Below are 64,344 nucleotides of genomic sequence, written 5' to 3'. Positions count from 1 at the left end.
TCACACCCTGGGCCGAAGGCAGATGCTAAACTGTTGAGCCCCCCAGGCGCCCCAGATAATGAATTTTGAAGTCAAGACAAAACTGGATTTGAATCTTTGACTCCCCGGCATATTTGCAACTTCTCTAAGCTTCTGATTCCCCTTCTCTAAAATGAAAACAAATACCACCTACCTTAGGACTATTGGGAAGATTAAATGAGGTAAAATAAACATAAAATACTTTGCACAGTAGTTTGCATGTAGTTAGTAAGTTAAATGTTTAATGTGCTGTTTTTATTATTGTGTCCAGGCTCAACCAGCTAATAGAGTAGGAACCCAGATACTCCACCAAACAATTTCACTTTTCAAAATAATCTTGAAGCCAGGAAAGTCCTTCATACCCCTCATAAGGCCCTTCCAAATCCGAGATACTTCTGATTGGAAAACTGGATGTTTCACAAGACATGATTTTAGTCTTTTAAGACTAAGACCTAAAAAAAAAAAAAAAAAAAAAGGAAAGGAAAGAAAAAGATACATATTTATACCTTTAGTGGGATTCCCAAAAGCTCGTTTTGCATGTTTACATCCCAAAAAACATTTCCATTTTCCCTAACTTAATGCTAAAATACAAGTTTACCCCCTCAACACCATAATTTCGGGAAGCTATCCAACACAGTTTGCTACGTAACCCCTGGAACATGCCCCTTCTGCCCTTGGTGAACACAACCATGTGGTTTCTCTGGTTCTTGCTGCCATTCTTTCTCAACATTAGATACATGCTCACAGCAAAATAAACCATCCCTTACCTAAACTGAAGTGGGCTAAGGTATATTCACATAAAAGCCATAAGCACGGTTTTGCTTTTGATAGAAAGTCCTTTATTGCTCAGTCAAGATATTTATGCTGGTTGGTTTCTAGTCATCATTGTGTACAAAATAAATATATGTAAAGGGAAGAACTGCACATTTAGAGTCCTGATAAACAATATATCAAAACCCACCTGAACTGTCACATGTGACAACTGACTTATGCACACTCATTTTGGGGCAAACAACAAGACTGTAAACTACCTAAATGTTGACAATAAAGGTTAAATAAATCATGGCACGCACATACATTAGATTGCTGTATAACCATTATAAGGAATGTGGATGGCGGTGCCCAGGTGGCTCGGTCCGTTGAACATCTGCCTTGAGCCTCGGGTCACGATCCCAGGGTCCTGGGATGGAGCCTGAATCAGTGGAGAATCTGCTTTTCTCTCCCTCTGCCTCTCCCCACTCTGCTCATACTTACTCACTCTCTCTCTCTCTCAAATAAATAAATAAATTTTTTTTAAAAAAAGTGTGGATGTTCTTTATTTACTTATTTGGAAATCTTTCCCCCCCCCCCCCCCCCAATTTGGAAATCTTAACTGGGAAAAAATACCTGCTAGAGTATATAAAGAAGAGAGGAGGGTGAAATGCATGTATTTGCCTATACTTACATAAAATATCTCAGAAAGGATACATAAGAAACTGTTAATGCTGTTACTGGGGAGGGGAATTAGGTGGCGTAGGAGACTTGGTGATAACACTTTGGTCCCTTTTTAATTTTGAACCATAGCATTAAATTAACAATAAAACTTGAGAATTATAAGGATTATGAGATATCTACAACCATCTATTACCACATTCCACCCACTAGTTTATTTCTGTCACACCTCTGTGTGACATATTCTACATATAAGGTAGAATAACACCTACATTATATTCAAACTGATGCAGGATACAAAATCAATGTCCAGAAGTCAGTGGTATTTCTATACACTAACAATGAGACTGAAGAAAAAGAAATTAAGGAGTCAATCCCATTTACAATTGCACCCAAAAGCATAGGATACCTAGGAATAAACCTAACCAAAGAGGTAAAGGATCTATATACCCTAAAAACCACAGAACACTTCTGAAAGAAATTGAGGAAGACACAAAGAGACGGAAAAACATTCCATGCTCATAGATTGGAAGAATTAATATTGTGAAAATGTCTATGCTACCCAAGGCAATTTACACGTTCAATGCGATCCCTATCAAAATACCATGGACTTTCTTCAGAGAGTTGGAACGATCTCAACGGAACAGAATAGAGAATCCAGAAGTGGACCCTCAACTCATGGTCAACTAATATTCGACAAAGCAGGAAAGAGTATCCACTGGAGAAAGGACAGTCTCTTCAATAAATGGTGCTGGGAACATTGGACATTCACATGCAGAAGAATGAAACTAGACCACTCTCTTACATCAGACACAAAGACAAACTCAAAATGGATGAAAGATCTAAATGTGAGACAAGAATCTAAATGTGAGACAAGAATCAATCAAAATCCTAGAGGAGAACACAGGGAACTCCCTTTATGAACTCGGCCACAGCAACTTCTTGCCAGACACATCCATGAAGGCAAGAGAAACAAAAGCAAAAATGAACTATTGGGACTTCATCAAGGTAAGAAGCTTTTGCACAGCAAAGGATACAGTCAACAAAACTACAAGACAATCTACAGATGGGAGAAGAGATTCAAACTGATGTAGATCAAGGAGAAAAATGGAAAGCAATTTACACTCAAGGTCACTAGGCAAAAGTTTTTAAAAGAAAAAAGATAGGGGCAGCCCTGGTGGCTCAGCGGTTTAGCACTGCCTTCAGCCCAGGGCGTGACCCTCGGGACCCAGGATCGAGTCCCACGTCGGGCTCCCTGCATGGAGCCTGCTTCTCCCTCTGCCTGTGTCTCTGCCTCTCTGTGTCTCTCTGTCTCTCATGAATAAATAAATAAAATCTTAAAAATCTTTTCAAAAAAAGATACGCAAAATAAATGTAGCATTTACTTCTAGAAGGTATCAAACATTTATTTTAATACCTGGCCTTCATATATCTTGATTTTCAAAAGCAGAGCCTCGTAACGGTTTATGGACTCACTGTGATACCAGTATGTGACTTAGGCTTGGCCTGAGCTAAGGCCCTTGATTTTTGTTTAGTATTTCTTAGGCCTTTTAGGGCACCCTCACTACAGTGGTGACATTAAAATTGGGAGTTCCTCTTAGGGTCACTAAAATCATCAAACTTCAGACGTGGCAGCCTAGGCTCACCAAGGAAGCGGAAATGCTCAGAGCAAAGGCCAGGGCAAAAAAACGTTTGCTGCAGCCCCCACAAAGCCAGCAAGGCCCTGGGCCCCGCGGCCACAAAGGAAGTGAGGTGCACTGGCCTGAGCCTCCTCCCGAGATCTAGCCTCTCACCCGGGGAGGCAGGGGTGGAAACAGCCTTGGGACACTAACGGCACCGTCCCTTCAAGCAGAATGAAGCCGGGCACCTCCAGGAGCCGGGCTCCTCCACAAGAGGCACAGCCTGTGGCTTCTGGGTCCCCATCCGGGACAGGCCACGACCAAGGTGGGTGCTTGCCTGCCTTCCCCCAGGCTCGCCCGCGCCAGGGCTCGCCGGGACGCAGGGTTCAAGGGCCAGAGGAGTCCCGAACAACCAGGGAGCCAAACCAAGTGCAGGCTCGGCAGCCCGCCTCCCCGTGGGGGGAGCAAGAGCAGAGACCGGAGGCCCGGGGAAGTGGCCTCCGCCTGACTGGGCTAAGGAGCTACAGGGACGCCCTCCTCCTCTACCTTGAAAGGCCCCTCGGGAGGCAAGCCCCCTTCGCTGCCCTGGCCCCAGGGAACAGTGAGGCACTGCTTTTAGACTGAACTTTTAAACCAAGTTTCCTTGTGAGTTAATGTGCTTATCACAAGTGGACTCCTGTGTGTCCATGTCCCGGTTTAGGTGGCCCTACTGTCAACGACTTTCATTTCCTTAGGATAATTTCCTAATCTTTGTGACCTCAAAGTGGGGAATTTGTGCAAGACAACAGGTTTCATTACGCCTGGCCTAGACCTAGACCCCTTCCCATCAGAACTTCCCTCCAGGGCCTTATTCCAGCTAATAGGCCTATGAATAAAAGAGGCCGTGGCTAAGGCTTCAGGCTTGGCAGGAATATCCAACGTATAACCCTTCCTCAACTAGCCCCTACCTTCTCAGCGTTCTGCACCGTGACTATCACTAGTTCAAACTCCTTTGTCTTTTCTCAGTTCCTCACAAATTTACCGGTTCTCCATCTAAAGATATAAAAGCTTCCTGCTCGGGTCGCTTCTTCAGGGCTTCCTTCTCTTGTGAAGGCTCCCATGTAAATTAAAAATTCAGCGAAATCCGTATGTTTTTCTCCTGTTCATCAGTCACTTTAATTTTCAGACCCTGCCAGGGACTCTTAGAAGGTTCCCTTAGAGTAGCAGATGAAAATCTCTATTTCGAAAAAAAAAAAAAAAAAAGAACATCTCTATTTCAAGGTGCTGCACAGGGGTATTCTAGGACATTTCACACAAGTTGTGATAGTTTCCAAGAAACTTTTTAGCTGCGCAATCTGGAATAACTTTCTTAAACTCTCTGAGACTCAATTTTCCCCTCTGTACCATGGGGATAGTAATACCTACGTCCCTAATATATATACAAATATATGAAAGAGTCTAGCATAATGACCGGTCATAGTACATGCTCAATTTATGGGATCCTTCCTTCCTTGCTTATTCCTCATTCTTATATAGACAGAACAGGAAAAAGTAAATAACCACTTGCATGAGTTTACTAATATACTATTATATTATATAGTAATTAATTCATCTACATATCATATAATTTTTTCTAGATACAAGTAAATCAATGAAAATTAGCTTCTCCTCCTAAATTTTATGATTACAGACCTATAGTTACCCATAATTTCCTGCTTCTTAATAGTGGCAAGGTTACATTGCAGATTTTCTTTTTTTTTAAGATTTTATTTATTCATATGAGAGAGAGAGAGAGAGAGAGAGAGGCAGAGACACAGGCAGAGGGAGAAGCAGGCTCCATGCACCGGGAGCCCGACGCGGGACTCGATCCCGGGTCTCCAGGATCACGCCCTGGGCTGAAGGAGGTGCTAAACTGCTGAGGCACCCGGGGTGCCCTACACTGCAGATTTTCTTCCTCTGCAGTAAGAGATACGAGTGGATCATTCTGGAAAGCCAGAAAGATGAGCGTAGGGCTCTCTGAAATCATTGTGAAAAGAACAGCTTTAGTAAAGGGTTTTGGAACACCATGATTACCTACAAAGACAGAGAGGTATGGACCCTGTGTATTTTAAGGGTTAAAAAGGAAAGGCTGGCCCATCTCTAAAGTGGGGAATGAAGAATCTGGGTCCTGGATCCACTGGGTTGCAGATGCTGAAATCAGCTGACTCTACAATCCTGCAAGAGAGCATTAAAAAATGTGGAGCCTGAGTTGCTCTAAGTAGGACCTTTTGGGCCACTTAGTGGGATCATCTGTCCTCAAAGAACCTTACTGACCTGTGCAATGATCTACTTGAACAAGATCATCATTGCAGCACCATAAGGTAGCACAGCCACACCATGTGAGTGAAAAGCAATGGAGTCAAAACTTACCAGACTCTGGGTTTTGGGATGGATGTGGGAGTCAAGCTATCCCTCCCCGAAGCCTTAAGTCTTTTGGGATGATTTGGGGGAAGAGAGAGGCATGTTGTTCTCAGTAAGGCGTCGGGAGACCATATCCCCCCTCCATGCGCACCCTGAATTCATGGGAGACTTCAGGTCAGTTATAACTACAGGTAGCAAATGATGCAAAGATCATACCGTATCACAGATTTATTAGCCTGCTATCCCCGATTCTTGATGTTACCATTATAATAAAAACAAAAAAAAAAGCTAAAGAAAGCAAACAAATCTCCCCACAAATCACCCTTTTGCAGAAACCTCCTTCCTTATCCCCCCCTCTAGTCACCTCCTGCGGAGGCGACTATGATGAGACCTCCTGTGCGCCTAATATTTCTCTTTATCTCTTCCCCACTTTCATTCTTCCACAGGACTCATCTTCTTGCATAAAGTCCCTGACCTCGAGACCCCTGGGATAAATATTACGCCTCTGCCTTAGTCACAATCTTTCTTTAGGTTTTCAGCCGGTTCTTCCCTTCTCTGGACCTGGAACCCCTTCCTCTTCCCATCTTATCCCATCAGTACCCATGATAACACCTCTTCCCTTTATTCCCCACTGGTCAGGCTCTGCGAGTCTTCTAAAACTTTGCTACCATTTCGTTTCCCAGAAGTCGAACAAATTTATGATGCCAGAGCAATATGAATATTGCTAGTCTATACATGAAAAATATACAAAAAATATAACGATTACAAGACCAAGCAGTGAACTCATATTTACATTCTGTAAATGTTTAGGACACCTGGGTGGCTCCGTCAGTAAACATCTCAGGTCATGATCTTAGGGTCCTGTGATCAAGTCCCCCAGTGGGCCCCTTACTCAGCAAGGAGCCTGCTTCTGCCTCTCCCTCTGCCCGCTGCTCACTTGCTCGCTCGCGCTCTCTGTCAAATAAATTAATAAAATCTTTTTTAAAAAATAAAATTAAAAAATTTAATTAATATATTTATTTGAGACTTAGAGAGAGAGAGAGAGAGAGAGGGCACAGGATGGGGTAGGGCAGAGGAGCAGGGAGAAAGAAACTCTACGCAGACTACTGAGTGCGGGGCCCCACTCCAGGCTGGATCCCATGACCTTGAGCTTGATCATGACCTGAGCCAAAACCAAGAGTTGGCTGCTTAGCCAACTGCACCACTCAGATGCCCCCAATTATTAAGATTTTTATCCCTTCTTTTCCCTTTTCTTTTCTTCTCTTCCTCCTCCCTTTTCTTCTTCATTTTTCTTCTGCTCCTGCTATTTCTCCCATATATTTTATATATTCTGTATTCTGAGATATCAGAAATGCTTTTTTTATTTTTATTTTTTTCTTTCTTTTTTGTTTTTTTCCAGAAATGTTTTTAGATACTACTTCTATACCTTCTTGGAACCCAAATAAAGAAAATAAGATCGTACCTATTGCTAGATTGTTTCAGCCATTTGAGGTTTGCAAGATCTTGTGTACGAACTAAACGATTCTTATCAGGGTGTGGGTGCTAGTTGCTCAGTCCAATGTGATACAAACCCAAATTGGTCATAAGGAGAACCCCTTTCTATTTTATTATATTTTATACTTATTTATTTATTTAGCTGACCGAAACCTTCGTTGAGAGCCAAAATACCAAGAGGCTGTCTTCTGGAGGTTCTTGGGCCTCAGACTTTAGGAAGTAGGGCCCCTCAACCCATGATGTTAGCAGAAGGCTAGAACTAAGTTCCACAGCCAGGCCACTTTCTGTGTCTCCGACGCCAGGCTGAGCGGCAAGTGCTGTGCCCCTGTCTCCAGGTTGAGGCCTGGCCTGTGGACTCACAGCCAAGGTTCGCAGGCCGCACAGCTTGGTCCTCAGCTGGCCCCACGGGCGAGTGTGCACAATTGAGGGCACAGCCGCCGCTGAGGCCCACCTGGGGGAGCACCTGCCATGGGCAGGTCCACGCTGCCAGGTGCATGAGGACATCACTAAGCTCCTCTCGAAGGGCTGCCTGTCCCTGGGGGACCAGGCTTGGGGGCCAGGCTCCCCTTCAGGCTTCCACCTCCCCCACCGAAGCCAGGAGCAGGTTGGTGGGATTGGTGGAATTGGCCCCAGCCTCGTTCTGCAGCAAACTCAGCACGCACGCACGCGGCGGGTGCCCTCAGGTGTGGGCGGGGGGTGAAGCCAAAGGGGCTGGCAGCCACGCCATCTGCCCCCGTGTTCCCATACGCATCCCACCCACCAGAGACAGCTGCCCGCCACACACCAGCCGGAATGCACCTGCCAGGATGCTCCTGCCGGGATGCACCAGCCGCCATGCATCTGCCGGGATACACGGGACAACACCGCCAACCCCTTTCTATTGGAAAGGCCTATTTGCTTTTGCTTGGGTATCACAAATCCATTTTTCGTATATTTATTTTCTGAAATAGATAGACTTACCCAGAAAGCATGTACCTTACAGAGTAGCTTGATTAATCCATTTTTCCTGTCCTTATGGTATGACAGAAAATGTAAGGAAATCTTAGGAATATCACATTATAATCAACACTACCTAAAATGTTCACTTACCAGGATAGGAAGTCTTGATTTGCAGTTAACTCTTCTTTTTAGTGACACGTATTTTAACTAATTCATCATTTTTTCCCCTAAGATATCTCCAATGTATTATGACAACTTTAAGCATCCAGACAACCAGAGAATAGAATATAATGGACATCTAGGGACACCTGGGTAGCTCAGCAACTGAGGGTCCACCTGGGGCCCAGGGCATGATCCCGGTGGGTAGGGAATTTAGTCCCATTCCGCTCTGCGCAGGGCGCCTGCTTCTCCCTCCACCTGTGGGTCTGCCTCTTTTTTTCTGCCTCTCATGAATAAATAAATAAAATCTTTAAAAAATAATATAATGGACATCTCTACATAAGTTTCCTAGATTTAACAATTGTCTGTTTACTTCATTTGATTATTTTGGCTGGAGTACTTCAAAGCAAATTGCAGATATAATATTTCACCCTTACATATTATTTTCAAAGGAATTTTTTTTTAAATCATAACTACCATACCATTGCCACAACTAACAAATATGTTTTAACCCCTCAGGAGCTCAAAATGGGATTGTATTTGGAGGTAGAACCTTTAAAGAATTAGGGGCACCCGGGGGGGCTCAGCGGTTGAGCATCTGCCTTGGGCTCAGGGCGTGACCCGGGGGTCCCCGGATCGAGTCCCACGTTGGGCTCCCTGCATGGAGCCTGCTTCTCCCTCTGCCTGTGTCTCTGCCCCTCCCTGCATGGAGCCTGCTTCTCCCTCTGCCCCTGTGTCTCTCTCTCTCTGTGTCTCTCTGTGTCTCTGTGTCTCTCTGCCTCTGTCTCTCTCTCTCTCTGTCTCTGCCTCTCTCTGTGTCTCTCTGTGTGTCTCTGTGTCTCTCTCTGTGTCTGTGTCTCTCTGTCTCTGTCTCTCTCTGTCTCTCTGCCTCTGCCTCTCTCTGTCCCTCACTCTCTGTCTCTCTGCCTCTTTCAGTCTCTGCCTCTGTTTCTTTTTCTGTCTCCCTATCTCTCCCTGTCTCTCTCTGTGTCTCTATGTCTCTCTCCGTGTCTCTCTCTGTGTCTCTCTCTATCTCCCTATCTCTGTCTTTGTCTCTGTCTCTCTCTGCCTCTGTCTCTGTCTCTCTGTGTGTCTCTGTCTCTCTGCCTCTGCCTGTCTCTCTCTCTCTCTGCCTCTGTTTCTTTCTGTCTCTGTCTCTCCCTCTCTCCCTGTCTTTCTCTGTCTCCCTGTCTCTCTCTGTCTCTCAGGAATAAATAAGGTCTAAGGGCACCCGGGAGGTCAAGCATGTGGCTTCGGCCCAGGCCACGGCGCGGCCCCACCCGGCGAGGAACCCCCTTACACACGCGCACACACACGCACGCACACGCACGCACACCCCGCTCCTGCGCGCTCTCCTCGCTCCTCCAGGAGATATGGAAAAGAAGAAAGGGAGGTTCAGCGCGTCTAGGACGCGCCCCCGGGCCAGGGCGGGGGCGGGGGGGCAAAAGCGGGCGGGGGAGAGTAGTCTGAATTGGGTTCCGGAGCCCCGCGGCCCGATGCCCGGCCTGCTCGGGTGCCCCGGCCCAGCCATTGAACTCACCGTGCCGGCCGTGAGTCTATTCCAAGCCCCGGGGAGGGGGCATCCGCCGCGCGCGCGCGGCCTCTCCTGCCCGAAGGCCCTCGCCGGGGCCCGCTCTCTGGGAACTCACCCCCCCGCGCGCGGGGAGGGCCCTGCTAGGGCCGCCGCTGGCCCGAGTCTCAGACCTTCCCAGGGGCCGGGAGAGTGACGCGCACTCCGCGCGTGGCCCCACCGCTGGGCTTCCCGCCGCCCTGCGCAGCGCGGCCCGCCCGCCGCTTATAAGGCGCCGCCCGCACGGCCTTTCTCGCTCACGGCGACTTCCCATAACACACAGCAGCATGCAAATACCGCGGGGAGCCCCGCCCCGCCCCGCCCCCCGCACCCCCTCGGGACGCATGCGCCGGCGCTCTGTTCCCGCCTTGGGCCGGCGGCGGGCGGGTGAGCGGGCGGGAGCGGCTCTGGCGGGGAAGAGCGGGCGCCATGGCGGCGCGGCGGCGGGGGACGCGCGGCGGCGGCGGGGCGAGAGGTGCGGGCGCGGGGGCGGGGGCGGGAGCGCGGGGGCGGGAGCGCGGGGCCGGGCGGGCGCCAGGTGGGCGGGGGGGCTCTCTGCTGCGCTTCCCCGCGCCCAGTCTCCGAGTGGCTGCGGGCAGAGCCTCCGGTCGCGGGCACCCTCCTTCCCCAGCTGCCGTCACCGACTCCAAGAAGCCAGTCGGGGGGTGCGCGAATGTGGCACCGGGAGAGGCCGGACAACTGCCCGCGCGTCACCCGCCGTACCGTGCACGTGTCACCCACTGTACCGTGCACGTGTCACCCGCCGTACCGTGCACACCGCGTGTCACCCACTGTACCGTGCACACTGCGTGTCACCCACTGTACCGTGCACACCGCGTGTCACCCACTGTACCGTGCACGTGTCACCCGCCGTACCGTGCACACCGCGTGTCACCCACTGTACCGTGCACACCGCGTGTCACCCACTGTACCGTGCACGTGTCACCCACTGTACCGTGCACGTGTCACCCGCCGTACCGTGCACACTGCGTGTCACCCACTGTACCGTGCACACCGCGTGTCACCCACTGTACCGTGCACGTGTCACCCACTGTACCGTGCACGTGTCACCCGCCGTACCGTGCACACCGCGTGTCACCCACTGTACCGTGCACACTGCGTGTCACCCACTGTACCGTGCACACCGCGTGTCACCCACTGTACCGTGCACGTGTCACCCACTGTACCGTGCACGTGTCACCCGCCGTACAGTGCACACCGCGTGTCACCCACCGTACCACACACAGTGCGTCCCACTCTCAGATGTTGCCATCAACATTCAGGCCTCGGGGTTGGTGGGTACCATCCTCTCTGTCTTACGCTCCTAAGTGCAGAGGTCCATCCTACAAATTCGGTATCGCCGCTGTCAGCCTCTGGATTTTACAGTCAGGGCAACTGAGGTACGAAGAGGTGACGTGACTTCCGCAAGTTCCCGCCGCTGGAAGGGACAGGACGGGGCTCCTAACAGGAGACCGCAGAGCACCGTGTGGTTTGCCTCTGGGTACTGGGAAGGCTCGGGCACAAGCACACGAGCAGCGGGGACGCTCCTGCCTCCGCTGGGAGCTCGCTGGGAGCTCGAGCTCCCAAGAGCCCCGGGGCTCCATTTTACTTTGTTTTGGTTTTTGGCTACAATTGCAATTTAGGAAGGGATTTCCCAGACTACCACCAGGACCAGCGGCTTGGCAGTTCTCATTTCTTTATAAATTTACGAAGCCGTCCTGGACCATTTCTTTAAAAAGATGATGTTTTCTTCGAAGTAGGACCGTGTTCCGGGGGTACTCATTCCTCCCTTTGGTTCTTTGCCCACTCTTCGTGCCCGTGGCTTCTGCAGCATTCGACGAAGCTGGAAGAGTTCATGATGGCAACACGGCTGGAGAAGACCCTCCTCCTGCAAAGAAAACTCGGAGATGCCAGAGGCAGGGGGGGAAAAGGGGGCCTTTGACTGCAGGAGGGGCCGGTAATGGCAGCACGGAAGACAAGCCAGGTCAGCTCTGGGCGGTGGGCCCGCGGGAGTGTCTCCGGGAGAGGTGGGGCGAGGGACGCCTTGTCCTCTGCACTCACATCTTCCTTTCCTGAAGATGTCACTAGTTTCCTATCCTGTGGGCGAACCACAGTGTGCCTCTCCTGTCTCCGAATCTTCGGTTTTGTGTCGTTTAGACAGATTGACGCCTGGACAGATGGGGATTGCTTAGGGAGGACAGAGTTCCTTAGGACACTGATTTCCCGCACACATAGCTCCCGTATGTGTCTGTCTTCCCCCAGAGTCTGTGAAGACCCTGCTGTTAAAGGGCAGAGCTCCCGTGGACCCCGAGTGCGCAGCCAAGGTGGGGAAGGTGAGACTCCTCGCCCCTCGGTTTCTCAGCGCGTGTTCCCGGGCTGCTGGGACTCCTGCCCCGAAGCTGCTGGCATTCAGTTCAGAGCCCTCGCCGAGATACTCCTGGCGATGACTTGTCTCCAAGGCTAAGAGAGGGGAGCGGGGGAGTCTGGGGGCTAAAAATCCACGTGTCTTTGACTTCTGGGGTTGTCATCAGCTTTCCACGCTTCCTTCTCGTTCTCGGAAAATAATCCCGTTCTCAGGGAAGAACTGTCTTTGTTCTAATGAGAAACTGCCCTGCTCTGGCACAGGTCACTGACGACTGTGGAAAGGCTTTGAAGAATACACAAGAAAGGCTTCTTTGGGAGCAGGTTTCCTTTAGCTGTTAGAATCCTTGGTTTTTCTATAATTACAAAAAAGCAACATGTGTTCATCATAGGATAATCATAGCTAATGTGTAGAAGACCTAGTGCGGCAGTTCCTTCCCCGGAAGGTGGATATTGGTAGTGCTGGGGAATGACATGTTGAGACACAAGAAAATCTAGAGCGTCACGGAGGATTTCATGAGGACTGAGGTTACGCTACCATCAGTTTTTTCCTTCTCTCCCCAGGCCCACGTGTACTGTGAAGGGAGCGATGTCTATGATGTCATGCTAAACCAGGTAACGGGAGGAGCTGTTCTGCGTATGGGGATTTTTTTCTTGGTAGTTACTGATGACAGGGTCCCGATGCCCAGATCTTTGATTCTGAGGTCCCTATGTCAGCCTTACATTAGCCCTCTCCCTGGAGCTGTTACTGGTACCCGTGCCTGAGGAAGAGGCCTCAGCTTCTGTGGCTTCCATTTGTAGACCTCTCTCTCAGGTTTGTATTTCCCTCCTCGTAGACCAATCTTCAGTTCAACAACAACAAGTACTATTTGATTCAGCTGTTGGAAGATGATGCCCGGAGGCACTTCAGTGTCTGGATGAGATGGGGCCGAGGTAATGACTTTTATTATGGGTTTTTTGATTTGTCATTCAGAAAGCCAGAAGTAGGGTAGTGAGTAACCAGAAGATCCTCCGGGTTTAAGTTGGTGGGATGGAGGCTCCATCACCTGGGAGGGACTTGGAAGTGGGGAATTGCAAGCATCTTCATTAGGAAGTTCCCATTGGCAAAACTAAGAACAGCCTGTCAGCTGGGAAGTGTCCGGTGGGTCTCCTTGTGCTGCTCAGGGACCGTGGCAGTTGGACGGCAACTCATATCAACAGGACCCGCTTCCTGGGCCCTTCACCGTCCCTCTCGCCTTCCTGCCCACCTGCCAGATGCTGTGCAAGGGAGACCTTAGAGAACTGGCCAATGAACTGAGAAAGCTCTTGCTGGATTGGGAGGCAGGAAACCATCTTATGTGTGGCATTTACTTTGCAGTTGGGAAAATGGGGCAGCACAGCTTGGTGGCTTGCTCGGGGGACCTCGACAAAGCCAAGGAAATCTTCCAGAAGAAGTGAGTGCTCGAAACGAGTGCCAAACAAATACCATTCCTCTTCTTGGGTGTATGTTCTTTAGGAATTTTACAGTTTGTGTGATTTGGCTTCCATGTTAACGTATTTCCACTGTGGTGCTCTATGACTGGAACACCAAACTGCAGACTCAGTCAGTGATCATGTCACCTGGAACCCTGAAACTGACTAAAAAAAAAAAAAAAAACAGAAGAATCTATATTTAGCACATGGCTAGTAATTTAGGAAATTGGGTACAAATGAGAATGCTCAGCGAGAGTTTTATTTTTTTTTAAATGGAGTCTTTATTTTTTTTATTTTATTTATTTATGATAGTCACACAGAGAGAGGCAGAGACACAGGCAGAGGGAGAAGCAGGCTCCATGCACCGGGAGCCCGACGTGGGATTCGATCCCGGGTCTCCAGGATCATGCCCTGGGCCAAAGGCAGGCGCCAAACCGCTGCGCCACCCAGGGATCCCTCAGCTAGAGTTTTAAAAATTCTTTCACTATGATATGGATGCAGAGCCTTCTGGAGTCTGTGAGAATCTGTCAGAGAAAGGGATTAAACAGGGATCTTTTGTCTGAAATCTTAAAGGTTTTTGTGGTATTTTGGTGCCTTTGGGAAGCTCAAATCCTTTTCTCCCCATTTTTTGTTCCCATTGTCTCAAGAGCTTTTTTTTGTTTTGTTTTTTTTCTAATAAGCATCCTAATTTAGAATCCAGAGTTTTGGAAAGTCAGATATTAAAAGAGTTCTAAGAGGGTAGTTTGAGAAAAAAGACAAGGTGGGCGCCTGGGTGGCTCAGTCAGTTAAGTGTCTGCCTTCATCTCAGGTCGTGACCCCGGGGGTCCTGGGATGGAGCCCCAGGTCAGGCCCCCTGCTCAGCGGGGAGCCTGCTTCTCCTTCTCCCCTTGTTCTTGCCTCCTCCCCCTGCCCATGCTTTCTGTCAAATAAATAAAACCTTTAAGAAAAAGAGAAAAGTCGTTTGGAGATGTTCTGAGGAAATAATTATAAGCCCACTCCTAGTAGTGGACCCTGATTTGTAAGATTTTCTCGCCATCCTGGACCCCACAGATTCCTTGACAAAACAAAAAACAATTGGGAGGATCGTGAGAAGTTTGAGAAGGTGCCTGGAAAATATGATATGCTAGAAATGGACTATGCTACCAATACTCAGGTAAATTCTGACCACACATTTGGGGAGAAAACTGCTTCCTCTGAACCAGGGTGAAATCTATCAGAATGGCTTAGATCAGGCCCCAGACTGGAACAGGTCAGAGCATCTTGAGTCTTGCTGTTTCTCACCTAAATAAAGGTAACAGTTCCCTCAGAGGTACCTTTCATGGATCTTTGTACTCTTGAGGGACTGGAGACTAAAGACAGAATGTGCTCTCTTGTCTCTACTATTTAGTATCATTCTTATAATAAAATCCTTGGCCCTATTTTCAGAAGTTTTTTTTTTTTTTTTTTCCAGAAGTTTAATATACAGATCAAGAAAGGACTAATACATAGTCACACTGATGAAACCGCATGTAAAGTGGTCTTCACTTTTGGTTATATACATTTTTTATTTATAAAAAAATTAATTTCAACAAATTGAGTTGTACCAGAATGCTGAAAATTGTCATATACGGTATCTGAGAAATGGAAAAATCTTAGTTTTTTTTAAGATGAGAAGATCTGAGACATGATAGCTGTCTTTACATACTTACCAATGAATTAGGAGAGCCTTTTAGACTTATTCTGGGAGTTTACCTGTGGGAGGCACATGTGGGAGGAGAAGGCGGGATCACATCAGGTACTCTAACTGGGTTAGTAACAGAACGAACCTGTGTTCAAGCAGGAGCCAACTGATGCTTACCAAGGGAACAGGGATATTGTAGAGCCAGCCTTCTTTGCAGGGACCTTAAAATAGATCCTTTTAGATTTAGATTTTATATGATTCCTTTTTTTTTTTTTTTTTGGCTGTAGAGTGAAGAGGAAACAAAAAAGGAGTCTCTTAAACTCCCCTTCAAACCAGAATCACAGCTAGATCTTCGAGTGCAGGAGCTGATAGAGTTGATCTGTAATGTCCAGGCCATGGAAGAGACGATGGTAGAAATGAAATACGACACCAAGAAAGCCCCACTTGGTAGGACTTCAGATCCTGTCCTACAGTCTGTCTTTATATTTGCTAGTTTCTTTAATGGGCTATCTCATCACCACCGTGACTTAAAGCTTGCTGATATTGTGAATCAAGAAAAGGAGATTTTGGGTGAGAGGTGGCGTGAGGGAAGAAGGAGCTGTTTTGAGAGTTGAAGGTGGGGGTCTTTGTGGGGAGGCTCACGAATACAGTTCTCAGGATAGTGCCTTAAGTTGTGAGGTCTGAGGGTCTCTGGCTGCGCCTGCAGGGAAGCTGACAGTGGCACAAATCAAGGCAGGCTACCAGTCTCTCAAGAAGATTGAGGACTGTATTCGGGCTGGCCAGCACGGACGAGCTCTTGTGGAAGCTTGCAATGAGTTCTACACCAGGATCCCACATGACTTTGGGTAAGGCCTGTGCTGTTACTTCTCCTTCGTCCTCCACCTGACCGTCTCCTCCTCACTCAGCAACAACTATAGTCTTTTTATTCCCATTTTTAATGAAATGATCATCTTGGATAGATCATCAAAAGCCAAAAATGATTTGTAGTAGCCTTCGTAGTCAACAGACAAGTTTGGGATGCGAGCTCCTGGCCTGATTATCATCATGTTTTCAGACCGAGTAGAAGTCACCAATAGAAAATAGGTATAGGTATCTAACCAACAGGTGAAAAAATAGCTTCAGACATAGAACTCCCTTGTTCCTATTCAAAGGATAGTAGGTGTATAAAATACAATTTATCTTTGTCCATTCTATATTCTGGTGCTTGTTCTGTTCTTATTCCTTTTATTGTTTTATAGCGCTTTGTGACCGAAAGATAACTCTTGAGTGGTCAACGGGTCTACTTCTGTTTCTAGTCAGGACTATATCCAAGCTGTTCAAAAACAAGATTCGGCTATTGTCAAAAACAAGAAATGACAAGTGTTGGAGAGGATGTAGAGGAAAGGGAACCCTCCTGTACCGTTAGTGGAATTGTCAAGGAGCACACAGCCACTGTAGGAAACGGATGGAGGTTCCTCAAAGAAATAAGAAAAGAACTTCAGTATGACCCAGCTATTCTACTTCTGGGCATTTAATCTGAAAAATGTGAAAAAACACTAATTCAGAAAGATATGCATCCTTATGTTCTTTGCAGTATTACTTAAAATAGCCAAGATAGGGCAGCCCCGGTGGCGCAGCAATTTAGGGCCACCTGCAGCCCAGGGTGTGATCCTGGAGACCCGGGATCGAGTCCCACGTCAGGCTCTCTGCATGGAGCCTGCTTCTCCCTCTGCCTGTGTCTCTGCCTCTCTCTCTTTCTGTATGTCTCTCATGAATAAATAAATAAAATATAAAAAATAAAATAAAATAGCCAAGATATGGAAACAACCTAAGTGTCCACTGACAGATGACCGGATAAAAAAGAGGTGGTATATTATACGATGGTATATACTACTCAAGCATAAAAAAAGAATGAAATCTTGCCATTTGCAGCAACATGAATGGATGGATCTTGATCGTATTATGTTAAGCAAAATAAATCAACAGCATAAGACAAGCACAATGACTTCACTCATGTGGAATCTTAAAAAAAAAATCATAAATACAGAGAACAGACAGGGGAAGGGGACTAGGGTGGGTGATATGGGTGAAGGGGGTCAGCTGTATAGTGAGGGATGGTTACTGGACTTGCAGCGATCACTTTCAAATTATAAAGCTGTGCATCTGAAACACGTCTATATGAAATGAACTCATAAAAAGGAATTTCCTTTCTATCAAGTCCCAAATATCAAAACCTATACGGTGTGTTTATCTTTAGTCTGTTACTTTGAGTCCTGTGTCATTGGCCACATCTCAGAGAACTGATCGTGGATTTTATCTCTGTCCTTAGGCTCCGCACCCCTCCATTAATCCGGACAGAGAAAGAGCTGTCAGACAAAGTACAGCTACTGGAGGTGAGACATGCGTGGATTGGGAAGCATTAACTGTCTTGTCCCAAGTTCCTACACGTTGATCCTGTATCTCATCTCCCCAGGCTTTAGGAGACATTGAAATTGCCATTAAGCTGGTGAAGACTGAGCTGCAAAGCCCAGAACACCCGCTGGACCAACACTATAGAAAACTACACTGTGCCTTGCATCCTCTAGACCATGAAAGTCACGAGTTCAAAGTAAGAAAAATGATCACTTATTTTCCTACCTTTAAGACCCATCCCCGGGATCCCTGGGTGGCGCAGGGATCCCTGGGTGGTGCAGGAATCCCTGGGTGGCACAGTGTTTTGGCGCCTGCCTTTGGCCCAGGGCGTGATCCTGGAGACCTGGGATCGAATCCCACGTCGGGCTCCCGGTGCATGGAGCCTGCTTCTCCCTCTGCTTGTGTCTTTGTGTCTCTGCCTCTCTCTCTCTCTCTCTCTCTCTCTGTGTGACTATCATAAAAAAAAAAAAAGACCCATCCCCGTAGCCCCACTGTTCTGTGACCACTTCTGGTTAAGAGCAAACCTTTATGTAGAACAGAATTTCGCTTTACCGGGATCTGGGGGAGGTAGAGCTCTTTCTCACTGTCTGGTGAGACTGTCGGGGAGCGGAGAGTCTGCCGGCTTCACCAGAGGCCCTGAGGTTCTCCAGCTCAGTCCGGTCTCTTGTAGGGCCCACACCGGCAGTTTCTTTCATTTTCTTTTCACAGGTGATTTCCCAGTACCTACAGTCTACTCATGCTCCCACACACAAGGACTACACCATGACCTTGCTGGACGTTTTTGAAGTGGAGAAGGAGGGTGAAAAAGAAGCCTTCAGAGAGGACCTTCATAACAGGTGTCAGTTTAGCTTTGGGTTTGGGAAGACACCCCTTGCCGGAAGTGCAGTTATGGGACTTCTGGAAAATGCAGGAAATGGCTTTTTTATGTTTATGTCCTAACTGCTGGAGAGCAACAGAGTACAGTAATAATGGCTTTCCTCTAGGATGCTGCTGTGGCACGGCTCCAGGCTTAGTAATTGGGTGGGAATCCTGAGCCACGGCCTTCGAATTGCCCCCCCTGAAGCTCCCGTCACAGGTTACATGGTGAGTAGAAATTGAATCCTGGAAGGAGGCACAAGGGCAGGGGATACAGTCATTTTATTCCATTTCTTTTTTTTTTTCCTTTTTTTTTTTTTTCCAGTTCTTTTTTTTTCCCTTTTTTTTTCTAGATTAGGATTCTATAGTACCCTTCCCAAGAATTAAACCCACTCATGGATAATCCTGACATTTTTCTTTTTTTTTTTTAAGACCCTGACATTTCTTACTATGTCTCCCTTTAAATTACCAAAGATTGGGGATCCCTGGGTGGCTCAGTGGTTTAGCGCCTGCCTTTGGCCCAGTGCGCGATCCTGGAGTCCCGGGACTGAGTCCCTCATCGGGCTCCCAGCATGGAGCCTGCTTCTCCCTCCTCCTGTGTCTCTGCCTCTCTCTCTCTCTACGTCTAAAATAAATAAATAAATAAATAAATCTTTAAAAATAATAATAAATTCCCAAAGATATCCCTGCATGGAGCCTGCTTCTCCCTCCTCCTGTGTCTCTGCTTCTCTCTCTCTGTCTAAAATAAATAATAAATAAATAAATAAATAAATAAATAAATAAATAAATAAATATTTAAAATGATAAATTCCCAAAGATATCCAAATAAATAAATATCTTTAAAAATAATAACAATAGATTCCCAAAGATATCCCTCCTACCCCCTCAGAAAGCAGAGATTCACCAATATCCCTGCTTCTCTGGGAAGTAATCGCAAGGGGACGTGGAGAAGGGTCCGAATTGTGTTTAAGATCATGGAAACACAGGGTCGGTGGTGCAGGCCTTTCCGACACAGCGGGTTAAGCAGCTGACCTTCGTGTTTGTCTATATGCTCAGTTTGGGAAAGGAATCTACTTTGCCGACATGTCTTCTAAGAGCGCCAATTACTGCTTCGCTTCTCGCGTGAAGGACATTGGGCTGCTGCTTCTATCAGAGGTGAGACAAGCCTGTTTATGATCTCTAGTTGATTATTAGTTCCTATTTTCTAGAGAGAAAAGTCTGACTCCAGAACCAAGAGATTCACCTGAGAGAACTTGAGGGGGCAGCCGAAGGCAGTTTCCATCCCATTCCTCTGCAGGAGAAGGGGAAGAAAGTATTGGTGGGATTTGCTGTTTGGCCTTCGAGCCATCCAGTGCTCAGGAGGATGTGGGTGTTCAAAGATCTTCTGCTTTGCAGGTCGCTCTGGGTCAGTGTAATGAGCTGCTAGAGGCCAATCCTGAGGCAGAAAGATTACTTCAGGGCAAACACAGCACCAAGGGACTGGGCAAGACGGCTCCCAGTCCCGCCTCCTTCATCACCCTGTAAGTACTCAGAGCCTGTACGTGCTCAGGCTGGAAGACTCCTTATGACCAGACAAGACTCTCCTTTCCTTATTCCAGCTTCTGACCCAGAGTTTTCCATTTGGCAGGAATGGGAGTACGGTTCCCTTAGGACCAGCAAGTGACACAGGAATTCTGAATCCAGATGGTTATACCCTCAACTACAATGAATTTATTGTCTATAGCCCCAACCAAGTCCGTATGCGGTACCTTCTGAAGGTTCGGTTTAATTTCCTGCAGCTGTGGTGAAATTGATATTAAATAAACTGGGTAAGATCTGATCTTCAAACAAGGAAATAGATAATGTTGTACTTTTGGATTTTCTGATCTTTTATGTAATAAAAATAACACAAATCTACCACTGGTTTCTTTGGGCTTGATTTCTCCAAGTGCATATTTCTTATGGTCGTACTTCCTCATTTTCAGGACGGGAGGTACTCATTGCTCTACATACCCCACAACTAGCTACAGGTTATGCAGGATCCTATTCCCTCTCAGCCAAATAGCCTCTGCACATTGGAGGATGCTAATGGACACCGATGGTTTTCCCCATTTAAGTCAATTTTTCTGCAAACTGGAGTTTGTTGGGTATTATTACAAGAAGGGAAGAGGCAACAGAGGCTGGATTGTTCCCTTGCTCCCACCCAAATCCTCTAACTTGCCTCTTTCTCCTGTTTACCAACTGCGGACCAGGTCTCCCACCACTTATCCTAGGACAGCAGATACCCAAAAGTCTGGAAGCACTTAAAGAGAGGATCCCTTCCTGAGCGAGCTGTTCTGCGCCCCAGTGCTGACACCCCCGGCTCGTCCTCCCCTGGCGGCGGCGGGAAACCACTGGCCCTGAAGGCCGCTCTCGAGGACCAACCGCGGCGGATCCGGCCCGCATCAGGGTTGGGGTTGAAGCATAAAACAAACAGGGGCACGTGCATATGCCACTTGCCCCACATACCCATCAGAGCGCGGGCAAGGGCAGCCCGTGGCTCAGAGGCCAAACGCCGCCTTCGGCCTGGGCGTGACCCTGGGGCCCAGGATCAAGTCCCCATCAGGCTCCCTGCATGGAGCCTGCTTCTCCCTCAGCCTGGGTCTCTGCCTCTCTCTGTGTCTCATGAATAAAATCTTAAAAAAAAAAAAAAAAAAAAAAAAAACACGGGCAGGACAGCACTTGAGGTTTTCTGACACTTTATTTTTAAAATCCAATCGAGAGAGGAGCCGCTGGGATCTTCCAGCCTCGCATCCCGAGCACCCGGGGCTGGTGCGCCTTCACTCCCAGGCCAGGAAGTACATGTTGCCCAGCGTGTCTCCCACGGCAAGCCGCAGGGTAGAGGCCGGGCCCAGCCAAGGCTCCAGGCAGCTCACGGCCCCTTCGCACCGGAACAGACCCAGCTACACGGGGAACAAAGGAGGGGAGGTGAAGCCCAAGGGCTCAGGCCTACTGGCGACCTTGCATTGCCCTCCCGTCTACGCCTTTTATTTGGGGACAGGCTGGCTGCACACCACGGCAGGACAGAAGGACATGGAACCTTGATCTCTTGTACACTGGCCAAGTTTCCCCGCGCCGCCCCTTCAGCTTCCCTGCGCCTAGACACACATACCAGCTGCATACTCGGCCTCTCCCACAGCTTGACCTCTCTGTCCTTGGACGCTGTCACCAGCAGCCCGGGCAGCACGTGGAGGGCTGTGACGGGGCCTGAGTGGACCTTGGAGGGATGGAGACATGCGGTGAGCCTCCCAGCGGCCAGACCTCGAGCCCTCCCTACCTCCGCCTGCGAGCCGGGCCTCAGCCCCACCTTCCTGCACTGCTGCGTGGTCAGCTCAGTGGGTGGGGACCAGCCCCCCGCGCTGCTGCTGCTGCTGCTGCCGCCCCCATCGGACGGCGCGCTCCCCGGGCTCGGGGCCTCCGGCACCTCAGCCTTCCGCCAGATGTTGCCCGTGGCCCATTCTCCCGCAGCCGTGCCCTTGGCAAGTTTCCAGAGCATCCCGTCGGCACCGGCGACCAAAAACGAGGACTCTGCAATTTCGAGGGCAGACGTCAGAGCCAGGCTGCGGCTTCTCAGGGCTGACCTCCCCCCACAAGGCATCTCCGCATCCAGGCCCCCCCCCCCCCCCCCCGCCACACACACACACACTCACCAGATTCCGGCTTGGCCTGCGTCACCAACACGAAGGTCCCCTGAGGACTCTCCAACTTCACGGTAAACTCGAGCCTCTTTTCAAACTCTCCTGACTCCTTCTGCCTCTGTGAAGACAGGGCTCACCCTGTGTGGCCGACCCCGCGCCTACCGCCCAGCCAAGCAGCTGCTTTTGGCCCCGCACCGCTCAGGACGTCCTTACCTGTAACTCAGACATAGCCACGTGCGTGCATCCCATGCACAGCTCAGGGAACTTTTGCATCTGCGCCCCTGCAGTCAGTGCCCACATCAAGATGCAAACATCTCCAGCGCCCTGGAAACGCCTTCCTGCCCCATCCCGGTCAATAACCAGAGCCCTACGCTAGAGCTAACAATAGTCTCAGTTCTGGGGACGCCGGGGTGGGGGGGAGCTCAGCGGATGAGCATCCGCCTTGGCCCCAGGGCGTGACCCCGGGATCCCGGGATCGAGTCCCACGTCGGGCTCCCTGCATGGAGCCTGCTTCTCCCTCGGCCTGGGTCTCTGCCTCTCTCTGTGTCTCTCGTGAATAAATAGATAAAAATCAAATATATATATATATATATATATATATATATATATATATAACCGGTTATATATATAACCGAGTTCTGCCACCATAAATTAGTTCTGCTTGTTCCTTAACTTTACTCGAATGAAATCACGTAGCATGTACTCGTTTGTGCCTGGCTTCCTTCACCCAGTGCAATGCCTGTCCTGTTCCAGGCTCTACTACTCTCGGTAGCAAGACAAGAGAGACGTAGGGGGTAAATAAATGCAATTAAGAAAACTACACTGATGGTTTCCCATGATTTTTGTAAACACGGGAATCCTTTTTTGTGTCAATAAAATCCTACAGGGAAGCCGAACCCCGTTATAGAAGGCTCGTAAGTAGAGCTGCTCCAGTGGAAGGAAGAGAAAGGAATTTGGAACCAACGCGTTGCCCTTCCTCTTATCCTCAGTCATGGCCCCAAGGCCTTGGAAGCATCGGTCCAGACAAACACGTTAACACACACTCCGGCAGGACTTACTAAGACAGAAAGGCTTCCCGAGTCCGTCGACTGCAGGACAAACACACCGTAGTCCTGATGGGTAGACAACAGCACAGGGCGTTCGGAATAGCTGTCCCTGGTTTCCAGGAAAGACAGAGGCCGAACCCGTGAGCATCTCCCTGTAAGACCCCAGTGCTTCCTTCCATGTGAGCCCCAGGTTCAGGGTCCCCACAAGCCCACTTTCCCTTTAGCTGCAGCCTGAGAGGCAACAGCTGGTTGGCTCCTACCAGATCACAGAGGGAGCATCCCCTGGCTTCATGCACTGTAACCGCAGCCGCGCCTCGGCCAAGATGAGGGAGCCGCCGTCCGGAGCCAGGGCCACAGCTGTCAGGAATCCTAAGTCCTCCTGCAGAACTCGGTTCAGGTGAAGGCTGCAACTCAAAGAAAGTCCACAGGTCAAGAAAGATCCCCCTTAACTGCGCCTCCTCCCCGAGCACCCGGCTGCCCACGAATTCCTCGGGAGTGAGAAACAAGCACAATCACCTGCCCTACGAACTCTCTTCCTCTCCGTTTCTTTCCCATCAGGACCTCTGTCACTGTCACCATCCTGCACCTGCTCACCTGGGGCTCTCTTACCTCCTTGTCTTTTCTCTCCCTCCTGACCTCCAGCTGATCGACAGACTGTGGAATCTCCTTGCGGCGCATGCCCAGCTCTCTGTCCCCTCACCCACCACCTGGCCCAGGGCCCACCCTACATCTCCCCTGCACTAGAGCAACTGCCGTGAGGGCGGTCTCCCTGCCTCTACTGTCCCCTTCCATACTGCCACTAGAGTTCTCTTCCTAAACTGCACATAATTATTCTCAAATCCTTTATTTATTTATTTATTTATTTATTTATTTATTTATTTATGACACAGAGAGAGAGAGAGAGAGAGGCAGAGACACAGGCAGAGGGAGAAGCAGGCTCCATGCAGGGAGCCCAACATGGGACTCGATCCCGGGACCTGGGGTCACCCCCTGGGCTGAAGGCGGATGCTCAACCACTGGGCCACCCAGGGATCCCCAATTATTCTCAAAATCCTTAACACCATGTCCCACTTTATCTTTTCAGTCCAACCCCCTGCAGCCCCGCCCTCACTCCCACCAGGAACCCAGAGCCTCGGCTGTGCCCAGGACACACCATGCACGCTCACGACTCCTCGCCTATCGTCAACGCTACCTCCTCTTCCTGAAGCACCATTCCCTTCCCCTGTGGGCCCGGGAAACTCCTACTCAGCCCTTAAGCCCAATCTCAAATAGCAACTCTTTTGTAAACTACGAATTTCTCAAATTCTGGGAACTGTAGCCTCCGTCTTCCTCACAGCACAAGTCCCTCCGCCTACTGCCGGCGGTTTACTTACGCGCACGTTGGTCAACCATGCTTCCTAAGTTAAAAGGTAATTCCAACCTGGTTCCCACAGCCTGGCTCAGAGCTTAGCACAAAGCAGGCACTTGATAATTACTATTTACGTCGACATGACCGGGAGCCGAAAACGATTTCCCAGGGACTTTTTCCCACTTACTAACATCCCGTTGACCTAGTGCAAAGTACGGATGGAGTGATCTGCACAAAATCCTGGGTATGAGACCATCAGCGTATTGCGTTAGCCCAGCTGCCCCTTTTCACCTGAACTTTCCGGGCATCGAACCCTCCTGCAGTTCCACTCGCCACTCGCTGACCTTGTCATCGGCACTGAGGACGATCAAGGTGCGCGCCGAGAACCACGTCAGGGCGCCGATGTGGCCTGGAGCCTGGGGAGCATCCATCCATTTCAGGCTCCATCCTTCCCGGCCAGGCATCGGTGCGCGGCCCACAGGACCCCGTGGGCAAGGAAGGGAGGCTGCTCCCGCTCACCTGCGCCGTGGCCACGGCCTTAGCTTCGTGCCACAAGGTCAGTTCCCCGGTTCGACTCCCGGATGCTGCCACAGAACCGTCTGGGGCCCAGGCCACAGCAGTGATGGCTGCGGGACTCCTGGGCGCGCACGTGTCATCTGGAGGAGGAGGGCAATGACGCCCTGCACGCTGGGCCGCCCTCGCCCTCGCCCCCTCTTCCATACACAGGCTCACCCCACTCACCAGCTTCCTCGGGGACCTGCCAGAGCCGAACGGAGCCGTCCTCCGAGGCCGTCAACAGGAGGCCTGAGGCCTCCGAAACTGCCGCTGCGCTGATTGGGCCACTGTGTCCCAGGAGCGTGTGTGTCTGCGACACCTAGGATGAGCAGAGGGTAGCAGCGCAAGGGGTGCCCCACCCTGCCTCTGCCCCCCGCCCACCCTGGTCCTTCCAGGGAGCTCACCAGCAGCGGATGCCACAACCGTGTGGCCCCGTCCAGTCCGACAGTCGCCACCAGAAGCTCTGAGCCAGGCTGCCCGGCTGGTGAGACACAGAGGCTAAGTCAGGGCGGGGAGGGCGGGGAGGGCGGGGAGGGCGGGGGCGCTCGTGTCCTCACCTGCCCGGGGCTCCAGGGCCGCCGCGCACTGGCTGATAGGTCCGGAGTGCGCAGGGATACTCGTCAGCTCCACGCCCCAATGATCCCACACTTTCAGGCTCCCGTCTCGGCCCACGGACACCACGTGTGCATCCTGCCCCAGAGCCCCGGATCAGAGCACCGTCGCCTGAGCAGGGCGGGGGGAGTGTGGCTCCCGCCACCAATGGGAGGGCTCAGGCTACGGGCGTAGGGGCCGCCCAAGAGGGCCGAGAACCTGGGGCCCCCGGCAGCCATCCCGCGTGGGGCCTGCTCCCCACAGCCCCCCGCCTCGATGCCCTCGTCCTGCTCCCATCCAGGCCTGAGCGTCTCATTCTTTACCCGCCTCTCGCTCTTGGCAGCGGCTGCCCTGTGCGCTGCGGCCCCACGCGTGCTTAGCCTTGCACCCTGTGAGCCCCCTGCGGCTTCCTCACCACGGCCGCCACGGCGCTCACAGCACTCTGATGACCCAGGAACAGGCCCAGCCGCTGCTGCCGCTCAGGGTCCCACAGCCCCACGGAGCCGTCGCTGGAGCAGGACACCTGCGGAGTCGGAGGCTGGTGACGGGCGGGGGCGCTGCACCCGAGCCCGGGTGAGGATGAGGGCGGCGCTGCCCCTCCCCTCAGGCTCCGGCTCCGGGCCTCCCCAGCCTGGCGGCGTCAGCTGTGCCTCTGGGTTCGTCTGCTTGCCCAGCCCTTGGCCGCAGGGCGCAGAGTCACAGCCTGGCCTCCAGCGTGGGGAGCCTGCACCGTCCCCACTGTGGGACCTGGGGGCGCTCCCAAGGCTTCAGGCCTGCCGGTCCCCCAGGAGACACAGCCCCGCAGTGCCCACCTACATGGGTGGAGAGACGAGGCCACGCGGCACCAGCGAGCTCCGGGCCCCACTCACACTGCGTGCCGGGAGGCCCACTGAGGCAGGGTCAGGGCAGCCCCCCCGACCCCACAGCTGCCAGGTGCCGCGTGCACGCCCTCACTCACCAGCAGGTCGTCCCTGGTCCACGCACAGCCGGTGACCCAGTCACGGTGACAGGCCAGGAAGGAGCAAATCACGACAGGGCCTTGGGGCTTCCGCACGTCCCAGCAGAAGAGATTCTGGGTAGGTCCCGAGGGGGGTCAGGAGCGTGGAGGGGACACGCCGGGGCCTCAGTGCGCAACAAGCCATGAGGGGAGGGGCTGGGGGCGCCCAGGACCCCAGGAGGGGGCTCACCCGGTCCCTGCCCCCCGTGGCCAGCCTGCCTCCATTGGTGCTGAAGCCGCAGCAGCTCACGGGCCCCTGGTGCTCCCGAAGCTCAGCGCCGCGCGGGAAGTCGGCCTCCTGCAGGGGCAGCGTCAGCGGCTGCCTGGGCCACAGCCACACGGGGAGGGCCTCTGCGTGGGAAACAGGAGACACGGAGAAAGGAAGACCCCCGCAGAGGGGAGGCGAGGCAGGACCCCGGGCAGAGGCGCGCCCCAAGGGGTGAGGGCAGTGGGGCAGGGGAAGAGGGGGGGATCAGGGGAAGAGGGCAGGGGTCAGGGGAGGGCGGCGGGCACAGGGGCAGCCCTCACAGTCCCCAGCAGAGCTGCCCGCCCCTGCTACCCCTCTGCGGCCTCCCTCCTCCACACCCCCCCACCAAGGGCGGGCCCCTCCACATTTCACATCAACCCCTTTCCCCTCCATCTACACAGCAGACTCCCCCGGGGCCGGAACTCAAGGACTAGAGAGGTCACGGAAGGCCCCAGGATTGGGGCGGGAAACAAACCGCCCAGACTGCTGATGGAAGACACATGCACTTGCAGCCCTTTGACAGTCGTCTGGACCCTGCACGTGTGTATGCAGCACAGGTGCGCATGCGGCACAGGTGTGTGTGTTAGACAGGTGCGCATGTGGCACAGGTGCACATGTCGGACAGGTGCGCATGTTGGACAGGTGCACATGTGGCACAGGTGCGTGGGCGGCTGGGGCAGGGTGTTGGCGCAGGTGCACGTCAGGTGCATGCAGCACAGGTGTGCGTGTTGGACAGATGCGTGTGTGGCACAGGTGCACATGTGGCACAAGTGTGCGGGCGGCTGGGGCAGGGTGTCGGCGCAGGTATTCATGACAGGTGCATGCGGCACAGGTGCGTGTCGGCACAGGTGCACGTGCGGCACAGGTGCGTATGTTGGACAGATGCATGTGTGGCACAGGTGCACGTGCAGCACAGGTGCGCGTGTCAGGTGCATGTTGGACAGGTGTGCGTGTGGCACAAGTGCGCGAGCAGCTGGGGCAGGGTGTCGGTGCAGGTGTGTGTGACAGGTGCATGAGGCACAGGTGCACGTGCGGCACAGGTACGTGTGTTGGACAGGTATGTGTGTGGCACAGGTGCGCATGCGGCACAAGTGCACATCAGACAAGTGCGTGTTGGACAGGTGCACGTGCAGCACAGGTGTGTATGTTGGGCAGGTGTGCATGTGGCACAGGTGCACGTGTGGTACAGGTGCACGTGTCGTGTCGGATAGGTACACGTCCGGCACAGGTACATGTCTGGCACAGGTGCACGGGAGGCACAGGTGCGCCGGCAGCTGGGGCAGGGGGCGGCCCGCCGTACCTGAAGTGGAAGCCAGGAGCTCTCCGGACGCAGCCAGTCCCCACACGGGCCCCTGGCGTCCGGGCAGCAGCCAGAGCAGCCGCAGGGAACGTGCCTCGAGGGCCCAGCCCTGCAGGGACCCGTCCTCCGCGCCGCTCACCAACGCCCTGGGGCTGAGCCACACCAGCGCCCACACGGCTGCGGCCACAGCCCCGCAGTGGGCCCCCTGGGAGCCTGCACAGCGGACAAGCACCAGGGTCAGGCAGCGGACGCGCCTCCACGGCTCCAGCCCCCACGGGTCCCCGCAGCACCTGAGGCCACCTCGTAGGTCCTGACGCCGTCCTCCCGGTAGCCGACGGCTACCCAATCACCGTCCGGGCTGAGAGCCACGCAGAGGGCCGCCGACAGAGGAAGGGGACCCAGGAGGCCCCGGGGCCGACCCAGGGCCCCGGACCACACCTGCACCTGAGGGCCAAGAACAGGAGCCCAGGTGCGGCACGAGCCCAGGGACAGCCGCCAGCACGAGGGCCCCACCCCAAGGATTCCGGGGGACAGGGCAGCCCCTGCACCTGCACCCCCCTGGGCCCTCCCTCGGGTCGCCCGCCCCGTGCCCACTGACCTCGCCATCCTCGCCGGCCGTCACCAGCTGGCAGCCAGCGTGCAGGGGGAGCACAGCGGCCACCACACCCCGATGTGCAGGGAAGGTGGCCAGCCGTGCCCCCTCCCGCCAGGACCACAGCTCCACCGTGCCGTCCAGCCGGCCCGCGGCCACCACCCGCCCGGGGGCCCGGAAGGCCAGGGCGCGGACGGATGCCCCTGGGGCCCCCAGCTCCTGCGGGAGCAGGTGCACGGCGACGCGTCAGGAGCCGCCGTCCACCCGCCCCGTGCCCCATGCCCCCTCCCCGGGCCCACGGGGCCTGTCACCTTGGCAGCTGTGAGCCCGTCCACGCTGAAGAAGCTGCAAGTGCCCGCCCAGCTGCCTACGGCTACCACATGCCCGTCGGGGTGGAAGGCGGCGCAGTTCAGGGGCCTGGCGCACGTGTGCTGGAAGGCCAGCTGCCCACGGGCCGTGTCCCACAGCTGGAGGAGCAGAGGGGACAAGGCCAGGTGCCCGGACTCGCGCCTGCGCTTCTCCGCCCCGGAGGCTGCCCTGTCCGGCCCCCCGCTGTCCGCAGGCACGGCACCCCCAGCCGGCCTGGCCTGGGGGGCCGCCGTGTCACCCCAGCCCCCGGCGTTACCTTCAGGCACCCCCCCAGGCACACGGTGGCCAGCAGCCGGCGGTCCGGGCTTAGGCAGCAACCGGTGATTTGGGACTGATGAGCACTGGTCTGGAGCACACTGGCCGGGGGAGACAAGGGTCGACCTCCGCCACCCGCGGCCGGGGAGGGCCCCACTGCAAGGCCCGCCCGGGCACCCTTACCGGCAGCCCTGCTGCAGATCCCAGAGCTCCAGGAGCCCGTCGAAGGCAGTGAGGAAGAGGGCGCTGGCGGAGAGGAAGACGCAAGAGGAGACCCCGTCGCAGCCGCTCACCAAAGACTTCTCCTCCTATGCCGACGAGCAGGGGCGCACGCTCAGACCCGACCTCCGCTGCCCGCTGCACAGGCCAAGCTCCAACCAAAAAGGAGGCCAAGGCGAGAAGGGCGGGGCCAGCACGCCCTCCGGCCCCACCTCAGGAACACTTAGAAACGTGAGGAGCTCTGAGGGCGCCTGGGGGGCTCATCGGTTCACCCTCCGCCTCTGGCTCGGGGCATGATCCCGGGGTCCTGGACGGAGCCCCCTGTCCTGCCCCCTGCCCAGTGGGGAGTCTCTCTTCCCTCTTCCTCTGTTCGTGCTCTCTTTCTCTCTCAAATAAATAAAATCTTTAAAGAAAAAAAAAAGTGGAAAGCTCTGGGCCCCCTCCAGACACAGGCCAAGCTCAGGCTCCAGGGGAGCCCCATCTCCTCACCTACTGCAAACCGCACCTGTATCCCCAGGTCACAGACCTTGACGGGTCAGAGGAGGGAATGACGTTCCGCACGTGCACGTATGTGCGGTGGCGGGGGCACGCCCGATATGGGGGGGGCACCCGTGCTGCCGTCCCCCCAGCTGGGATGGCGGCCCTCGCCTGTCCTGGGCTCCCCAGTCAGTAGCCTACACTCTCAGCTCTCGTCTACATCGCATGGCTGAGTTTTGGCTCCTTTTCCCCTCCTATGTTGTATCTTTTGACAAAAACACCCATTGCTGGGCAGACAAGACTCCAAGCCCGGGCTCCCTGCGAGGCCCAGTACAGGCAGAGCTTTGGCACAGCCTTGAACGGAACGGGTGCAGCACATTCAGAAGGCAACAGGGATTCAATAACAAGCCTTGATCCGATGGGTGAGGGGGGAAAGGGGCTGAGTGCAGCGGGCAGCTGGGGGGGGGGGGCACGTGGGGCCACCTTGCCTGAGGCCTGCGGGGGTCTGTGGGGCCTCTGGAGGAAGTCGACCCGCCCTCCGTGTCCTACCTGCCAGGTCCTCAGGTCCAGCAGGTAAACCATCCCATCGGCAGTGCCCACGGCAGCCCTGTGCCCGCTGGGGGACAGGGCCACCGCTGTGGGGGATGAGGGGATGGCCAGCGACAGCCTGGGGCTAGAAGAAGGGCCGGAGAGAGGAAGAGACAGGGAACTCAGGAAGGAAGTGAAGGAACACCGGCTTGCACTCCTGTGCTTGAAGCCCCCTCCGCTGGCTCCGGGCTGCCGGCCCCGCTCCGGTCGCAACTGCAGCTTGACCTCCAGCGGGGCCGCCAGCGTCTGGCCCGGGCTCACCTCGGCTGGCCCTCCACGGTACACGGTTTATTAAGCCACCGCAGCGCGCGCTGCAGGCGCCATCGCACGAAAAGCTGTGGGGCCTGGCGGCAAAGAGGCGAGTCCAGGGGCTGGTTGGCAGCCTGCTGGGGCAGGAGCAGCGGGTAGCGGCCGAGGACTGGAGCCTGCTGTCTAAGGAACGCGTGAAACACGGCGGGGTCCGTCTCACAGAGACCCTGCTCCTCTGCAGGGCCTGAGGAAGCTGCAGGAGAGATGCAGAATGTCACTGCAGAGCCAGCCCAGACCCCCCTAAGCCCCAGCACCAAAGACAGTCGGATGATGTGTCTAAAGCGTGAAGTCTTGAGGTCTTCCAGCTCCACATCAGGAACACCCGTTAGAAGTACAAAGCCTCAGGCCCCACTCCGGACCTAGGGAACTAGAATCTGGGGACCCAGAGACCTGCAATTTGAACATTCCCAGGTAATTTTAGACCCGTTAAATAAAGCTTGAGAACCTATGGCCTAAGAGATCTGGGCAGAGGGTCCCCCTGAAAATCACCCGCCCACCCTCTTGCACTTCCAGCCTGGAACAGAAATTTAATGGTTGTTTGCATTACATCCCCAGCCCGACCCCGTGCACACACCCAGGAGCCCCGTATCTCAGAGAGGCCACCTCCTCATGTATCTCACCGTAGAGGGCGTGGGCCTCCAGGAGCCGAGAGACCAGACCCAGTTCTAGGTGTGCGGCCACCACGTGGAGATTGGTGAGGAATTTTGCAAGAAGGCCATGGTTCCCGCTCTGGAGCTGGGAAGGTCAGACTGGACTCATTAGGGTGTAGAGAGGCAGGTGAGGAGGAACAGTCTAGTTTTAGATCCTGCCTGTGCAGCCAAGACCTTGACCCAGAAGCTGGACAAAGGGCCTGAAGGGAAAGGGCAGGAAAACCGGGTGGAGAAAAGTAGAGATGGCGGTGATGGTGGTGATGATGGTGATGGTGGTGATGATGGTGGTGGTGATGGTGATGGCGGTGGTGGTGGTGTTGGTGGTGATGGTGGTGATGGTGGTGGTGGCAGTGGTGATGGTGATGGTGGTGTTGGCAGTGGTGGTCCAGGGGACGTGGGGACTAAGGTGCCTGGGAGCTGGAGACTAACCAGGTGGTGGGGCAGGTCAGCCAGAGCCTCAGGAAGGCAGCTGCGGAAGGAGCCCGAGGCATCAGGGTCGCACGTCTTCCAGAGCTGAGCTACAGGCGTGGGTCACAGAGCAGACATGGAGACTACTGAGCCCCAGAGCATCTCCCAAGATCGCACCCCCCAGGCTGCAGCAAAAGCCAGCCACCCCCCAGGCTGGCCGAATGGGAGCACCAGCGGTGGTCCTGGCCCCGGGGGGAGGCCCCACGCGCAGTGCCCTGGCCGGGGCAGGCCAGTCCTGGCCGTCATCACCTGCGATGAGGACGTGTGCGGTCTTCTGCAGCCCCCACCTCTTCCCGTATCGACACTGAGCTGCTGTCCTCAGGGGCCCAGCAGGAAGGCAGAGTCGGGCACCAGCACGTTCCAGGGGCCCCTCCCCCAGCAGACTGTCCTCACGTGAGGGAGAGAGGGCAGAGGGCAGGGGGGGGCTGTCAGTAAGCGGCCGGCATAGCCAATGGCTCCCATCCCACCCTGCAGGGCGGTGAATCAGGTGGCAGCCGTTTGGGGGCCCGGGAGACAGGGGTCGGGGCCACAGCCCAGGACGGGTAAGTTGGAGAAAGGATCTCGAGGATGAGAAGGGAAGGCATAGGGATTGGTGGGGGCCGAGCCGGGAGCAGGTGTACCTGCGCAGACTCTGGACAAGGTAGGCAAATGGGCCCACGGGGTAGGCGTCCCCACTGCTCCCAGCGGCCACGGCCTCTTCCCAGCCCTCAGCCCCCCTGGGAAGCGCGCGCCACGCACTCAGCACCGCGTGCAGCTGCTCCGCAGTCAGACCTGGAATCGCAGCTCTCTGAGGCTCTCGAGCACACAGCACACCCCTCCCTGACACCTGCTGCCCCCACACGGTCCCGGAGACCCCCCCACGCTCTCAGGCCCCTCAGCCCCGAGCACGGACCACTACGCGTGGCCTCCAGGGTGGCCAAGGCTTGGGGAAGGACATCGGGGCCATGCTCTTGCTCCAGGGTGCCCAGGATGTGCTGCAGCAGTAGGGGGACAGTGGCGGGCAGGGCCCGGAGCCGCTCGGACACCTGGGAGGGGAGGAGCCTGGGCTTCAGTCAGTGGGGCAGCGGAGGGGGGCAGCTCTTGTGGGGGGCAGGCAGTGGGCAGCAGGAGGAACCATGGGAGAGGGTGGAGAAGGGGAGAGAGAGAGTGGGGGGAGAAGGGGGGCAGAGGGGTGGGGGGAGGAAGCTGCCCAGGCATCAGGGCAGAGCAAACCAGGAGGCGTCCCCGCAGCCAACCTGCTCGTGCAGCGCGTAGAGCCTCAGGTGGTTGGTAACCAAGCGCAGGTACAGCGGCAGGGAGGACCCCTGCTTCACCAGCAGCAGCCGCATCTGCCGGTGCAGGGGCCTCAGCACGAGAAGCAGGCGCCTGCCCCCCAGCCCCTGCCCCGCTCCAACCCAATGCCACCTGCCAGGCTCCTTCCCCCCACGGCCCTGCCAGCCCTGCTCCCCGGAGGTCGGGCCTGCCCCACCCAGACAAGGACCCCCAGTCACGTCAGGGGCAGCTGCCCCTCCCCGGGCCCCGTTGGAGGTTAGGAGCGGGGCTGCGCGGGGCCCACGTCCAACCTGGTTGTTGAAGGGGGACTCCTCCAGCCGCTTCCCGTACAGAGCCAGCTCATCTCTCACCAGCTGGGCCCGGGCACAGGGCTGCAGAGGCCCCAGGGCCACCACTCGGGCCCCTGGGCTCTGCCCAAGGGTCTCAGCCAGGCCCCCCTCAGCAGACACGCTCAGTACCAGGTGCACCCACTGTGATATTTGGGCAAAAGGAGGGGGAGGTAGGAGGACAGGGAAGGGCCTGGAGGCCCCCCTCACCGGTGTGTCGCACCCCCTCCCCTCACGCTCACCGGGGGAAGGGTCTTCGGGATCCAGTCTGAGACCTGCTGGCCCTGTGGACCTGCCAGCCTGTCAGCCCCGTCAACGATCAGCACCAGGCCCCGGCCAGCCTTCGGGGACTGGGCAGACGCGGGCAGCAGCCTCTGCTGCAGCTCCCACACCAGGCCCCTGCACGGAGGGGGGGGCAGGCCCAGGTCAGCAGGACACGGGGGCACAGGTGCCATCCTGCGGCCTCAATAGGCGGGGCGGGAGGGGGGCAGAGGAGGGACACACACCGGTAGGAGGTAGGGAGGGCACCCGGCTCGCACAGTCGGCGACGCAGGTAGGCACAGAGGCGTCTGAGCAAGGTGAGGGCGAGGCCCTGGTCCGGGCGGGCCCCCGAAAAGTGGAAGAAGACCCCGGGGGCCTCCTGGGCCCCATTGGGAGCCTGCAGGGCTGACACCAGGGACGCCTGCATGGAAAGCGAGGACACAACGTGGTCAGTGTTCCACGCGCAGCTCCCGGAGGAGGCCGCCCCGCCCGCCCACCCGCCCGCCCGGGCTCCGAGACTGCACACCAGGAAGGCCGTCTTGCCCTGGCCTGACCGCCCGGTCACCAGGCTCAGCCCGCCCCGGGGCAGCATCAGCTGCTGCACAGTGTCCTGGAGCAGGCGTGGCCGGGCGGGACTTGGCGGGGTCTGTAGCTGCTGGAAGGCGGCCTGGACCGAGTCGTCCTCTGGGGTGGGCGCTGGTTCTTCCGGCTGGGCCCCCGGCTGAGGGCACGCGACGGAGACATGGACAGTGTTTGCATGCTAGGGAGCGCTGGGCCGGAAGGCCCCAGGGCCCCCAGCCCCCCACCCCCCGCCAGGGCACTCCTCCTGACCTGTAGGTAGAGCTTCTGGATCACGCTCCACACATCCTGCAGAACCAGCTGCCCAAACTCCTCCAGCCCCGCGGCATAGGGCCGGCCAGCTGCCACCCCGCCCCACTCGCAGGGGTAACTGCGGGCAAAGCGAGCACGAGCAGTCAGAGTGGGCCTGGCCCCCCTATATCTCCCTGCAGGTCTCCCCACCCCCCAGCCCACCTGCGACAGGTAACCCCTTGCTGTCTGCTCAGAAAGCTCTTCAGTTCGGTGATCCGACGTGCAGCTTCTTCAGACTCAGAAGTAAAGTCGGATTTCCAAGCATCTGGCACAGAGCTGACCCCCAACGACACCCCAAGGGTGGAGCTTCGCTCAGACCCCGCCTCTCTTCACCCCCAGCCATCACACCTGCCCACTGTCCCCGAAACCCCACCAGCTAGACATCGGGCTCCGGGGCAAGGCTGACGGGGGCCGCGGGCGCGCTCTCTGAGCCCTGTGCCCCCCGCGTCCCCCCTCTGCCACCCCAATGCTGGGAGAGCACCGAGGTCCAGGGGCGACAGCAGGCACCTAAGGAAGCTGGAGTCCCGCAGGTAGATGAGAGCCTGGGCAGACGGCTGCAGGCGCCGCGCCCGGTCCAGGAACTGCATCACCTCCATCTCTGTCACGGAGCGGCCTGGAGGGTACTGCTGTGCCTGCGGCCAGAGGGGGCAGGGGTCAGTGCCCGGCCCGCTGCCTCCGGCCTCGAGCCCCAGGGCCCCTGCAGGCCAGGAACGTCCCCCCGGATACAGGCACGGAGGCACAGCCGAAGCTCACATGACTCCGTGCCTGGCATGAGCCCCTTGGCCAAGGGAAAGCGACTCCTCAGAGGAGGCCCCCCCACGCCCCCTGAAGCCCACCGCGGCCCCGGCCTGCCTCACCCAGCGGAAGTGAGGGTGCTCGGGCAGGTTGTAGTCGGCGGGGACGTAGCCATAGCGGGAGCCTAGGATGCCCACGAACAGCTGCGAGCTCTCCACCTCCCCGAGGCACACTTCCAGCTGCCTGCAGACAAGGGCGCCAGCCTGGCTCACCCCGGGCACCCCGGGCACCCCGGGCACCCCGAGCAGCCCCCCACCCCCCGCGGCCGGCCCCCACCTGTTCCTGCGCGTCTCCTCCTCCGGGATGCCCCAGCGCAGGTCGATGGCCCGGAGGCCCAGGCGGCGGGGGGCGGCTTGGGCCTGCAGGGCGGGCAGCACGGCCCTCAGCAGCAGGTCCCGCTCCCCGTGCATGTCCCGGAACGTGGAGGAGATGAAGAGGCGGACGCTGCGCCACCTGGGGGGGGGTGGGCGAGTGGCTGGGCCCAAGCACAGGCCCGCCCGGACGGCGACGGCAGGGCCAAGGCCCCGTAGCTCGACCCCGCCTGCCCTCTCGCTCGCCTTTGTCGGCGCTTCTTAGAGGCCTACTACCCGCCCCTGGTGCGCGGGTAAATAAATAAATACAACCTTTTTATTAAAAAAAAACTAAAATTTGGGGCAGCCCGGGTGGCTCAGCGGTTTAGCTCCACCTTGAGCCCAGGGCGTGACCCCGGGTGTCAGGATCAAGTCCCACGTGGGGCTCCCTGCATGGAGGGGGACGCACCCTCTGTGAGCAGCAGCAGCACCTCCACAGCCAGGACTGCGGCCGCCTGCCCGAGCCTCTCCCAACTCACAGAGCCGTAGAAACGTGCACTAACCCAGGCGGGGAAATTGGGGCCGGGGGGCTTAAAGTGCTCTCTTCCAGCGGCCGGAGAGACAGCTCCCCTGTCTTCCCTGGGGACGGCGGTATCTTGAATATTTTGTCCATTTGGCCTACGTGTTCTAGAAGACGAGAGGCCCCACGCTCTGCGATGAACCTGACATAAATGTGAGCAAATAAGAGCAAAGAAAAGGGGCGAATCCGATCTCCCAAGGGGGCGGAGGACGGAGATAGAGCTAGGGACGGTCCCCCAGTTCCCTGGGGCTTCTCGAGAAAGGACCGTAGAGGGTGGGTGTGGACTTAAACCTGCGGTTCCCCCGCAGGGATGAAGCAGAGGACAAGGAGGAGGAGTGGGCGTGAGGCTCCCTAAAGCAGCTGGGGCAACCGGGCATACAAAGGAAAAGGCAGAAAAATAAAATTAAATAAATAAATAAATAAAATAAGGGGAATCCCCGGGTGGCTCAGCGGTTTCACCCCTGCCTTTGGCCAGGGTGCGATCCTGGAGACCCAGGATCGAGTCCCACGTCAGGCTCCCAGCATGGAGCCTGCTTATCCCTCGGCCTGTGTCTCTGCCTCTCTCTCTCTCTCTCTCTCTCTCTCTTTCTATGTCAATCATAAATAAATAAAAATAAATCTTTATAAAAGTTAAAAAAATAAAATAAAAAGGAAAAGTCAGGAAAGAGGACAAGTCAGTGAGACGGCGTGGAGAGCATGAGGAAGACGACTGCCATGAACGTGCCGTCTGGAGATAATTCAGTGCCCGGAGATCTCTGGGTCAAGAGGGGAACAGAGGCCACGACGAATGAATAGAAACGACGGGACCAAGTCCTGAGCTGCTCCCTTAAAAGCAAACGGTGCAACGCCCCCTGTCCCTTTCCCGTCTTCCTTGTAGATGTAACACAAAAACGAGGGCCAGAGCTGGAGCAGCTCTCTTGAGCCATGAGGCAGAAGCAGAGTGTTGCCGTGAGACACGAGGGCCCGGGTCCCTCTAACACTGTCGCTGCAATGGCGGGACAGCTGCAAGGGCAACGGGCTTCTCTCTCATTTGGAAAGAGACACGCACAGCACACAGGCCAGGTTGTCTCTGAGAGGTGACCTAACAAGCCCCCAGCCCGCTCGGTGCCCGTCCCATACTCACTTCAGGATCCCGTCACTGTAGCCTGAGAGCGTCACGTCATTGGGGTTCGAGTCGGGTAATCTGGCAGAGGAAGAAACCGCAGCCACCCGTCAGAGGCAGCACCAGCAAGAGGCACCGCTGTCTAGGACGGATACCCCGCCCCCACCTACGACCAGGGTCACGTGGGCGACGGGCTGGGCTGGACCCTACGGAGGGGCCTGGGGAAGTCGGCCTCGCACCTGAAGTGCAGGAGCTGAGGGGCAGACACAGGGACGTGCCTGCTGAGTGGCGGAGTCCCAAACTCGAGCGGGGGTGGGGGAGGAACTGCGGAAACCACCCTCTGGGGCCAGACCCGGGTCGGAGCATCCTTACATGTTGTACGTCCTTTCCAGGGGGACAGAGACGAACAGGCACTTGGGGTTCACGTGCTGCCAGAAGAGCTGCTTGGCCTCGTTCACCAGGCTGCCGTACATGGTGTTGCCAAACAGGACCACCCTGTCCAGCTGCGGATGCAGAGGAAGGCGCTGAGGCCGGGAAGCAGAGGGCAGGGGATGCTGGGGCTTGGGACGTCGGAGCGATCCCGGGGACCAGGACAGCTCTGGGGGGTGGACGTCACCTCCCCGGGGGGCGTGAGGGTGGGGAAGCCTCTGCACCCCGACGGCGGGGCGGGGGGTGGGCTGTAGCCGGCTCTCCCAGCCGCAGCAGCTACTGCTACACTGTTGGGAATTTCGCGAGCCAGCTGTCAAGCCCAGCCGCTATTAAACACTAAATCGTATAAATTTAAAATAAATCATATTAAAAATGAAGGTGACAGACGCTGAGGCCCTCACATCCTAGTCGCCGCATCTCACACTGAGCCTGACACCAGCCCGTGCACGCTGTCCACGTGCTACAGGGCGTCACGTCCCCGCCCTGCCCGCGCCGTCGTGTCCATCGCCTAAACTCGGCAGCGACAGCAGGACCCACGCCGCGGAAATCCGCAAACGCTACTAACCAAGCCTGAGTTTTTCCGGTGAGCCGGTTGCCAGACAGTCGCTGGCGCAGCACCCGCAGGGAGCTGCAGCCAGCAGGGGCAGAAGGCAGCCTCTGAGGGGTCAGGGCCATCACTGGGGGGGCAGGGGGTCCCCAGGATGGGAAGCACTCACAGGGACCCTCTGGGCAGCCAGAGACAGCAGGTACTTCCCGAAAGTGTGCACGGACCATTCACCCTCCTTATTCAACTCCTGCAGGAAAGAGTCTCGCGTCCTTGCTGGCCCGGGGTCCAGGCACGGGGTATGGGGCACGGGGCACAGGGCATGGGGCACAGGCACAGGGGATGGGGCACAGGCACAGGCACAGGCACGGGGCACAGGGCACAGGCACCCCGCAGGTGGGTGGGGGGGCTGACCTGGGCCTGAGCCTGAGCCTGGAGCACACCGGCGGTCCTCAGGACACCTTCCTCTGCCCTGGCGTCAGCGACCATCACGGTGCCACGTCCGCACAGCAGGACGGACACCTGCTCCGCCCGGGCCATCACCATCCCCAGCAGCAGCAGCACGTAGTTCAGGGGGGGCTGGTGGGACGCACATCATGGTGAAACACGCTCACCACCACCCCTTCTTTCAGGTAAGCTCCATGCCCAATGTGGGGCTTGGCCTCCCCACCCCGAGCCCCGAGCTGCATGCGGGCCAGGTGCCCGGCTCCCCGTTTGGGACCCTGCCTCTACCCCTCCCACCTGGAGCCCAAACACCTCACCGGGTGGGGAGAAGGGTCGAAGGGCCCCGCTAGGAAGGGCGGCCCCGCAGCCCTGGAAGGAGGAGCAGCCCGGGAGGGAGCAGCCTGGGAGGAGGAGCAGCCTGAGAGGAGCGGGCTGGGAGGAGCAGCCTGGCAGGAGTGGGCTGGGAGGAGCAGACTGGGAGGAATGGGCAGGGAGGAGCGGGCTGGGAGGAGCAGCCTGGGAGGAGGAGCAGCCTGAGAGGAGAGGGCTGGGAGGAGCAGCCTGGAAGGAGTGGGCTGGGAGGAGCGGCCTGGGAGGAGGAGCAGCCTGAGAGGAGTGGGCTGGGAGGAAGAGCAGCCTGGGAGGAGTGGGCTGGGAGGAGCGGCCTGGGAGGGAGCAGCCTGGGAGGAGCAGCCCTAGGAGGAGGAGCAGCCCGGGAGGAGCGGCCCGGGAGGGCCCTGGGGTGCAGGGAAGTAAACGGCAGGCACCCTCGGGAGACAGAAATCGAGAGAGAACTGAAACCAGCCAAGCGGGAAGCACAGAAGCGCTGCCATCCACGAGCAGGCCATGTCCTGGGGACCGTCCCTGGGAACCCGGGCCCCACCCCAGACGCCAACCAGGCCACTTTTTTCAGTTCCGGGCACTTCCCTCGGAAGACCACGTCTGGGAACAGGATAGCTCCCAGGGCCCTCAGCATCATCCCGACCCCCACCTTATGATTGTTATTTTTACCCCTTGGGGGTTGCTCTTCGGACACAACTCGTCCGTCCCGACATCTGTCAGGTAGGCCAAGAGGGTGCGGCCTGGCAGCGGCGGCAGGTTGTGCTTCACAGAGATGTTCACAGCTGTTTCCAGGGCCTGCCGGTACCGCGCCAGCAGCTCACCGGCACATCTGCCCCGTCTATGGGCCGAAAAGACAGATGGCGGCTCAGGGGCTCGCCCCCTGCGTCCACAGGACACGCACCTCGGGTCGGGCGCCCCGTTCCCCAGCCCATCTCCACTGCAGAAGGCGGGACTGGGGCAGGTGCCCGGCCCCAGCCTATGGGACACGTGGGACCCCTGCCCATGGCGCAAGAGGACCCACTCTCTGACATCGTGCGTCACTCTTGCCACTTACTTCAGGAGGCAAGATTTAACTGCCACCTATTTTTTAATTGTATTTTTTTTAAGATTTTATTTATTTATTCATGAGAGACACACAGAGAGAGAGAGAGAGAGGCAGAGACACAGGCAGAGGGAGAAGCAGGTTCCCTGCAGGGAGCCCAACGCAGGACTCGATCCCGGGACCCCGGGGTCATGCCCTGGGCCGAAGGCAGGTGCCAAACCACTAAGCCACCCAGGCTGCCTATGATAATGTTTTTAATTTAAGAAAATCCAATATTCTCTACCAATGTTACCCAACAGAATTAAGTCACAGTTAAAGAAAAAAACGTGACGGGCACTGAGGGGGGGGGCACTGGGCAGGATGAGCCCTGGGTGTTATGCTCTATGTTGGCAAATCGATCTCCAATTTTAAAAAAAATTTTTTAGTAAAAAAAAAAAGCAAATAGGTCAGGAAATAGAGACACAAAACGAACAAACGGGTATCATGGAGAAGAAAAAGAAACTCGGACCAGGAAAAAGCAGAGGACACAAGCATACGCTAAGACAAAGGGGAAGGCTGCACACGTTCCCAGAACCCACAGAAACCAATAAAACGATCCCAGATAATAAACCGGAGGCCCAGAGGGTTTTTTCTTTTTTCTCATGATTTCTCCATAGGACAACGTTAAGGACAAGGTTTGCTGTGCAAAGACAGTTGGAACCAGGCAAGTCTGAGCCCCTGAGGCAAGCATGTTTTCACAGAACAGAGGTTGGGGTTCCCGGATGACCCCCCGGCCCCTTACGGGCCAGCTAGTTGCCCACCCTTTGCTCCAGGCAGCACACACACGCATGCGCACACGCACCTGGCCTTCTCTAGCTTCAGCTTTTCCCACTTGAGCTGCTGATACACCACCGGCACCCTCATCGTGTTCCGAAGCTGCCGGCGACTGGGGTTGTAAGGGTACCTCCGGTACGTCCAGGTCTTGTCCTGTTTGGCGTTCCTACTCATTATCAGACGCATGAGTTTTGTGTTGGAAGGGAGTGGTGACGCTGTGTGGCGACAGGCAAGGGTCCATCAGCTTCTGCTGCCTCCTCTCGCTTTCCCATCAATACCTGCCCTCAGCCCTGAGCGCAGCACTGGCAAGTGTCCCACCCTGCCCACCCCACACCTGGAGACTGGACGCCAGAGGCCGCAGTACACCCAGTGCTTCTATTTCATCTACTCAGACACAGGAGATAAACCGGATTCGGGAGGCAGACATTACCTTTATTTTTGAGTTGGGCCTCCAAGTTATTGATGGCGTCATGGGCATTAAGGAATCTGAATGGAAACTGCCGACTGTGGATCACTGATTTCTGGGAAGCAAGAGAAGGGGTCCTAAGCAAAGTATCAGGGAGTGTGGGGGTGGGGTGGTCAGGGGCCTCGGGGACCAGGAATAGGAGACAACCGCTGCAGGATGCAAACGGGTGCAGCCGCTCTGGAAAAGCGTGCGGAGGGTCCTCAAAAGAGTTACACGTAGAGTTGCCCTATGCCCCCGCAGCTGCACTGCTGGGGATTTACCCCAAAGGTACAGATGCAGGGAAACGCCAAACCATGAGCCACTCCTACCTCTGGGAAACGAACAAGGGGTCATGGAAGGGGAGGTGGGCGGGGGGGACTGGGTGACAGGGTGACAGGCACTGAGGGGGGCGCTTGGCGGGATGAGCACTGGGGGATAGGCTAAATGTTGGCAAATTGAATTTAAATTTAAAAAAAAAAAAGAGGGCAGCCCCGGTGGCGCAGCAGTTTAGCACCGCCTTCAGCCCAGGGTGTGATCCTGGAGACCCGGGATCGAGTCCCACATCAGGCTCCCTGCATGGAGCCTGCTTCTCCCGCTGCCTGTGTCTCTGCCTCTCAGTCTCTCTCTCTTTCTGAATAAAATAAATAAATCTTAAAAAATAAATAAATAAATAAATAAATAAATCTTAAAAAAAACAAAAAATAAATTTAAAAAAAGGAGACAACCACTCCATTAGATTTGCAGGACACTGAGGAAGGATAAAATGGGTCATAGAAAAGGGCTATAGAGAGGGGTGGAGAAGAATCGAGAAAAGCTGGCAGGTGAGGATACAAGAGGAGGCAAAGAAGGGAGAGGACGCAGGGAAGGGGACTGCTGTCTTGTCTCCGGCCTCCTCTGAAGTCAGCTGCATCACAAAAGTGCCTCTTCTTGATCAATCAGTGACCCAGGGAAGTCCCTGTACTCAGTGTTTGGGGGCTGTCACCCAGACCCGTCTCCCATGGCCTACCACATCCCCCCCGCACCCCATGGCCTACCACGTCCCCCCCACCCCATGGCCTACCACATCCCCCCAACCCCGTGGCCTACCACGTCCCCCCACCCCGTGGCCTACCACGTCCCCATCCCCCGCCCCCATTTACAGCCCACGTGGCCCAGCTGGGCAGCCCGGGCCCACGCATACCTCCTGCTGCAGCATCTGGAGGGTGAGCTCGTGGTGCCGGGCGCTGACTCCAACCCGCAGCAGGTTGCACAGGTTCCGAAGCAGGGCCATGAAGGGAAGCTTCCCGTGGTCTGTGGAAGGCCCGCCGCAGGGCCAGAAGGCAGACAAGGGACGAGTGAGAGATCGCAGGGCCTCGGGGGACATCGGGGTGCGGGTGGGGTGGGCCCTAGCACAGAATCGCCCTGTTCAAAACATCTTAGTGTCTGCAAACACGAAAACAGGACGGGCCCAAAGTGCGGAGCGAGAGTTATCCGACCCTGTTCGCAAGAACAACTGCTCCGCCTGCTGGTCCCGCCGCGACCCTGGGCGCTCCCCCTGCAAAATGGGTCTTCTAACCCGGAGTAGCGACCTCCAAACACTGCAGACGGCAAGACGCCAAGTTTCCCAGCGTAAGTTCACTTCTTTATAAATCGTACACACGGAGCGCGACCACTGGTTAGTGTTCAAGGCACAACATACCCCCAACGTAAGGTTCGCCTTTTACGACAGCGAACGTAAATCCGTATTTCACATCATCCTCCCAGTGAGTTTTTAAGTTTTCTGGCCAACTTCTTGTGAGATCTGATTAAATAGTCGTTATTTCTCACCGAGGTAGAGGTCAAAAGGACTTGCACTAAAGCTGACCTTTACCCCGTCACCTTCGTATTGTCCATTTTTGCTCTGTGATATCGGCGGCGTCATAGCTGCTTCATAATAGTATCTTTACGGCCCTTGTCAACTTTCGAAGGTTTCGGTAGGGCTAAATATTAATTCTAGATCCACTCTCCATTCAAGGATAAGTTTCGGTAAGTCCCTATGCAGAAGCCAAAAATACGTGACGGGCTCTGCGGTGCCCTCAGCCCGGGGAACCCCGAGGCCCTCGACAAACCTGAACCCTCGTGTGCGCAGTGTGGACCGAAGGGCCATGGGGGTGTAATCCATACGATGAACATTGGGAAAACACTTTCTTTCTTTTAAATAAAACACAAGTAGGAGGCGTGGTATTTTTCCTGGGTGTCCCCGGAGGTGCATTCGGGCCACTGCAGGGACAGGGCCTCCTGGTCCCAGCCCCACCCCGGCCCCAGCCCGGGCAGCATCAGCAGCTTCCGTCAAGACACTCGTGGTGCCTTTTTTTGAAACTGATGTAAGTCTCATTTGGATTACAGCTAGAAGGTTTCAGCCTCTAGGAGTCCTGTGGTTCTCAAATCAGAATTCTGACTCACACACACACACAAAAAAAAAAGAATTCTGACTCACAAACTGTAATAGAAAAATTAAGTTGTGTTCACCACGTACACGATGAGGGACGACTCACAAACTATTATATTCTCTGTCAACTCATAAATTGTTCTCAATTATTGCTACATCGGGAGGGTTTTCTGGATCACCTGGATATGAAGTTAAGTCCAAAAACATATTTATGATACTGGATAATAAATTGAACATTTGTCCTTTAGACTGAGAAGTTCACGGATTTCATCCCAAAAAAACTGTTAATGAGTTTCTTTTTTTTAGAGATTTTATTTACTTATTCATGAGAGACACAGACAGAGAGAGAGAGGGGCAGAGACACAGGCAGAGGGAGAAGCAGGCTCCATGCAGGAAGCCCGAGGCGGGACTCGATCCCAGGACCTCGGGGTCACGCCCTGGGCTGAAGGCAGATGCTCAACCGCTGAGCCACCCAGGCATCCCTGGATATGAGTTATTAATGAGCCCTGTGGTCTCCAAAGCAAAGCGGGGTCTGTATATCTAATGACATTTTGTCTTATATTTTATTCTTATATTTATATTTTTATACATACTTTCAGATCTATATTCATAAAATTATATTTTATGTATTTCCTAAAGTACATAATTCATTAGCATGCATATAAAATCGTTTAAGGGACACCCGGGTGGCTCAGCGGTGGAGCGTCTGCCTTGGGCCCAGGGCGTGACCCCGGGGTCCTGGGATCGAGTCCTGCCTCGGGCTCCCTACAGGGAGCCTGCTTCTCCCTCTGCCTGGGTCTCTGCCTCTCTCTCTCTCTCTCTGTCTCTCATGAATAAATAAATAAATAAAAATCTTTTAAAAATAAAATAATAAATAAATAATTAATAATAAATTAATTGATCAATTAATAAAAATTGTTTAAATTATATATACAGGGATCCCTGGGTGGCGCAGCAGTTTGGCGCCTGCCTTTGGCCCGGGGCTCGATCCTGAAGACCCGGGATCGAATCCCACGTCGGGCTCCCGGTGCATGGAGCCTGCTTCTCCCTCTGCCTGTGTCTCTGCCTCTCTCTCTCTCTCTGTGTGACTATCATAAATAAATAAAAATTAAAAAAAAATTATATATACATACATTCTGGTATATTCCAAAACTGTTTTTGCAAGATATGATCATAAAACTCCGGAGACAACTGGATCAGACTATGAGCATTAGTCTTAGCCTCGACACATGACACAGTTTTTAATTTCAGGGCCTGAGGGAGGAAGTGGAAATGACGCAAACCAGAACCATCTACGCATCCAGGCTGCTGCGTCCTGTTCCACCCAGAGTATCAAATGTTGGGCAAGCGGTTGTCAGGCACGGGCGTGTGCACGCGTGTGTTTTAATTCCCACGTGACCCTGATGCCTTCCCCCCAGCGACAACCACACAGCGAGAGCAGTGACAGGCGCTGAGGGTCTGGGCTCCCCTGAGCACCATCCGTACATGAGAGCACACAGAGAAACAGATGAAAAAAAAAAAAAAAAAAAACTGGAGCTTCTGAAGCCCCGAAATACGAAGTCTCCAGAACTCAAGCAGTCGAAAGCTCTCCAGAAAGATGTTTTTCAACATACAGAAGTTAACTTGAAATCTTTGGAGATGAAAGGAAACATTAAAAAACAATAGCAAGAAGCTTCTACAGGTAACAATAAAGTAACCAGAACAAAAAGAGACGAGCGGGAGACTGAAATACCTTGGCCCTCCCGATTTCGGCCTTTCCCTCTCTCACTGTGGGCAAGTCACCGCCAACGTCCATGCCCTAAACGTGGGCCCCTCTGCGCATGCCCTGTGCCAGGCCTCCCTCGCCAGGATGACGTCCCCTCGCCAGGATGATGTCCCCCCAATCCCAAGAACAGTGAGATCCGAAGGCGGCACAGCCCCATGCGCCACCCACTCTGCAGTAACACCCGCCCTGAGACGCATGGCCACCCAAAGCAGGTGCCGCAGGTGCCCCACCGGTCCGCTGGGCGTGGTCACCGGCCAAGCCCCTCAGTCCAGCCCCAACAGGCAGGACAGGGATCGCATCGGGCCACAGAAATTACGTCCAGGCCCCAAGCACAGAGGCGTGAGTGGGGAAGCGAGGAGGGGACTGTGAGGCCGAGGCCACTCACCGATGAGCTCCTCCCACACGGGAGCTCTGTTCCCCCGCAGGCTGACCTCCCGCTCCCAGGTCTCTGGCCGCAGCAGCTTCATCCGCTTCCCGGCTCTGCTGGGGTCCCACGGCCCAGGGAGGCGACTTCGAGAAAACCTCTGTAGGTCGGAGGGGTATCTGGGACAGAGGAGGAAAAGCCCCCGTCTCAACGCCCGCTCAGAATAATGCGGAAAGCAAAGGTCGAAGTCGGCCAGTCGCACCTGCGACTCCTGCTGCTGGGCCCACGCACAGGCGCCGGCCGTGGAAGTGGGGGGCCCCGGGGCCGGGGGAGGGGGTCTGTTGGGGCACGTCTCCTACCTGTAGCCCAGCAGGGCCTGGACGTGCTGAGCAGGCTCCCGGATGCGCAGTCGCCGCACCAACTTCTTCAGGGTGAGCCTCGGCCGCTGCTTTCTCTCTGGCACCGCGTTGTAGGTGTCCTCAAACTGTGGAGACACCCCAAGTCCATGGGGGCCGTTTAATCTACGGCCACAGCCGCTGGCCTTAGCAACAGAGCCACAGGCCTCCTCTGCCCGGGGCCTGACTTCTCCCCCAACAGCAGATCTGGGCAGACAGGGGACAGGGGCACAGGGGCTCCGGCACCAGGAGCATCGTGGTGAGCACAGGGCAGCACTCAGGGCCACTGCCTGTCATTCACAGGAGATTGAACCACGCGGAGTTGACACGGGATGACTGGCTCGTGAAAAGCAAGACAGGGGTGGAAGGGCCAGAGAACATTCTAGAGGGACGGAATGGAAAAGGCAGCCTTTACTAAATCAGAGACTTGGTGGAGGAGGTAAACGGAGGAAGCCGCATAGCCCAAGCTGTGACAACTGCAAACACCAAAAGAAGTCAGCTTTCAGAATCTTCTATGGGGCAAGAGCTAAGGTCGGCAGGCGTTATTAGGGTGAAGAGGTTGGTTGACCAACTGAGGATGTGTTCTCCTGTAACATCACCATGTCATTTTCCGGGGAATCTATCTTAATGGTGATGATGATGATGACAGGTAATGCTTCCTCGGCCCCATGGATCGTTAGAAACACTTTAAATTCAGTGACTGATTTAATCCTCGCAACCCCATGAGGTGCTGCTACTATTCCCATTGCATATCTGAGGAACCTGAGGTCAGACAGGGGAAGTTGTCGATTCAAACCCAGTCGAAATCCCGACTTCGCCCTTAACCACCAAGTGCGTGGCCTCATTATTTGTCACTAATGCAGAAAGGTCTGGTGTGTTTTAAGAACTTCGTATGAAAGGTAGACATTTCATACATTATTTATTTATTGAGAGAAAGAGAGAGTGTACAGGGGCGGGGCGGCAGGGGGAGAGGGAGAGAGAGAGAACCTCAAGCGACTCCTTGCTGAGCGAGGAGCCCAACTTGGGGCTCCATCCCATGACCTTGAGATCATGACCTGAGCCGAAATCGAGGGTTGGATGCTTAACTGACTGAGCCACCCAGGTGCCCCTGGTTCAAGCTGAACACGCCGGTAGTCAGGAGATAGGATGGGGAGCCAGATGGGAGATAAAAGGAGCCTTTCCCAGGGCTCTCAAAAACCTGACCCTAGAATCAAAACTGAGAATTCCCCAGGCGGGTAACCGGCACGTGTCCACCTCGCCATTCGTATTTCCCAACCAAATGGAACCCATTCCTAAATATTAGCTGAGGAAAGGTTTTCCATGTGCATACGGAAGCCCCAAACAGGCACTCACCTTCTTCTGTTCATCTGTAAGAACCCTAAGGTAGCTTGGCAAGTGTTTTTGGGTCTCAGAAAACGGGCGCCCCGTCTTCTGTAGGGACAGGAGAAGCGGTTTCAAGATGGGAAACGGCCCTGGCCCCTGGGGAGGTCCACCCCGATAGCTCCTAAAGGCCACCTCTGCCAAAACGGACGCCGGTCCAGGAAGAGGTAGGCCCTGCCCTCTGCCCCCGAGCTCTGCTCAGCTCCCCACCCCCCTCTAACTCCTTGCATTTCTGGTGGTAGGAACATGTCAGAGGCGCGGCACAGGATCCCCCCTCCCCAGGGCAACGGGGCTTGGGCTGTGCATGACCAGGTGGCACTGGGACTGACAGGAGGGTGGGGAGGCGGGCGGGGACGCCTCTTGGCCCGGTGCTTCCAAAGGTTGTACTTAGCCAGCTGGTACTCATCAAACTGGGCAAATTTGTCCGTCAGAGCAGCTCGCAGGCAGGCAGGCAGGGGCACTGGCTTGTCCTCCTCTCGCCCAGCCAGCTCCTGTCGGACAGAGAGGAGGGCCCATCGGGACGGAGTCCCCTGTCACGGGCCTGAACGAGAGGACGGGAGGTGGCCCATAGCCCCGGCTCTAAAGCGATCATTTCTAGGATTCTGGGCCAGTCAACACACTTCCCCGTCCTCATCTCCTGCATCAAGAACACCAGGATGTCTCCCAAGCCGTGGGCCCTCGGCCGCCACATTCCCGTCTTGGGCAGTGCGGTGCAGGGAGGAGCCCCCGTCAGAAGCAAGGCTGAAGACCCCCGAGGGGAGGCGAACTGGCCCTGAACTTCCCCTGGGGGCGACAGCGCAGGAGGGGGAACGAGCAAGCACCCAAGCCCAGCGGAGAGGGACCCTACCTCGTACAGAGCGACCACCTGGAGCCAATCGGAAGGCAGCTGGACAATGGCACAGAAATAGCGTCGCAGGTAGGGGCGGCAAACAGGCAGCAAAGCAGCAATGGCCACCACCTTGTTGGCCACAGTCCGGAGGTTCAGCTGCTGCCTGGCGTACAGAGATGCCTGGGCACAGGGTGGGGAGAGCCCATCTCAGCCCCCGCACCACCCGCCCCGACCCAGGGCAGGGGCCCAGCCTGCACATCTCCCCGGGGCCCCTCGCGCTGTCCTTAGACTAGAGCCGGGGGCTCCAGCCGGCACCCCACGCCCTTGCCTGCCTCGCAGCGCCCTCCTTCGGGGCTGCTCCTCGCCTTCCAAGGCAAAACCAGGCACTTGGCTGACTAAACCACCGTGGACAGCAGCCTCACAGGAAGCACCATCCCCGCCCCCCCCACCGCGCCCCCACCCCTGCTTCGGAAGCATGCACTACCCACTGCTCCATCCGCAAGTATCACTGCAAGTGATACTCAAAAGTGCTCTGCTTCCCCAATGGTATCAAGCCCCCCCGAGAGCCAGACCCGAGCTGCAGGACATCTGTTGAAATCATGCTCAAGGCCCAGCATCACGTCCTTAGCCCGTGTACTCACCAAACAGGTGAGCCCTGAGCTATTCTCACCCCATCTCCCCTTGCACTGCTCCTCAGAGGGCCCCAGCCCTGGCTCCCCCAGGATCCCACTCCCTCCCCACTGCAGTGCCTCCTTCCCACCCCAGGATGGAGCTGGCCATCATCCCCTCCCACACCACGGCCTCAGGCCTCAGTCCCCACCTCCCAGCTTCCCGCTCACTCGCCTTCACACCATGGTACCTTGAGGATGAACTCGGGCTCCAGGGGTGCCAGGTCTCTACAGGCTTCAAAGAGGGGCCCCGAGGCCCCATCAGCAGCATCTTCTGCGTCTACCTTCGATGTCAGCGTGGAGCACAGCAAGCTCATGAGAACCAGCTGAGAATTGGGAAACAGGGGAGAGAGGATGAAAGAGGCAACGAGGACCGTGATGCACGCTCCATGCGCGCTCCATCCCCCTCCATCCGGAGCGATCTGGCTCGGCCTTTGCTCACCACCCATGCCCATCCCTCCACCATCAGCAGCCTCGCCCCAGCCCTGGGACTTTTACCTTCTTGTCCTTAAGGGCCTGGTCAGCAGGCTCAGGATGGGATTCAGAGTCCCCCGCGCTGAGCTTCAGGACAGGGCCCTCCACCTCCGTCTCCTCGCCCAAGCTCAGATTATAAAAAGGCATTTCAACCTCTACCTGTTCTGTCTCTGGCATTTTCTCTTCTGAAGAGGAACGATGACCCTGGGGATAGTGGCCGTTGTGAATCACATTGGTCTGAAGGGTGAAGGCAGATCCCAAGCCCAGGAAGAGTCTACATGTGCCTTCTGGCCCCGAAACCCTTCCGGTCGCCCCAGCATCCATCTCTCCAGGTGGCTGTGCTGACCCCTCCCTGTCACCCACACCACCTTTCCCAACTCGACCTCCTGATCCTTTGCTCAGACGCTTCGGGATCCTCCCCTGCTTTCACCTCCTATTGATGCCATAGCCTAGGAGCCGGGGCCCCTCACAACCCATGTCCTATGACGCTATTAAGGTATCCTGGATTCAGAAAAGGGTCACGTCCCAGATCAATCCTCCAGCAACCGTGAGCTGCCTGACTCCCGAGTCTCGGCTCCCCCGTTCCCTACTACCTTCTAATGGTGCTATTAGAGGACTATGTGACAAAACGTATATATGTACACATGTGGCTTTTTGCAAATTATAAAACCCTAAATAAATGTAAGATGGCAAAAAAAAAAAAAAAAAAAAAAAGAAGACTGCTGAAGAAGACAGCGCGGAGTAAAGGGCTGCTCAGGAAGAGGCTCGGAGGACAGAAGGGGCATAGACACAGAGGAGAGACTGGGCTCCAAAGGCTGGGAACCAGAGCATCAGCGGACGCGGGAGGAGTCAGGATGAGCGCCTGGAGCTGTTACCAAAGCTGCTGTGGGGGCGCTCGCTGTGGCAGAGATGGGTCGCAAGGCCCTCGGAGAGGTCAGACAGCCTGACCCCTTGGAGAGGCGCTCGGCCCCCCGGCTCAGAGGCCCAGAGAGCACGCCATCGCCGATGCTCAGGCTCCGTAGATCAGCTTGCAGCGGGCCAGCTGTCTGGAGACCGTGGGTCAAGGGGCCAGCAGACACAGTACGCTTTAGACCGGGGAGCATAGCCAGGCACCGGTTCTCCAAGGAGAGGATGTCGGGGTGGGACACATGGCCCAGGGACTTCTCCAGGGTCTTTAGGTCCGGGAGTGTGGCCAGACACCGGTTCTCCAAGGAGAGGACATCGGGGTGGGACACATGCCCCCAGGGCCTCTCCAGGGTCTTCAGGTCCGGGAGCATGGCCAGGCACCGGTTCTCCAAGGAGAGGACGTCGGGATGGGACACGTGGCCCCGAGGCTTCTCCATAGCTGGACCGCAAGCACTATATGCCTAGACGGAGAAAGAGACAGGTGATGAGCCCTTGGCTGCACTAGAGGGTGAGGGTGCTCACACTGGGCGTCTGTCTTTCCCGTGGTCCCCCTGGTAAGGCCTGTGACTTGCAGGCAAGGAACAACCAGTATTCCTTTTCCCAAGACTGGGTTCATTCTAAGGATACATTCGGAAAACATCACACGGAGAGAATGCAGGGAGTGTTCTGAGAGGAGTAGGGAAAAGAAAGACAGAAACTGAAGAGCAGAGAAATTAAAAAAAAAAAAAGTGCTGGAGATGAAGGGACATACCTCCTCATGAAGGGGTAAAGGCTTCTGGTGTGATCCCAACTAAGTAGAGGGGTCACACTTGTAATCTGGACTCTAGGTTCTTAGCTCTAGAGAAAGAAACACTCTGATCAAAATGTCCATATTCACCAACCTCGACTTCCTTGCCTCCTACTCACGGTTCAACCAACTATATGGGATTCCAGGCCCCGTTCCTCCAAGACTGCCCTCTTGCTTAACCAACCGAATTCCTCTTACTAGGAGATCAGACCCGTCTGGGCGCTCATCTCACCTCATCCCTCAAGCAGAATATGACACTGCTGCTCGCTCGCTCCTTGAAACTCTCTTTCTCTTTGCTGCCTCGGTGCCACTGTCCTGATTTCCCCTTACCTGTCCGACCACCCCCTTCAGGAAGGCTCTTTCTCTGCCATCCTTTGAATGTTGAAGCTCCTAAGAACTCTCATCTGATCCTTCTATATACACTCGCAGGTAGTCTCACCTGTCTCACCTGCTGTGTGGTTCCAAATAGCATTTCTATGCTGGGAACTCACACATTTATCCCTTAACCTAGATCTCATGTGAGCTTCTATCCATTTATCCATTTGCCTGTTGGACATCTCCACTTGGACGACTCCAAGGTACCCAAAACTCTAGACCCCAAATGTGTCATCTTTCCCCCACTCTTCCTCAACTCCATTCCCTCTCCTTTCCCTTCTCTGCTTATAGGGGTATGGAGTGGAACAGACTTGGGTTTGAATCCTGATGGGATCCTGAATCTACTTGGGCTGGTTATGTAAACTCTGTGCCTCAGTTTCCTCATCTACAGAATTGAGATAAATGCCTACCTTACAGAATCGTTATGGGAATAAATAAAAACGTATTAAGCATTTAGAGCAGGGCCTGGTAACTAGCAAGGGTTCGATAAATGGAAGCTATCGCTATTTGTTATTATTACCATCCAGTAAGACACCAGATCCTATAGGTTCTACCCCTTCAATGTCTCTCGAACCTGTCCAGTTCTCTCTCCATCCTGCCTCCACCACCCTTGTCGAAGCCCTCGCATCCACGCGGCACACAGCACATAGATCCATCTAAAGGAACTCCCCGGTAGATACCCCGGCCGCCACTTACTACCCCACCTTGTTTATTCTACCATGATAAAAAAGAATTGTGTTTGTTTACTTGTCGCCTCGCTCACTGTTTCTCCTTCCTGAAATAAAGCTCGCTGAGGTCGGGGAGCTTCTCTGACTGGGTCACTTTTTTTTTTAAGACTTTTTATTTATTTATTCATGAGAGACACAGAGAGAGGCAGAGACACAGGCAGAGAGAGAAGCAGGCTCCCTCCAGGGACCCTGACGTGGGCCTCGATACAGGGACCCCGAGGTCACGCCGGGAGCTGAAGGCGGACGCCCACCTGCTGAGCCCCCCAGGTGCCCCTTGACTTTGGGTCTTCACACAGACGGAGGCCTAAAACACTCTTCCTTCCACCTAGACCCCCCAGCCCTCCCCTCGCCAGTCCAAATTCTATCCTGTCACTTCGCAAGCCGCAGTTGGACAGTTCCTCCGAGGACCTAGGCTGACTTACCGCCGCGGTCCCTAGGTTCTCACGACTGACGCCACCCTCCTCTGTCACTTTGGTCATATTGTAACTGCCTCTTTGTCCTCCCCCTACACCAAACTGTATGCTCCTGAGGACAGAGGCCCTTCCTGCCATGGTCACTATAGTTGCCGCAATGCCTAGTTGGGGGGATTTAGGGGCTTTTGAGAATCTGGAGAGAGCTGTGTGGCTTTCTGAGTGTATACCATGTTGCACTCAGTTTCCCCGGAGTCCGCGCCTGGATCTCCTGGGCTCCCTACGAACTGCAAACTAAGAGGCTCTGCCGGAGAAGGTGCTTAAATTGACATCATTAGGAGTGTGCTTACTTGCTTATTTGGACAAGTGCTTGGCTCCTATTTCTGTTTAAGTATTTTAGGAACAACCATGTTGGTAAGTCAGTCGTCTAGTGTGTAGTGGTACCCAGGATCCTGGCGACGGGGACGCAGAATGCTTCCAGAGGACAACCCAGGACGAGAGAAGACGGTATTGCACAGACAGCAGGGCTTTGGTGTGAACAAGTCGCATCCACAACGACAGCCTCTGCGCCCTGCCCGTGTCCCTCTGCCCTGGCAAGTTAGAAGCCCCCGGGGAAAGGGGCAGGAGATCTCAGAACTGACTCAGGGTCTATGGAAACAAATCAAGACAGAAAGCCTTACAACAAAAACTAAGGTAATGGGGCGTCTGTGCGGCCCAGACTGTGGGGCATCTGCCTTTGGCTCAGGTCGTGATCCCAGGGTCCTGAGATCAGGCCCCTCGCAGTCCCTGCTTCCCCCTCCCTGCTGGGCTCTCTCTGGGTCGAATGAATCAATAAAGTCTTTAAAAACTAAACCTAAGTTAACAGAAATACAGTGAAGTGTTCCTGGCAGCCTGGAGCTTCTGAAGACGTTCGGCTGCACCACAATTGGAAAGGAAACATCCAGGCTCCAGGTCCCTCCTCCGGGGACAACCAGCGCCCACAGGTCCGCGGAACGGGTCCCCGACATCCCCGACCGGCGTTCACACACGCCTCCCTGCTGCACTGCACAGAGGACCATGCTGCACACGGTGCCCCCTCCCGGACCCCCAGGGCGCCCCCTGCCCCCAGCTCAGCGGCGGCCGCCCCCACCCAGGGCGCCGGGAGCCGCGGCCGCCTCCCTCCCACGGTCCCCCCGCGGGCCCCCTCCCTCCCTCCCTCCCCCCTGCCCCCCCCCCCCCAGGCCGGGGACGCTCCTCCTTCCGGGGCCGCCGGGGCCGCCGCACCCGCGACTCTCGGCGTCCGAAGCGGCCGCGCTCCGCCCTCCCCGACTCCCCCTGCCGAGCGCAGCCCCTGGGGGGGACCCGGGGGCGGGGGACCAGGGCCGGGCCGCCCTACCTGCAGCCGGAGTCCCCCGGGGGTCCCCGGAGCCAGCGGAGACTCGGGCCGCAGCCGCGGGACGTCCCGGCGCTCCAGGCCGGAAGCGGGAGCTGCGTCGGCTCCGCCCGGGGGAGAGTTGGAGGCTGGAGCCGGGGCGGGCGGGGAGGGCGGGGGGAAGGGGGGAAGGGCAGGGTGTGGGGAGCGGGAGAGGGCGGGGGCAGGGAAGGAGGGGGTCAGGGAGTGCGGAGGGGGGGGTCGGGGAGGGCAGGGTGTGGGGAGGGGCGGGGAGCGGGGAGGAGGAGGAGCGGGGAGGAGGAGAGGGGAGGACGGGGAGCGGGAGGGGAGCGGGAGGACGAGGAGTGGGAGGACGGGGAGCGGGGAGGGAGTGGGGAGGACGAGGAGTGGGGAGGAGGAGGAGCGGGGAGGAAGAGGAGCGGGGGAGGAGGAGAGGAGGAGGGGGAGGGAGGAGCGGGGGAGGAGGAGGGGAGGGGGGAGGACGGGAGTGGGGAGAGGGAGAGAGAGGGGAGGAGAGGAGCGGGGAGGAGGGGAGCGGGGAGGAGGAGGGAGGGGGGGAGGAGGGAGCGGGGAGGAGGGGAGGGGGGAGGAGGAGAGGGGGAGGCAGAGGAGCGGGGGGAGGAGGAGCGGGGGAGGAGGAGGGGGAGAGGAGGAGGGGAGGAGGAGGGGAGGAGGGGAGGGGGAGAGGAGAGGAGCGGGGAGGAGGAGGAGGGGGAGGGAGGAGGGGACGAGGGGGGAGGAGAGAGCGGGGAGGAGAGGAGGGAGGGGAGGGGAGGAGGGGGGAGGAGAGGGCGGGGAGGGGAGCGGGGAGGAGAGGGCGGGGAGGAGGGAGGAGGGGGAGGGGAGGAGGGGGAGGAGGAGGGAGGCGGGGAGGGGAGGAGAGCGGGAGGAGGGGAGAGGAGGGGGAGGGGGGAGCGGAGGAGCGGGAGAGGGGGCGAGGAGGGGGAGGAGGGGGAGGGGGAGGAGGAGGGAGGGAGGGGGGAGGAGGGAGGGGGGGGAGGGGAGGGGGGAGAGGGGGGAGGGAGGAGGGGGGGGGAGGGGGAGGGGAGGGGGGGGAGGGAGGAGGAGGAGGGGAGGGAGGGGAGGGGGAGGGGGGGGGGGGAGGGGGGGGGGAGGGGGGAGGGGGAGGGGAGGAGGGAAGGAGGGAGGGAGGGAGGGGGGGGGGAGAGGGAGAGGGGAGGGGGAGGGGAGGGGGGAGGGAGGAGGGAGGGGGGGAGGAGGGGGGGAGGGGGGGAGGGGAGGGGGGAGGAGGAGGGGGGGAGAGGAGGGGGGGGGGTACGGGGGGGGGGAGGGGGAGGGGGGGGAGGAGGGGGGGGGGGGGGGGAGAGGGAGGGGGGGAGGGGGGAGGGGAGGGGGGGAGGGGAAGGGGGGAGGGGGGGGGAGGGAGGACGGGAGAGGAGAGGAGGGAGGAGGGGGGGGGAGGAGAGGAGCGGGGAGGAGGAGGAGCGGGGAGGAGGAGGAGCGGGGAGGAGGAGGAGAGGGGAGGACGAGGAGCGGGGAGGGGAGTGGGGAGGACGAGGAGAGGGGAGGACGAGGAGCGGGGAGGAGGAGGAGCGGGGAGGAGGAGGAGGAGCGGGGAGGAGGAGGAGAGGGGAGGACGAGGAGAGGGGAGGAAGAGGAGCGGGGAGGAGGAGGAGCGGGGAGGAGGAGGAGAGGGGAGGACGAGGAGCGGGGAGGAAGAGGAGCGGGGAGGAGGAGGAGCGGGGAGGAGGAGGAGAGGGGAGGACGAGGAGCGGGGAGGGGAGCGGGGAGGAGGAGGAGTGGGGAGGACGAGGAGCGGGGAGGAAGAGGAGCGGGGAGGACGGGGAGCGGGGAGGAGGAGAAGAGGGGAGGACGAGGAGCGGGGAGGGGAGCGGGGAGGATGGCGAGTGGGGAGGAGGAGAAGAGGGGAGGACGAGGAGCGGGGAGGAGGAGGAGGAGCGGGGAGGAGGAGAAGAGGGGAGGACGAGGAGCGGGAGGACGAGGAGCGGGAGGAGGAGGAGAGGGGAGGGGAGGACGAGGAGCGGGGAGGACGAGGAGCGGGAGGAAGAGGAGCGGGGAGGGGAGCCGGGAGGATGGAGAGCGGGGAGGGGAGGTCGCGGAGGGGACCCGAGTGCCGTCCCGCCTCCCCCCTGCGGCAAGCTCTCCGCCCCCGACCCCCGAGGCGTCCCAGCTCGTCGGGCTCCTAACTGGTCTGAAGGGACTCGGTGACGTGGGAGCCGCAGGGGAGGGAGCAGGTGTAGACCCGGCGTAATGAAGGCCTAGGGCGCTGGGCAGACGCAGGTGGGTCCGGGAGCGAGTGTGTCCATCGGGACGTCCCGAAAGGCTGAGCAGAACGTGTCCCAGGAGGTGGGACCAGGCTCCAGAAGGACACGGGCGACCCCGGGACAGGGATGCTGGGGCCCTTTCATAGAGAGCAGAGCAAAACGGAGAGCAGCGGGCGAAATCCGCGTCTCTGTCTTCTGGAAAATACCCCAGCGCCTTAGAGAGGCCCCCTTCCTTCCCAGGTAAGCACAGGAGCTTCAGCTCCGACTTTTTTTTTTTAATTATTATTTAATTCAGTTAATTAACATATAATATATTCTTAGTTTCAGAGGCAGAAGGTCAGTGATTCTTGAGCCTTGCACACCCCCCAGTGCTCCGGCCTCCCCGGTGACCCCATCCCTCACCCCCTTCCCTCCACATCCCTCAGGCAGGTCCTAGGATTAAGGGTCTCATGGTTTGTCTCCCTCTCTGATGTCATCTTGTTTTTATTTTTCCCTCCCTTCCTCTAGGCTCCTCTGTTTTGTTACTAAAATTCCACACGTGGGATCCCTGGGTGGCGCAGCGGTTTGGCGCCTGCCTTTGGCCCAGGGCGCGATCCTGGAGACCCGGGATCGAATCCCACGTGGGGCTCCCGGTGCATGGAGCCTGCTTCTCCCTCTGCCTGTGTCTCTGCCTCTCTCTCTCTCTCTGACTATCATAAATAAATAAAAATTAAAAAAAATTTTTTTAATAAATAAATAAATAAATAAAATTCCACACGTGAGAGATCCTGTCTTTCTCTGATCGACCTGTTTTGCTCAGCGTAATACCCTCTAGTTCCATCGATGTCATTCCAAATGGCAAGATTTCTTTTTTGTTTGTTTGTTTGTTTTTGATAGCTGAATAGCAGCCCATTCTTTATCTTCTTCTTTATCCATTCTTCTCTCAGTGGATATCTGGGCTCTTTCCACAGTTTGGCTTCTGTGGACATTGCTGTTACAAACATTGGGGTGCAGGTGCCCCTTGAGATCACTACATTTGTATCTTTTGGGTAATTGCTGGGTCATAGGGGAGCTCTATTTTCAACTTTTGGAGGAACCTCCATACTGTTTTCCAGACTGGCAGGAGCATCCTATCTTCTCAAATTATTGAGCCAGATTCCAGTGTCTTCGGTAGTTTCCTTGCTTACCTGCCTTAACAGTCCCAACACCCCCTTCTTATAATGAATATTTTCAGCCCCTTTATAACCCTGAACTATAATATATAAATAATGCATTTATTTATATTCTATTTATTTATATATTTATATTTATTTTGTTTACCTACACACACAATTTAAAAACTTATAAAATGTCTATGAGATATAAAAAATAGAAAGAAGATGATTTATTATAAAACACTACGTGGGGATCCCTGGGTGGCGCAGCGGTTTGGCGCCTGCCTTTGGCCCAGGGCGCGATCCTGGAGACCCGGGATCGAATCCCACATCGGGCTCCCGGTGCATGAAGGCTGCTTCTCCCTCTGCCTGTGTCTCTGCCTCTCTCTCTGTGACTATCATAAATAAAATTAATAAAAATAAAAATAAAACACTACGTGTTTATATATGTAGATACTTGGGCACAACATTCAAGAAGCCAATACAGGACTCAGATGCCCGCAGCTCAGTATAGAATCACCTTGACTCTAACCTTGACTCTCAGCCTCCACCGCGGACCTATGAATCACAAACTAATTTAACAAGATTCCCAGATTATTCCCTCTCACATTAAACTCTGAGAAGCTCTAATCTTGACAGGTGGAATGGGCCCTGGAGTCTTCATTTCCCTGGTAGCCAGGCCGGGGAATTGGTGATCTTATTTTTCTCATTTCCCGGTTCTTAGAGACCACTCAGTTTCTTCTTCTCAGCTTACATCCCCATCTGCTGGTCAATGGCATTGAGCTGCAGCGTCTAAGTGACGGATCTCTCCCGGGGTGAAGGAGTGCCAGCCTCTCAGCCTTAGAAGCGCCTTTAGTAAGGGCCCAGCACCTATGACAGCTGTCCATCTCTTCTTGTCCGTCTTCTTGCACACTTCTTGTCCTCCCCCATTTTGACTTGACAAACACCTGTTCACTATAATATTATATGTCAGCTACACTGCAATGAAAAATGGTTAAATCCGCTAAGCATCTACCAAATGCAAATGACAGCTTGTAAAACATATAAAACCCGCATTCTTCTCAACACGCATTTATGATCTCATGAAGGGGACAGACACATGCGGAAAGTTGCAAAAATAATACGTGGATTATGAGAAATGCTATATTCCACTAGGAAACAAACCACAGGGTTATGTGGGGAAGGGACTTTGATAACTTCCTGAAGGGACAGGACTTTGAACCGGGAAGGGCAAGCCTCCTCTGATACGGAGCTGAGGGGAGTGAGAGCCTTGGGAGTGTAAAGGCCACTGGTTTCAATGGATTTGTTCTCCTTTGTGAATAATTACCTTTGGGTTTATAGCTCGTGTTTCCGTTCAATGTAACTACTGCCAAATTCAAAACATCGTACGAATTGCAGTACGTAGACCAGCACTTACCCAGTAGCACCTGACATCCCAACGGAGGCCTTCTGGGCCACCTGAGAGCCACAGAAGCCCATCAGGGGGCTACAAGAACTTCAGGCCATTGGCCCTTCTGACGCCTCTGACTCAAAACAAGTGTGCATTTGGCCTCTGGCCTGTTGATATTTGCTGCTGCCTCTGCTCACCTTCCTTCAAGGATGTTCCCCACTGTAAGCCCTCCTCCTCTGCCCAGTCTCCCTTACCAGGTATAACAGATTAAAGTAGACCACAAACTTTTTTCTCCTCCTGCCACTGAGAAATGGAGTCTGATTTTTCCCTTATTGAACCTGGGATGACCTGGTGACTTGCTTGACCAATATACGTTGCAGGGTATCGTTCTGGGACTTCTGGGGCTAGGTCGAAGGAACTTCACACCTTCCACCCAGGACTCTTGGAATACTCCCTCTGGAGGCTGCCAGGTAAGTTCAGCTACCCTTCGACTACCCCACGGAAGAGGGGCCACATGCATGTGCTTCAGTGAACAATCTCAGCTGAGCTTAGTTTTCCAGCCAACCCCCCTCCCGCCCCGCCCCTGCCAGGATGCCAAACACGTGAACCCAGCTGTCTTGGGGACTCCCGATAGGTGCCCTGACCAGCTGGATACAACCGAGTAACTTCATCAGTGAACATAGAGCAGAAAATTCATCTAGCTAAACCCTGCCTGAATTTAAGTGAAACTAATGACACATAAAATCATGAGAAATATAGTAGAATAGTTATTGTTTTAAGTCACTAAGTTTTGAATACTTTGCATCATCAGAGCATTGGAAAACTAAGCCTGCAACATTTAAGAGTAGTTTATATCGGATTACATTGTAGTCAACTCACCCTCCCTAAACCTGGTAAATCATGGGAATCCCTGGGTGGCTCAGTGGTTGAGTGTCTGCCTCCAGCTCAGGGTGTGATCCTAGAGACTCAGGATCGAGTCCCACATTGGGCTCCCTGCATGGAGCCTGCTTCTCCCTCTGCCTCTCTCTCTCTGTGTCTTTCATGAATAAATGAATAAAGTCTTTTTTAAAAAAAAATCTTTTAGGGATCCCTGGGTGGCGCAGCGGTTTGGCGCCTGCCTTTGGCCCAGGGCGCGATCCTGGAGACCCGGGATCGAATCCCACGTCAGGTTCCTGGTGCATGGAGCCTGCTTCTCCCTCTGCCTGTGTCTCTGCCTCTCTCTCTCTCTCCGTGTGTGACTATCATAAATAAATAAATAAATAAATAAATAAATAAATAAATAAATAAAATTAAAAAATCTTTTAAATCACTTCCTAACACATTGACTTGTGCAATAGTTCCTTGTAGTGGACTTGCTCATCCTGGGAGGTAGATTAGCTGAAATAGATGCCAATCCACGTGGCTAGCTTCTCTGCCTAGACAAGAAGCCTCATATCTATGGGATTGATTACACTCTCTCATCATTCACCCAACAAATATTCATTCATTGATATCAAATTAATCAACATCGAAGCCAACCTCTGGGATGTACGCCGTGAAGTCATGTTTCCCTGATTGCTGTACAGCCCCAGGGTTACGGTCACCAAATACAGGGAGACACTGGTGTCTTCCCGAGTCAGCACTCCTTCCCACCCTTGTGCCCTGGTACCTGTCTGGTCGTCATAGTTGGGGAGTGGCCCTACTTCTCAGCCTACAGAGAGGTATCGGGAAGAGGTCTTGATGGAAGTCAATGAACAGATTCAATATATTGTTCCCGTGTGTTCTTCCACCTTTTGCATAAAAATATATTACCAACTTTCATAACATTTGGGGTCATTTGTTAAAGAGTATTAGTGCTAAATAATCTCTGCCGGCTAAAACTCAGTGGACAGGTAACTTCAACACCTGCTTCCTGCATCTTAGCAAATATGGGTTTAACAAACCACAAGTGGTCAGGGGCCGTTTGGGGTGGCCACGTTCTTAGACACTCAGCCCTGACAAAGACTTCCCCAGGTTCACTACAGGAGGTACTGTGGCCAGGGACTCTAGCCCTTAGCATGCATCCCATAGCAGTGCTTCTCGTGAGGGCCTGGGAAGAGGAGTCTGTGCTATGGCTCAGTGATCCTGGAGGCTCTAAACAGGGCCTGGACCATCCTGCCTGCAGCTCGCCAGCCGCATTTTAGCAGTTGGAGAAAAGCAGCTCTTATCATTTTCCTAACTCGTCACTAATTTCTCACTTGACAGCCCAAAAGGTTCATACGACTTGCCCAGGTTAAAAGAACCGTCAGAGAAGGAGCTAGAACTAGACCACAAGTCCCTTGACCCCCAGTCCCCACCCTGGCCACAGTAGTACCTGCTCCCGTGGCTACGTCTTTAGCATTACTGCCTACAGAAGGCCGCTGTTACAATGAACTGTTGCCCTGGAGGCCTTTTTCATAAACACATTAAAAGAGTATGTCAAAAAAATAAATAAATAAATAAATAAATAAGAGTATGTCAGCATCCATAAGTATTGAAGATGGGACCTGTCTAAGGAGTTCGGGCTTGAGACGCCCGGGGGGGGCTCAGCAGTTGAGCGCCTGCCTTCGGCTTAGGGCCTGATCCTGGGGTCCCGGGATCGAGTCCTGCATTGGGCTCCCCGCATGGAGCCTGCTTCTCCCTCTGCCTCTCTCTCTCTCTGTGTCTCTCATGAGTAAATAAATAAAATTTTAAAAATAAACAAATAAATAAAGAGTTCAGACTATGTCAAAAAAGTAGTCATACTGAAAACATGATCAGGACACCTGGTCTCACATAGGACTGGAGTGTTTCTTCTGGGTGTACGGGGCATTTCAAAGTAAACTTTGGATGTCAAAATAGTGGACTTGGGGACTCTTCTAATGGCTGGTAGGAATAATGAAACAAAACATGGAAATTAGGACAGCCCCAGGAGGATGGAGTCCTTGGCCACCGTGTTAATCTAAGATGGGGATGGAGATGCTTAGAACGGTACCTAAATGTGCACGCTGGAGTCCAGCAGATCTGTGGCTAAACTCTGCTCTGCTGTTAATGAGCCGAGGGACCTAGACTGCAGAAGAAAATAAGGTAAATAGTCTCATAGACCCTGAATAAGGTAAGAGACTGGTCCTTGAGTCTGCAGCAAGACCAGATGATGCTGATAAGGTAAAGGGGCCCGTCAAGGTCCCCTATTGGAAAAGCTTCACCTGGCGTATTGTACTCTAACAACCCCTGGCTCAAGGCGACCTAGCAAATGAAACAACCTACTGGAAGGAAGAGCCCCTGAGCTTCCCTGAAACTCCCAACCAGTCTGTGCCATAGCTTACAGACCCTTTGGGAATGCCTCAGGCCTCCAATGCTATTTATGCCCGAGGAGACACGAGGGAGGCCAGAAAAAGACAAGTAGTTAGGACTTTCCTGCCTATAGACCTATACTCTGATGCTCGTCCAAGCCAACCTCTTGGTCCTTGTGTACGGATATGTCACCTGGAAACTGCTCTCATAAAAAGTTTTCCTCTTCATTATCCAGGCTGTGCCACATGCCTTGGCTTCCTGCACTTTATAAAAAAGTGTTTGGGCAGCCCCGGGGGGGCTCAGCCGTTTGGCGTCGCCTTCAGCCCGGGGCCTGATCCTGGGGACCCGGACCGAGTCACACGTCGGGCTCCCTGTGTGGAGCCTGCTTCTCCCTCTGCCTGTGTCTCTGCCTCTCTCTCTCTCTCATGAATAAATAAATAAAATCTTAAAAAAAAAAAAAAGAGTGTTTGAATGACATGATCTCTAAAATCTCTTCATTCCAAGATTCTTCTTCACTTGACTCATCTTGTGATTCTGAACTGCAGAAATAGAAATCTAACCCATTTCTTGTCCCAGTGTTTTCACATTCCATGTATTTTGCCCTGGACACCTGCAAAGTTGATAACAGAGAAGGTTTAAAATGGAAAAGAAAAAAAAAAAAAAAAGGAAGGTGAAAGTGACATGAAAATCCTAGTAGATACAAAACCAAGTATCCTTATTTGCCCACACAGAGTCTGGGCTGAAGGAGCAACAATGCCAGAAGAGTGGAAAACTGCACACATCTACCCATATTTCTTCAAGTGAAGAAGAAAGATAAGGGGAGAACAAACTCAAATGATTTCAATGCTTTGTGTCTAGGAAAAAGGGAAAATGATAGTGTCAAAAAAGCCTGTAGAGTCTGAAGCCATGATGATGGTACATGAGGGAGGCTAGGAAAAAAAAAAAAAAAAACTAGAACCCACATGAAGTTATTATGACTTTAGATGGAAGAGAGGAGAGCTTTCTCAAGAAGAACATAAAGCAAAAAAAGCAATAAATAAACAAACAAACAAATAAATAAATAAATAAATAAAAATAAAAAATAAAAAGAAAGAAGAAGAACATAACGCAAGGTAAAAGAAGAATATGAACAATCTAGAATGAGGTGCAGAAGACAAAGGACCCAGGTAGTCCAATGCATTTACTGATACTAGACATTCCCTGACCCAGTTCCTGAGTCAGTCTTGAAACGATGGAAATGATGGAAGCAATAGCAGAAATTCCGCCCTCACCCACAAAGGAGGTTGAGGGAAGAGTGTGGAGGCAGCTAGCAGCGGAATATGTAAAACACCTTGGCTCATTATCTGAGGGGCCCAAGGTAAGAATCCTGGGCCTCCACCCACTCACCAACCCGTGGCCTGATCCCTGGATTGCCATGATTACGCACTCTGTGTGAGTGTTTTCCATCCCAATTGCTGACTCTCACCCTGCTTCCCTTCTGGAGTCGCAATATTACACCGAATCAATCACACACCACTTGGCTCGAGCCCCAGCCTGTTACCGGGCCTAGATCAGGTCTTCCTCACCAAAGGGTAGACCACTGACTAGTGTCCTCCTACAAATCCAAGGCCGCCTTCTCTCTTCTCACTCCATCTGCGATTCAAAAACTGAATAGTGAGGAGGGCCTGGTGGCTCAGCTGGTTGGATGTCCAACTCTTGAGCTGAGGGGCATGGGTTCACAGCCTGCATAGGGCTCCATGCTGAATGTGGAGTCTACATTAAAAAAAAAAAAAAGACCAAAATAAATAATAAAATCTGGATACTTCTGTAACCAGCCATAGAGATGTACATGTACATGTAGCCATGTACTTTTACACGTACATGTACATGTACATGTAGCCATGTACTTTTGGACC

The 64,344-nt window shown here is 55.0% G+C and overlaps 2 protein-coding genes across 8 annotated transcripts; one reads left to right on the top strand and one right to left on the bottom strand.

Annotated features, from left to right (window-relative positions):
• The first annotated feature begins 10,029 nt into the window (after positions 1-10,029).
• PARP2 (poly(ADP-ribose) polymerase 2) lies at positions 10,030-20,224 on the top strand. Its single transcript, XM_041737772.1, has 16 exons — positions 10,030-10,084; positions 11,441-11,593; positions 11,872-11,942; positions 12,535-12,585; positions 12,807-12,903; positions 13,328-13,403; positions 14,473-14,575; positions 15,370-15,529; positions 15,789-15,927; positions 17,391-17,454; positions 17,535-17,669; positions 18,182-18,309; positions 18,457-18,556; positions 19,385-19,483; positions 19,724-19,848; positions 19,956-20,224. The coding sequence occupies exons 1-16, from the start codon at positions 10,039-10,041 to the stop codon at positions 20,113-20,115; spliced, it is 1,707 nt and encodes a 568-aa protein (XP_041593706.1). The 5' UTR covers positions 10,030-10,038; the 3' UTR covers positions 20,116-20,224.
• Positions 20,225-21,028: 804 nt separating this feature from the next.
• On the bottom strand, positions 21,029-54,600 carry TEP1 (telomerase associated protein 1). 7 transcript variants are annotated; one of them, XM_041738428.1, is made up of 55 exons: positions 54,414-54,600; positions 50,708-51,199; positions 49,857-50,036; positions 49,550-49,684; positions 48,709-48,870; positions 48,191-48,352; positions 47,835-47,912; positions 46,446-46,570; positions 46,108-46,265; positions 42,731-42,840; positions 41,536-41,626; positions 41,134-41,320; positions 39,920-40,088; positions 38,879-39,043; positions 38,637-38,714; positions 37,864-37,994; positions 37,513-37,572; positions 36,373-36,531; positions 35,796-35,972; positions 35,582-35,702; positions 35,232-35,356; positions 34,887-35,000; positions 34,686-34,803; positions 34,381-34,575; positions 34,100-34,275; positions 33,836-33,992; positions 33,558-33,737; positions 33,231-33,323; positions 32,888-33,020; positions 32,616-32,766; positions 32,245-32,378; positions 31,957-32,045; positions 31,498-31,612; positions 30,830-31,070; positions 30,530-30,653; positions 29,468-29,592; positions 29,286-29,385; positions 28,972-29,127; positions 28,667-28,879; positions 28,359-28,512; positions 28,069-28,281; positions 26,712-26,872; positions 26,483-26,596; positions 25,940-26,047; positions 25,491-25,623; positions 25,338-25,414; positions 25,120-25,252; positions 24,898-25,034; positions 24,670-24,794; positions 23,291-23,434; positions 23,043-23,139; positions 21,997-22,102; positions 21,654-21,874; positions 21,459-21,563; positions 21,029-21,249 (listed from the first exon to the last, which is right to left on the bottom strand). In XM_041738428.1, the coding sequence occupies exons 2-55, from the start codon at positions 51,173-51,175 to the stop codon at positions 21,127-21,129; spliced, it is 7,806 nt and encodes a 2,601-aa protein (XP_041594362.1). In that variant the 5' UTR covers positions 51,176-51,199; positions 54,414-54,600; the 3' UTR covers positions 21,029-21,126. The 7 variants fall into 7 exon arrangements, 4 of the variants coding, with proteins under 4 accessions (XP_041594362.1, XP_041594364.1, XP_041594366.1 ...); XM_041738430.1 differs by lacking the exon at positions 24,670-24,794 and adding an exon at positions 22,198-22,265; XR_005985237.1 differs by lacking the exons at positions 21,029-21,249; positions 21,459-21,563 and adding an exon at positions 22,198-22,265 and having other exon boundaries at positions 21,733-21,874.
• Positions 54,601-64,344: the final 9,744 nt, after the last annotated feature.

Source organism: Vulpes lagopus, chromosome 23 (genome assembly GCF_018345385.1).
Source record: "Vulpes lagopus strain Blue_001 chromosome 23, ASM1834538v1, whole genome shotgun sequence".
NCBI classification, from domain to species: domain Eukaryota; kingdom Metazoa; phylum Chordata; class Mammalia; order Carnivora; family Canidae; genus Vulpes; species Vulpes lagopus.
This window is presented reverse-complemented; position numbering and strand designations above follow the sequence as displayed.

Excerpts from the sequence above, each read along its gene's own strand:
- TEP1 (XM_041738428.1), bottom strand. The coding sequence starts at position 51,175 with ATGGAGAAGCCTCGGGGCCACGTGTCCCATCCCGACGTCCTCTCCTTG. Across the intron at positions 31,071-31,497 it reads GGAGGCCCACGCCCTCTACG|CTTCCTCAGGCCCTGCAGAG; the intron begins GTGAGATACATG and ends TCTCTCCTGCAG. Across the intron at positions 30,654-30,829 it reads ACCGTGGAGGGCCAGCCGAG|CCCCAGGCTGTCGCTGGCCA; the intron begins GTGAGCCCGGGC and ends CCCTTCTTCTAG.
- PARP2 (XM_041737772.1), top strand. The coding sequence starts at position 10,039 with ATGGCGGCGCGGCGGCGGGGGACGCGCGGCGGCGGCGGGGCGAGAG. Across the intron at positions 12,586-12,806 it reads ATGATGTCATGCTAAACCAG|ACCAATCTTCAGTTCAACAA; the intron begins GTAACGGGAGGA and ends CCCTCCTCGTAG. Across the intron at positions 15,928-17,390 it reads AGGATCCCACATGACTTTGG|GCTCCGCACCCCTCCATTAA; the intron begins GTAAGGCCTGTG and ends CTCTGTCCTTAG.